General features: G+C 40.9%; 1 protein-coding gene across 3 annotated transcripts; it reads right to left on the reverse strand.

The window, feature by feature from the left end:
• Window positions 1-1,922: 1,922 nt before the first annotated feature.
• On the reverse strand, window positions 1,923-50,320 carry ndst3 (N-deacetylase/N-sulfotransferase (heparan glucosaminyl) 3). Of its 3 annotated transcripts, XM_085276821.1 has the most exons (16): window positions 49,911-50,320; window positions 48,285-48,376; window positions 46,876-48,177; window positions 38,050-38,137; window positions 35,577-35,731; window positions 34,085-34,270; window positions 27,602-27,730; window positions 14,908-15,090; window positions 14,279-14,375; window positions 13,303-13,426; window positions 12,558-12,732; window positions 11,978-12,148; window positions 11,341-11,450; window positions 6,617-6,719; window positions 5,431-5,541; window positions 1,923-3,058 (listed from the first exon to the last, which is right to left on the reverse strand). In XM_085276821.1, exons 3-16 carry the CDS (start codon window positions 47,872-47,874, stop codon window positions 3,029-3,031), a joined length of 2,661 nt encoding a protein of 886 aa, XP_085132947.1. In that variant the 5' UTR covers window positions 47,875-48,177; window positions 48,285-48,376; window positions 49,911-50,320; the 3' UTR covers window positions 1,923-3,028. The 3 variants fall into 3 exon arrangements, with proteins under 3 accessions (XP_085132947.1, XP_085132946.1, XP_085132948.1); XM_085276820.1 differs by lacking the exon at window positions 48,285-48,376; XM_085276822.1 differs by lacking the exon at window positions 48,285-48,376 and having other exon boundaries at window positions 1,923-3,063.
• Between the last annotated feature and the right edge of the window lie 21,769 nt (window positions 50,321-72,089).

Genomic DNA, 72,089 nt, shown 5'->3' on the forward strand with positions numbered 1-72,089 from the left:
TCACATGAGACAGTATACACTATCAAACTGTAGTGGTAGGGTTTTGGTTTTTGTATCTAATCCTGCTTTCTCATGTATCCAGAAGTATACGCCTCCCTCACGAATTAGTATCTCGACAGATTCCTACTTTCAACATACAACAAGAACACTCGTATTTTAAAATAAAAAAAAAATTGGCAAAGTTTTGGCAAATTTTTAAGATCTACAAACAAAGAATACTACACTCCTGTAAGTTCATGCTCACTTCTGTGCCTAAAGGCACATTGCAAGAAATGGTAAAATATACTTAATTTATCCCAAAAGATTGGGATTAAACGTTAACATTATTTTAAATTTGCTGTCACCTGTTGATCAGCAGGGAAAGAGGTGCAGTTTTCAGAGCTCTAAGTCTGACAGCCCCCTCTTGTGGTCATTATTTGACATTGCAAAGTTATAAAACTAGTCTTGTGTTGAATTTGGAAATGCTTTAATTCTTCATGTCAAGATGCTGAAAAACATTCCTCAGTGTTTTGGTCCATATTGACATGGTCATGCATCACAGAGTTGCTGCAGATTTGTTGGCTGCACATTCATGATAAGTATCTAATGTTCCACCACATCCCAAATGTGACTATCAAGACCATTTGAGTACAGTGAACTCATTGGCATGTTCAACAAACCAGTTTAAGATCATCTGAGCTTTGTGGCATTGTTGGTTATCCTGCTGGAAGCAGCAATCAGTAGATGTATACACTGTGGTCATACCCCCACATCACCATGCTGCACCACCAATAGAAGGTAGGATGAATTTATACTTTCTTGTCTGCTCCAAATTCTGACTCTAACGTTGAATGTTGCAGCAGATACCAAGACTCGTTAGATCCTTTTTCCAATTTTCTGTTATCCAAGTGAACCCATATGAACTGTAGCCTCACTTTTCTGTTTTTATCTAGCAAGAGTGGTGTGGTCTTCTGCCATCGTTTCAAGGTTCAACATGTTGATGCTCTTCTGTGTGCCTTACTTGTAAAAATGTTGTTATTTGAGCTGCTACTCAGTAATGACCTCGAGCATCAACTATTACTTCATATTTTCTGAAATATTCTCTGTAAACCTTAGAAATGTTTACTGGGAAAATCCATGCTAATCAGCAGTTTCTGAAATACTTTGACGAGCCTGATCTGGCACCATCAACCATACCATGTTCAAAGTCACTTAAATCCCCCCTCCCCAATTGTGATGCTTGAGTGAAACTTCAGCAGGTTGTCTTGACTTGTTTCCGTGCAAGAATGCATGCCATATTGCCATGTTATTGGCGGCTCTGATGTTTGTTTAAAGGAGCAGCTAAACACTGGTCCCTTATACAGTGGATAATGAGTGTAAACACACACACATTGTAAGAATCAAAGGTTTAAACAGCTCTCAAAATGTCATTCAACAACATTTATGGTTTCGTGGCTTGGATGTTATGGGCTTGGATGATATTCAAGCCCTAACCCCCCCTTTGCTATTTCATTTATATTTATATTCCACCAAGATACTATGTCACAACTAAAAGTCACTGACTCAAAACTTCCTTCCAAGTGGACTAAAGATTAAGGATTCAGGTCTCTCCTTTAATTTTCATTCATCTGTTATAGCCTGTATATGTTGTATATTAATATTTGCAAAAAACAAAATAATAAAATAAAATCAGTAACATCAAAAGTAAAATATTGATCTCATAACAATAAAAAAATAAAAAGTGTTAGCCAGTATGCAAAGTATTGTTGTATTGATTAAATGTTCTCTGATACAATACCAGATGCACTGCATACTTTCATCATGTCATTTTCACTTACCTTAGAAGAGTAGAAACAGCATAGTGTAAGTTCACAAATGTGGCTTCAGGTATGATCCCGCATTTAGGTAATACAATAATATAATACTCGTTAAAAAATATCAGCTGTCAGTCATATCCATTTCTTTAATTTTGGTTTTTGTGTTTGACATTTAGGGATTTTGCATTCAAACTGAAGCTAAAGAACAGAGGCCACTGCTTTTAAAAAGGGGAAGAAAAAGTCAAGTTGAGACTTAACTGAGACACCGACAAAACAAAAACTGCCTGCAGTTAGCATAGCTACTTTAACTGTCATAGCCACTAGGCTGACTTCCACCCACAAACTTGTATCTCCTCAGAGCTAAAATCATCAGCACTCATTCTTTGCTTAATGGACACAATGTTCCCCTGGATGTCTTGTCACAGTAAAATAATGAGCAGGCAATTCTTTTTGCTTCAGTGACTCATGTACAGTCCAAACTTTCCCACTAAAGCCACAAGTGACATCTCTACGGGTTAACAAAGCTACCAGATCTACCAAAAACTAGCTGTACTTAAAAAAAGAAAGAAAAATCACAAAAAATGAGAACCTAGCATGGAAAGTAACAGTTTTTCTCTCACCCTGAGTCTATGCATGTGTCCTCCTTGCTTTCTTTCTTTCATTAAAACAGAAAACTTTAAAAAAAAAAAAAAAAAAGGTAAAAAGAGACCTCAAAGCATGTGTTTTTGTATTGGAGATACATAGAGCAGAACATAGTGCAAACTCACGTCTATGAGAACCACGCACAGCTGACCAGCGCTGTTCTGGCAACATAATTTAAGGTGATAATAAAATAAAAATTATTGATCACTGAATTTACTGCAGGTGTGCACGAGAATTCACCGGAACAGGGTTTGGGCATCAAAGACTTTCCAAATTCTCTTTGTCCCCCACAGTTTGCGTCACTGTTGTCATGTGGTTCTTTCCTTTAGTCCCATTTTTTCAGAGCTGTCTATTCACCTGACAGATCCATCCATCCACCCATCTACCCATCCATCCAAGAGTTCTGTATCAGCTCACAAAGTTTCTTTGCGCTTTCATTACTTCTGGTCCCTTCAGCAGGGTCACAGCTCTTCGGTGAACCAAGGCGCTCCGTCCTCGCTTTCACCTCAGGGTGCACTAAAAGGCCACAGACAGTGCATCTGAAGGTTAGGTGCTCCTGGTCGCTTTCCTGGTCCCTGACCCCAAGACTTTTAACCATGGCTCATGGATGCAAAGGTTATCTAACCTTCAGGAAGCAGCAAAGAGAGAGGGAGGGGATTCAGAGGGAAATGCAGAGACGAGGGAAAGAAATGGGATAAAGTAATTTAATTGCACTTTGTTGATTTATTGATCTAAATGCTAACCGAGTTAATAGAACGGGAGCATGATGTGAATGCTGTCAGTGGACTAGAAAACTTATGTCATGTGGCTGACTGCCTTTGACTCATAAACCGTGAGAAAATCCAGCACATTCAAGTGTGCCAAAAAAAGAGAACAACAACATTATGAAGCTTCGTGTATCTTCTATGCTTTGAATATCTATTGGATTGATTTGGGTTTTTTTCAGCAGGGCAACGTCACAAATTGTGACACACACTCAGCATTTTTATTGCACTGCATTGTTCATTACCAGGGTGGAAAGTAACAAAGTACAAATACTTTGTTACTGTACTTAAGTGCAATTTTTTGGTATCTGTATTTAACTTGAGAAGTTTTTTTTGTCAACTTATTCCTCTTGCTCCCTACATTTTAAACAAATATCTGTACTTTCAACTCATTACTCATTACTTTTGCTTTAACGCTGTTGGGGGTAGTTATTGTTTTATCACTGCGAGTACTCAAGTACTTTTTTACTTGAGTAAAGAACTTGAATCAGTACTTCAACTTTTAGTAGAGTATTTTTAACAGTAGTATCTATACTTCTACATAAGTACAGAATGTCTGTACTTTTCCCAGCCATCCATGAAAAGAGAACTTATTAAATTTAACAGCGGTAGAAGTTAGCAGGAAGTTAGCTCGCTAGTTTTCACCTAAACATGATATATCATGTTCTGACTGAGGGGTTTCTGAAAAAATTAAAACGTACAGCTCTGCTATCACAGAGAACATAAATGAAGACTAAACTGCAGTGACGCTTTGTAGGGTTACTGAAGTTGGGCTAGCTGGTATACAATGATGTACTACACGATCGCTAGCGACATAGCTATGTTAGCATAACATAAAAACAGTGAAGCTGGAGGATGAACACTAACTTTTTTCCACAAGTTAACGTGGAAAAATGAATGAATAGCATGTAGTAAAAACCGAGAGAGGCCGACAGTGATCACTGACTGTTTTTAGGGGCTTGTTGAGATTAAATAGAACAAGATGCAAAGCATTAAACCATGTTAAAAACACAACAGCCTTAGTAGTTTAGGCCTGGAAGCAGGTTTCATGTCATCACTTAGAGACCGGATTATACTGAGCATCTGATAGTTGTTTTAACTACATTCTGCAGGCCATTTTAAATCCAGTTTTGTTTGATCGATATTTAATATTCACAATTATTCAACTTTATTGTATTTATACTGATGCCAGGTTAATTTTTATCTTGTTATTATTTTTTTTGGTCATGTTGTGTTCCGTTTTATTGATCTTATTTAAGCTTGTTGTCATATTTGTGTATACCTTAGGTATAACTGCTGTACTCAAGGTGTTTCCCACCTTTGAGATGAAAAAAGTATGTCTTTTGTTAAACGGGGGTTGTGACAACATTTTCCCCCAAAATATATTACAACTGGTTATATAAGTTTGTGCTGAGTTCTGTCTTGTTGAAATCATTGAAGACTGTTGATTGCTTTCAGCACTATCACCTCTAAACATACTCGAAAGCCATGAGGTAAAACTCATTTTACATGTTGGGGGTAAATTGAAAGAAATGTGTAAAACTGCTCATTGGCAAGACTGCCCTGCAATTATAAACTCAATTACTTTGGTGTTGTATAAATGGGCACGAGGGAAGTTTTTATCAGAAGAAAAGGGTGTAAAACATTTGATAATACATCTGAAAACTCAAAATTTATGCCCTACTTGCCATCCAGTGACCAGATCGGAGTTTTTGCCTTGCTAATTCTGGCCTCCAGAACTTGTGTTTGCCTAAAAATTCCCTGTTTAAAACTGGGCTGGTGTGGATATTTATATTCAATATTTACATATTATTCTGACTCAGGTTTATACTCAAGTTTTCGTATCATCATTAAGTTGTAAATGATGAGCAGAGGACAAACAAAACTGTGACTGGCAGACTAAATGTACAACCATGTTATAACAATTTAGTTTTAGTTTGTTTGATTAACCCCAACATTAACATTTCTGCCAACACAGAGTCCAGTGAACCATTGTCTTGAATAGTTTTCTAAACATGGAAGCTCAATAAAGTTAACCCATTTTAGCCTTGGGCATTTTAAGTGTGCAGTGTTTTCAACTGTAAAATTAAAATTAAATCAATAAAAAAAACTATAAAACTTGAATTGCTGCTGTATATTTCACTGCTCAGTTTAATACACTATTAATTCGTTCAGACTCTTTAACTAACATATATTGTGTAGTCTGGTGAGATGAGCAATCTGCTGACCTTCTGCAACTCCTCTCTCAGCCAAGAGGGAAGAGGCTGTCCGAGCCGGTGCAGCAGCTTTGACAGCTCCACGTTGTGTTCTCTGTAGTACCTGGAGAGATATGCCCGTGCCTGAAGAGAGTAGCACGATGAGAGACGATGAAAGAATGAAAATAGAGAAGACCAAGAGAAGGGGGAGTAAGGGAGACAAAGAGGCAGCAACACAAATAGGAACAGTTGGTCCATCAGGATTTGATACGTTGTAGATTGGAAAGACAACACAGGAAAATAAAGAAATAGGAAGGAAAGCAGAAAAGGTATTGGGTGAAAAGAGGAAAAGAAGCACAAGAGGAGGAAAAGGGGTTGAAAAGGAGGGATATGTAGAGGCATTTTGGGAAGAGACAAACAATAAAAGCGAGACAGGGGGAGAGATATATAGAGAGAGAGATTAATGATGAGCCACACACCAAGATCAGTTTATTTCTCCTCTGTAGGACTTTAGGGCCACTAAGTGCCAAGTGGTATCAACAGAGCTAAAAAATGAAGTTATAAAGGGAAGAAAATTACATGAAGGATGCATGAGATCCATTATTTCTCTCGCCCCCTGTGTGAATTCCTCATCTCTCTACTTCTCTTGTCTCCCCAGTGCTACCTCCACCTCCTCCCTCCCCATCCCTGCTTTGCCCTCTACCTCCGTCCCCCTGGTGGAAACTCGGAAACAGTTTAATTATAGGCGACAGTGAGGCGCAGCCATTAGCCATGTGTGAGTACATGTGGGAAGACAAATTGCATCTATGTGTTTGTCTTCACGTGAGAGCAAATGTGTGATTCATTGTCTGCAGGTCTGGTCTCCTCTGTGGAATCAGTAGCCAGGACAAAGATTTATGGATTGGATTTTCTCCTTCCACCTTCATCCCACTCTCTCTCTCTCTCTCTCACACACACACAGAGGTTGTGTCACTATCGAGTCCTCATGATTAGGTTGTAAGTTTCTGGCTAGATCTGATTGGGTGACAGTTTCCATCCAATGCTGAGTCCTGTGGGGAATTTTGCCACAATGATAGAGGGGATTGTGGGCTGTCACTGTCAATCAGTCTGGCAGCAATTTTTTTCTTTTTTGTACATCTTTTTCAAACATTTCATTCAGGGAGTATGTAAGTACTTTCATGAGCATAATATGTTCTAATTAAAGTAAAAACCATCTTACCTCTGGCTCCATAGAGGGGTACTTCCTTCCTTTGCTTTTCCCCAAACATTTAGTCTTTCCTCCATCCAGGAGCTGGCACCAAAAGCCCTTCTGAGGGTCAAAGCTGTGACAATAGGAAAAAAAAAATTAAATACTTAACAAAAATAAACCTCAGTGCTGCTGTCAAGGCCATCCTATTTAGAAGTGCTCCATTTTTTAGAAGCTACAGCTGAAAAAGAGGACACATCTTATTCGCACAAACTAAACATCTTTTCTGTCATCATCATCTATGTTATGCCCACTCTCTCTTCACCTTTCCTGCTCTCTCGTCGTCTTAACGGAGTCACGCAGTAGGAAGAAGTACAGTTTATTGATTGGTTAATACAGTAATCCTCTTCTGCGGTGGAAAAAGAAATACGGGAATATGCATAGGCTATAGCCTGTTTATTCACTGGAACGGTTTCTGTTTTCTACGTAAAAAAAGAAAAGGCCCTGGAGCACGCAAGTTAGAACCATTAAATGGTATGTTTGTTTAATCCACTTTAACCAATCCATATTTATGGCATTGCATTTAAGATGTCATGTGTCTTATATTCAGCAGCAAACAGCTAATACTTGCTCATTGTGACAGAAACAACTGCAAGGACAACTGCAAGACGTTCCTGACTGCCATGAATAAGAGGTAAATGATCAGGCACAGAGTGGCTAATTGCAATCTGATAGAAGAGGTAGTGTCACAGGTAAATGAATGTGCTGCTTTTGGCCACTTTGTGACCTCAGTATCATTTCTCCACCCTGTGTTACATTTTCCTTGTGAGTTTTGTTGAAATTAGAACACTGAGAAAAAAAAGAGCATTGCACCCCCTCCCTATTTTTTAATACAAGAAGATAGTGGGTGACCTTCACAGCAAAGTGCCTTTGTGAATTACTGTACTCTGCTGGAGGGATTGGACTACTTTTGCAAAACTCATTCCCCAATAGATTTTGATGGTGGTGGTGGAGCGTGCTCTCTGAGGCGTCAGGCAAAGATCTTCAACTGGGTTGACATCATGCCATAACGTACGATCCATCAAACCATTCAGGGACCCCTCGTGCTCTGGACAGGAGTATAATCACTATGAAAGAAACCAATTTCCACCAGAATAGGAAAAAAATGACTCATCAAATACACAGAAAAACTTGAATATTGATCTGCAGTGACTCTTTCCTGTAAGGGGCATGTAGATACAAATTATGCTGATAATAGCATAACAACGCCATCAGAACCCTTGACTGTATGGCTCAAAGATTCTGATATTTTCGATAGTTTGGCACGTGTCAATATCTGGGCATGTACACCACTGATGGCAACCTATCTCAGAAGTAGGTAGATTTCATATTAATCTACCTGATGTCTAATCTTATAGCTCTTCAAATAATAATAAAAACATTAGTAAAACATCCAATTTTGTGAATGTGGCCATTTACCGATAAGGAACTTATATCTTGAGATTCAAATAACATTAAAACCAGCCAATCCAACATGATAACCCCCGCAAAACTGTCCAGCAGAAGATCATGTAACACAATAAAACCCAATGTGTTGTCCTAGCCTCCACACTTCATATAGACCTGCCCCACAATGCACAGGACACATGGGATCAGCTGCCAAAGGATTCCTGTGTCCATAACCTGACCAGTCAGAACTATATATTTTTAAAACAATACTAGATCGTTTTAGTTTCATGGAAGATTTTTGTCGATTACAGTAGCACAAATAAAGAGATAAAAGAGGTGAAAAGGAGATAAATTTAAAACAAGATGCATATTATTGTTAACTGCTTTTGACAGACTGAGGATCAGGGCTAATGTGGATATGATTGAAAGATGCAAATATTTTCTTTATTTGCATGCATCAGCGGGTATAGAAGTATAAAAAAAAAGAGTTAAGTGGTTCTTCTTCAGTTTTCCTCTGACAGGACAGGAGGAAGAAATGAAAGGGGGATTAAATAAATAGGCTCCAGCGTTGAGGATCTGTCAGACTGCTGCCATGTCAAAAGAATGAGAAGGAGAAAAGAAAGATTAGGCTTTTGTGTAAGTCGGTCTTCGGCCAAAACACAACCTCGCAAGCGCACACGCAGCTTCCTTATTATTCTGTCAAAATGCATCTCTTTACAAATTATTTGTATGCATGTGGGTGTGTGATCCAAGACAGATGCACTCTGTCCCAATCTGAGCTACAAATTCTAGATGTCCCTGTCTGTAGACTCGAGGGCTTGCAAGCAGATTGCATTCTGATGAGTGGTGCTTGAGAAATAAACAGTTTAACGCTCCTCCAAAACATAAAGGTCAAATGCAACATCTCTAATGGAGAATGAGTTGAAACAGGAGCATCCACAGGCGGAAGCTAATTCTCTTAAGTTATGTACATTAAGACTCATTTTTGTCCACGCGCCACATACAGCTAAATTTGAGCTCAAGTGGGCTGGAGCAGTTGTACTACTATATAATAATTTAACAAAAATCAATTATTTAATGAATAATCTATTTTGAAAAACAGGCACTATATGATAGTGGACTGTCCAGGATGCACCCTGCCTCTAGGCCTGTGAGAGCTGGGATAGGCCCCAGCCCCTCTGTAATCCTCAACTGGTTAAGTGAAAGAAGCTGTATGGAAGTGTGGATGGATGGATGTTACTGAACAGCCAACATGTCTTGAAAAGTGCCACTCTATTATCATTACAAAGCAACACAACAAGGACCCTCTTTGGCTATGGCAAACCATCTGCAACATCTTTGCCACAATAATAAGTCAGCTCTCACAACTGCTCTCTTGATCATTTCTTAATGTTTTTCTGCACAATCATTCCAGCTGCAAACAAACAAACAAACAAAACAGTAAGAAGTCCAAAAGAAATGATGCTTTTTTTCTCTGCGATTTTCACACTTTTAAAAACCATCTAGTGGGCCAGATTGCATCCAGCCAGCCTGTGTTGTTATCCCAGTTCGATTGACATATTTTAGGCAGCTCAACCAACATATTAGATGTACTCGTCTCTGAAAACATTTGATATGCAGTGTATTATATCGATCTGCGTGATTAAAAATGAACCTGGGGTCATTTTAGTGACTACACGTGAAAAGAAATTTGAGCACATACGTGTAACATGCTGTATTTGAGGTTGCAAACAGCATGCATTGGCTACACAATTGAAACCATCTTTCTGACTTGCTTGGTGCACATGCCTTTTTTATCTGCTGTGAAAGACTGCAATGGATGTGTTCATTATTTATCTTGGTAACTGGCACTGTTGTCGTTGCTATTTTAGTTCTTTTGGATTGACACTGTGCAGCAGACTTACCCTTTTTTTTTATTCAGGCAGCTGAAACACAAAATACTCAAGCAGCAGATACAGTATGTGAGGACAGCTACTGTCCTGTGTTTAAAGAAGGTGGAAGCTTCACCAGCTGAATAGCCAAAAATATGCATTAATTATTCCCTTCTTTCTTGCACAAATACATCTAGAAATGTGGTACACAGTGATTATGTAATTCTTACATACTTGTTCAGAAATATACATACACAATACTTTCATGTCTAATGTCTAATTGCATTACTTCCAAAATGCAAGTAATGCAATTAGACATTAATATACCCAATGATGGGGTGTGATATCACTAAGTGTGGCCCAAAGGTAAACATCTAATAGTATTTGCAAATCAGAATATTTCAGACTTCCTCAACAAATTTAAAGCATTAAAAATATTTTGTTATTTGTTAATTTGCCATTGCACTAAAAAAGTATTCACCTCTCTCTTATGCACATAAACTTCTTCTATCATTCTACTGCCATTTTACTCTTTAAGGTTTACATTCTCATTTATATCTTGTGTCCATCTACACATATCCTCATACACCAGGGATGTCAAATTCATTTTGTAACGTGAGCCAATGTATCCCACTTTGATCTTATGCGGGCTGAACCAAAGTCCCCTTTCTGTCCATGAAAAGAAATATAATTTATAAAAATATCTCAGTGTAAAAACCCACCTCTATTTCTTTTCTACACCATAAAGAAATGCTGATGTAGCAAACCAAATACATTTATCAGTTTATCAGCTTGGGGCTAAATTGTATGAACTGTGTTAAAATTACAGAAATGAATTCTTGTAGCTCACTGACTTGATTGTCCTGTAATTATAAAATGGCAAGTTTTTGTTAATTCAGCGAAAATTCCGTTTTTTTTCCTGTGGGTACAGTGTAAAAAATTGAAATTTCAATACTAGATAGTGAAAAACATTCATGTTGAGTATCATTTAATTGTTTATCTGTTATTTAATTCTGTTGATATATATGCATAGCCATGGTGGAGGTCTTTATCAACAGGAAAACTCGTGAAAATAGTCCAAAATCGATTCCCTGCTTCACATTTTCCAAAACTGTCCAGTGGTCTGGATTGGAGTCTCTCTAATAAGCACACAAACTCCAAGGTTGACCTTTAATGACTCTTAAGCAACAGGCATATGATGTCACTGTTGTGTTTTTTTCAGAGAATGACACCACTTGGCAGGCTGTCCCCACCGTTCACCAGTAGATGTCAGGCTTCACACAAATTTGGAGTAGGGTCTTGTTATGGGTTTAATTTGTTTAAATATTTCCACCTCGGTGCACACTCGGTTACTCCAGCATGCCAGAGATGGAAGACAGTCATGACTGACACTAAGAAAAAACAGAGAGTCAGCGAGATACTGTGGGAGAGACTTACGTAAGGGCCTGGGAGTAGTTGAAATGGGGAGTGACACCAAGGAACTTCTGAACTTCATCCATCACTGCTGCAGGGTCAGTTCTCAGCTGATGGCCATCTATGATCATCAACTACACACAGATGCAATCATGTGCTCAGATCTGAACTCTGACTTTTAACACTTTAAAGCTTGAACCATAGAATAGTTGCCACAAAATTCAATTTTTATTTTTTTAATGTTTATTTATTATTTAATTCTGACAAATAAAAAATGATCATATGTTAATTAGCATATATGAATTTTAAATTGCATCATATTCACTACATCCAGCAGTTTTTTTCTTTCTTTTTTTTGCAAATGTCTTATGCAATTTATTTAGTTTTGAACTTTTATTTGTTTACTACTCATGCATCAAATATGACACACTAGGCATTTAGGGGTTAAGACCAATTTACTTAAATTTTTTTCATAAGCTGAATCAATAATTTCTCATTTTGTCAAAGCAAAATCTAATCACTAAAATGAAGACACGACTACCATTGTTTCAGCCATGTCTTTTTACGACAATCACAATTCACAGAGAGCTGTTAAGAAGCTAATCTCACTTCTTATTTACTTTTTTCAAGTGCATAGCCCTGTGTCTGTGTCTTTGCATACCTGGTTAGCAGGGTAGTACGTGAGCCACCTCTCTAGGTGTGTAGAGTACAGACCAGGGATGAGACAGCGGTTCTGCAGGGAGCGCAGCTCGGCTGGCGCACCCTTTTTCGCACTGATGACATCATAGAAGGTGAAGCGCAGGGCTGTATGGTCCTCGTGAGCCCTCTGATGCTGGAGAAGGATCACAACTCCCAAATGAGCTTCACAGAATACTCTGGACGATTAATACGTTCACACCTTTTGTGTGAGAGCGTGTTTTCATTGTGGTCAGTGATATAACATTTACGCTGGCACATAGTTGACATTCATATCTCATTAATTAAGCAGGCTTAAGGAAAAGATATCGGGATCTTGTGACATTTCCTGTAATGATATTCATAGATAAATATATCGATAATTAGGCTCATTAACTCTGTGCATGCAAGCGACTCCAAGCACAGTCTTGGATAAAGAACTCAATTTTAAATCAATACAGAGATGCAGCAGATGAAGCAGGCAACTGTAGCAAGTTTTTTTTAAAAATAAGTGAGCAGGCAAAAGCATCTAATGTATTCTGTGTGTGTTTGTGCACAGTACTTACCTGATACCAGCTGTAGGCCCTGTCAGAAGGGTTGATGAGCAGGGTGATGATCTTGGCCTTGGGTAGCAGGGCAGCAGCTCGCCGTGGGGTCTCCTCTGAGGGGAAATAGTTGGCGCTTTTCTCAAATAGGAAGTCTGTGCTAACATTGGAGGGCACGGGGAAAAACTCCATGTACCTGAGGCAGTAGACACAGGGAAAATTAAGTAGTCATATAAACATATGCACACACTCAAGACGTACCCCTCATGCACAAGCATTAATCATCACTGCAAACTCACCCAGCCGCATTTAAGCAGTTTTTTTTTCAAAGTCACTTCTAAAGTCACAAAGTTACAGCCTTTACAGCTCAGACAATGATCCTGAAATAAACACGATATATTTTAAACTGTGTTTAATGAAGAATTTTCACAGTCAGGTCTTTATGGATGACAGCACCAGCTGTGTCTCTGTCAGCTAAGCAGCCCATTTATGGGTCAATTTAGGCAGCCATATGTCTGTTGGCTTATGTTTGCAGACTTAAAAAGATCATTTGGAAGACGCTGCTAAACTGCTTAATGGATCACTCGAGTCTGCAAGACATAGGACAATCCATAACAACTTCACAAAAAGGCTTGCAATCTTTCATTTCACCTTAAGCACTGACTAATAAAAGGCAAAGACAACAAACAGAGGTTAGGCTGTGTGTGTGTGTGTGTGTGTGTGTGTGTGTGTGTGTGTGTGTGTGTGTGTTTGTGCTTGTTCTTACCAGTCAATTCCTTTGTGGTAGTTGTTGGTATTGAAGAACTGGACCTCCTCATAAGTCTTTGGACTTGGGAAATTGCTGGAGATGGAGGGATGCATGAGTAGGAAGAGATAAAGTGCTGTCGTTCCTGGAAGAAAGGGCATAATTCATAACTGGCTTGTTAATTCAGCTCAGAAGAGAGTAGTCAGTGTGTGTGTGAGTGTGTGTGTTCATCAGTGTGTGTGAGAGCTGTCATCCACTGATCCATACTGGATGAGTTTTCCCTCCGCAAGATTTATATCTTGCTGAGAACTGATTATGTGAATGTGTGTGTGTGTGTGTGTGTGTAGTGATCATAGGCCTTCCCATCAAATGATTTAAAACCATTTGACACCAATCAGCACTGGGGCTCTGGTCGTGCCCTCTGTCTCGCCCTGAGCAGCTCTTTTCACCCAGTCCCCCTCACACTATCTCATGCACAATCCTGCTATTTTTCCTTCAAGTCTTTTTTCCTGTTTGTTCCAACATCTCTGACTTACCCTCTAACAAAATGAGGATGTAGAGGGTTGTAATTATTGTTGTTTGGTTGCTAATGTTGCTATAATGACCCCCTCCTCCCATTTGGGAGATTATCACCTGGTTAATGAGCGGCTAGAACCTCCTAACCTTTCACACCAAACAGCAGCAATTAGAGGACTTAACTCAGGACTTGTGTAATGTATACACACTACCTTGTTTTTAAGTCTTTGAAGGACCCCCAGTGAAAGAAAAAGGAAAAAAGGGAGAGGTTCTCTATCTGTGCATCTAAAGTAGATCACATGTGGGTGGAAGAAAGGTGGTAAGAGCCTCCTCCTTTGTCTGCCTCTGACAGGACCACAAGAGCGAGGGGGGATTAAATGAATAGGCTCTGATGTGGTAGTTCCAGACACCTGGGCACACAGAAGCAGTCTCTTTGTTGTTTGTGCATGTCTGATTGTGGGCTTTTTTTCTGCATCTTTACCTGTTTTCTGTGGTCCTATTACCATGAACTTGGGTAATCTGTCACAGGTTTTTTCTTTAGACCAGATGTCTTTATGTCGCTTGTCATCACACGGGTTCTACATCACAGAAAAAAAGGGATTAGAGGTTAAAGCAATCATGCACATATTATACACAGAAACACAAACATGCCCCTGAAAATCCATACCACAGAGGATTTGCAGCACAAAAAGGAGGAGATAAGCATTTGTTTTTGTTTTATGCATACTGCTCATAAGTCACTACAAATTTGTGTAAGCTTATATACTGTACACTCTCAAACAGTACTATTAAAAGCATCATATTTGAAGAAAAAACCTTGATATTTGTAATATTTAAACAAAAATCATGATCATACGCAAGCAAAAACAATTACAATCAACCAAAGCAAATACCACCTAAGTAGTGTTTTCTGACCATGACATTACTAATCTAATTTCAGATCATTTGTACATCTGAATATTTCAGGATTTCTTTTTCTTTGTCCTCCAGAATATGTTTTAATCTTAGTAATAAGAACATCTTATTACTCCCAACAGCACCGATAAAACCGTACAAATGCAAGGAGCAATACAAGTCCATACCTGTAGGAAAATACCATAGCAAACACACCTGCCAGAGTGGGTTTCTTTGTTCAGGAAAGAGCTGAAAGTATTTGTGTGCAAGCTGGAGCGGCGGGAGGGTGTGAAGCTTCAGGTTCGTCCATGAGCGAAGGAAGGAGGCCAGGTGGACAAATGTGTAGAGCCCCAGTCGATCATTGCCGTAGTTAGATAGGTGGGTCATGAATATACTTATCTGGAAAGGACACAGGCAGAGAAGGTGGTGGTGGAGAGGGAAAGGATGTAAATAGAGAGTGGGAAATATGTACTTATTATATTTTGTAAAATTGAGATAAAGTCAAAAAACCATTTCCCAAGTTCCCCATGTTTGTTGATGTTGGTGCAGTGGAAAGCAAACAGATTATTTCTCAGAGTGCGATGGCTTTAAATTCCCTAACAGAGCAGCTGTCCAGCAAGTATAAATATTTGCTATCACTTTGCAAAGTGACACAGTCACTTTTGTTATGTAAGATTGTACATTAACTTTTAGCACAACGCTGCTTTCAAGTACAAAGAGGCAAACAGATAAAGTGAAACTGATGTATTCACCACTCCTAGATAAAGCTGAGGAGGCAGCACAATGCTCCTCGTAGCCACCGAGTGATCGGAAAGATGCACCTACACATGGGGGAGTGTTTCAGATTGTGTTCACAACAGTGAATGTCTGTGAGGAAGAAGGTAAGACTCAGAGGGAGCGAAGGAGCGATAGTGTGCTGGTCCGGGCTATCTGTCCACGGCTCAGTGCTTTTATAGGCTGATCAAAGAGACAAGCTAAGATAGCTGCTACAGACAAATGCACGCGAGTCAGTGTGCGCACATAAACTCACACACACATGCTTCTTTTGTGATTGCACAGAGCTTGAGAATGTGTCCGGATGAAACGGTAACATCAGCCATTAAGGTATGAATTATTTGTTGAATGTGAGCTTGTGTGTCAGTATGGATGAATAAATGTGTCTGTGTAGAACACACACACACACACACACACACACACACACACACACACACACACACACACACACAGCCATGTATCTATGATTTCTTTAGACCACATTGATTTCTTGGAGACTAACAATAACTATGATATAACCATAGCTATAAAGTGTTGCCTTAATTAAAACCTCTCTTTACCCCAACCATAACCCGAACCTTACTACAACCTCAAAACAACCTCGCCTTTAAAATACATCACATTACAGAGTTACATTGCATTATCCACTTTCATTCCCTGGGGAGTTACCCGGACCCTACCAGTACCATTTTCCTTGCCTCCCCTTTATGTTAATATTGACCTTATGGTTTTTTTTGTTCCTAAAATGAAAGTAGTTCGTGCACATGCACAAACATACAACGACTCATTCAAGCACAGAGAGTGAATTTCCTGATGACAGAGGACTGTTGTTGCTCATCTCTAACGGCGAAGGTTGCTGTAGATACAGAGCGACACAGTGTCGGGGGTTTGATGGATCAGCGTCCGGCTGACCTGGAAAGCTGCTCAGAATACTGATCGCCTCTGAACATTGATGTGAGTGTGTTAGCATGAGAGACACAGTGGAAAGGAGACAAGGGGAACAGATGAATTGTGGGATACTTGTGTGAGAATGCAATGGTATCCACGTCAGAAAAATTTTTCTTTCCTTTTTTTTGGTGCACGCGAGTGTCTATGTGTGTGTGCCGCCGCAAATGTTTATGTATTTGTGCATTCCAACGCAATTGAGTGCATCCGCCGGTGTCTTCTTATCTTGTGCTCACTGTAAGCAGCCAGCAGTGCACCACCCAGGCTTGCCTGCTTCATATCAATCTACTTGATGTTAGAGCAACAATGTGGAACCACTGTCAAGGCATCACCGAGCACTCAGCCAGGAACAACAACAGAAAGGCACTCCACTAAAAACTGTTTGCTAGCTCATCCTCTCCAATGAATTGTAATGTGAAAACCTCAAAACCCTTTTCCTTGGAAGATGAACCAAACAAACAAAAAAAAAAAAAACATAGCTGAAGCACTACTCTTAGAATAGTGTAAAATTAAATCCAACCATGTCTCACTGGAAACAGCCCCACTTGGGATTGAGAATGAATATTGTGGCTCAGTATTTAGGGTGGAGCGTGTGGGTTGCGAATATAAATGAAGAGGATTTGGAGTGGCATAAATTGAGTGCAGGCAAATCCTACCTGTGTAAATAAGAATGATTTCAAAATCTCATTTTTTGTGTTGTTTTGTGCTTTTTTTTGAAAGCAAGGCAAGATGATCAAAAAGTGATTTATGTTCCTTTCACACCACTCAATAGCCTATGATGGCTGTAACGGGACAGGCTGTGCTGTATGTGTGTGTGTGTGTGTGTGTGTGTGTGTGTGTGTGTGTGTGTGTGTGTGTGTGTGTGTGTGGCGTATGTGCAGGTGTATATGCATGAAAGACAAAGAGAGCAAGAGAGAGAATCCCAGTGTTACTGAACATGGAAATTATTCATTATGGAGCTTAAGCACTGGCTGCCAAATTAAACAAAGGGGGAAAGGAAAGATGATTTGTGTTTGTAATTGGAGAGCTGCAGAAAAAGAGAAAAAGTACAGAGAGGGCTAACAAAAGAAGGAGACAGCAGGAGTACCCTTGGCAGGTGAGTCTGAATTAAAAAACAACAAAAAAAAAGCCACTTGAGAGAATGTTAATCTCCCAACACAGCAAAACCTCCAAACCCTTTCGGTGGAAGGGCTCGCTCTGGCTAAGAATTCAATTACCAGAACCATATAAACCTTTTCTTGTTGAATATTGGATACTTTTCCTGAGTACTGGATAGCTTTGAGCCCCATATGTGCGTTTAATAAAGAATACTATCCTAATAATTTAACAGCAGAATTGGGCTTGAATCGTACTCGGCGCTAGACTGGAAGAGAAGTATAAAACTCCAACTCCTCGGTCTCCCTCTTTTAATCTTTGTCCCCTGTCTTTTTCCCCTCATTCCCCCCACGTACATTCATTTCCTTCCTCTTCTCCCATCCATTTAATGTCTTCCTCTCACTTTCTCATCTGCCTAAAGAAGTCACTTTTTCATCATCTTTTTTTCCCCCTCCTCTCTCCAATCTCATGCTGACCTAGATGATCTGATGAGGCGTGTCAGTCCAACATAGAGTGATGTTCTTCAAACCCCATGCACACATGAACACGCGGGCACAGAAACACTCACGTACAAACATAAATACCATGTCCTAGAAGATTATGGGTCATGTATTTTAGGTTTGTAACATGCGCCAATCTTCTTGAACATTATTGCATTTTGGAAGAAATTACTTGTTTTACTGATCTATCTATCTTTGTATCTACGTTGTATCTATTTATGAGAATATATATATATTTATTAGGGGTGCAACGATACACAAAATTCAGGGTTCGGTTTGGTTCGATACTTTGGTGTCAAGGTTCGATATTTTTTCAATACAAAAAAATGTTCACGCTTTTTTAATTTGTCATTTATTAAAATTATAAATATATATTTTAACTCAAAAGTACAGTTTTTAAATTTAATGTTGCTGAAACAACAAAGGGATAAAATAATAAATCTATCTGATTGAGGAATCACTCATCTTTGGAAAAGAGAGTTTATTACAGAGAAATGGCTCTTTCCAAAATAAAAGCTATACTATACGCTTCTTCTGGGCTATATTCTCAGCAGCATATTAAACATATCAGGTCCCCATAAGGAGAATCATGTGCTAATGGCTGTCTAAACGACTCGGGTAAAGTTTGTAGCATGCGTGCTTGTTGTTTTTGTCTGCTTCCACTTGTCTTTGCACTAGGATGATGTCGGCATAAATGTGCAGTCATATTCGTTGTGTTCCCACTAGTGCTGTCAGCGTTAATCTGAAATGACGTTAACGCCACAACACGGCAAATCTCCGTTAACGAGCTACCGTGGATCGCCCCGTGCATGGGGCTGGACGGCGTCAACATGTTAACAAGCAAACTGCGCTAACGCAGTAGTTCCCACCAATTGAGCATTGCGTGGCACATTCGACATACTGTTTTACTTTTGTCCATGACACGCTTACTTTCAGGGTCAAACTTCACATGAAGACCAAAATAGTTCCAAAGGCCAGATCTGAATGAGGGTGAGGGAGGTTCAATTTTCCATGTTGCAACAAGCTTAGCTTCTGTCTTGCTAGCTTGCGCTGCGCTCAGTGGATCTGCGCTGGACAGTGCAGCCTAGGCGGAGTAGTCGAGTGCAGATCCACTGAGCGCACAGACAGCATCGTCAGAAGAAAAGTTGATAAAATAAATTAAAAAATTTTATATAAGCCAAAAGGGGAAAGGTTTTAAAGATGGGGCTGTGTTGTCTACTATATATATATATATATATATATATATATATATATATATATATATATATATATATATATATATATATACATATAATATATATATATAGACAAGACAGTACAATACAATATGTAGACTGTCATGGATTTTGTAAGTGCGTTACGTGCAGTATTACAACACTGGCCATCCTCAAACCTAATCAGACATTTAAATCACCCTCACACAGCTGGACATTTAAAAGAAGCTAACGAGTGATAGCTGAAGCTATCCAGAGCTCAGAGCCAGCCACAAGCCAGAAGCCATAGTATGAGCGAAGGATCAAAGCTAAAGGAAATTTATAAGGAGAGAAGAAGAGAAAAGGGCTGATGGCCTGCTATCTGGTGAACTCATAAAAAACTGCTGGGAAATGATGTAAGAACCAGTTATCTGTTATGTGATATAAATCTATTTGTTTGGAAGTGTAAAGATGTCAGGTAAAGGTAGGTGTACAGCACCTCTTTTCAGTTATTTCAGTACAAGAAGAGCCGATAAGTTATTGCAGTTTGAGGGAAATTGTAAAGTTTAATATTTGATTTTATTGTAAAAATAATATTTTGCATTGAATGAAAGTTGTTTTGTTTTGTTAGTTTGTTTGTAAAAGCTGTCATGTTATAGTTCTTAGAAGAAAATCTGAATTGGCAGGTCACAAAAAACAGAAATCACAATGGCCAGAAAAACTGCAATCGGTGCATCTCGATGACAGAGCTGTGGAAGGATGAGATTTTGATGAGTCACACAATGGAATAATTTAATGTTTTGGGGAGTAAAACTGACACTGGGCTGGCTCAGCCCCATCTTTAAAACCTTTCCCCTTTCGGCTTAATCCCCTCATTAATATGCACACCAATAAACAAAGTCAGATTTCCAAAATGGATATGAAAAAACGCAAGGGAGAGACTGTGGGCCCCAAAAAATAGACCCTTCAGGCAAATATGGCTGAAACTGCAGAAAACAGTCATGTGCATGCTACAGGCCCTTTTCAGGCTGTCACCACCATCACTGCCGACAATAGTGGTGGCAGGCAGCACAAAGAGCAGGATGAGGAGAAAGAGAGAGATAAAGGTGACAGAGAAGGAAGTGTAAAACTTTAAGCAAGCTATAATAATGGCTGGCTGCCTGACTAAACAGTCTGTCATTCAAGGCCCCTTGATGAGACTGGTGGTGACCACAGCAGCTGAAGTTTATAAATTCATGCAGAGAAAGCGACACAGACTCAAATTCTGCAGATTTAACTCTGCCTTGTTTTGTCTAAGTTGCTGGTTTTGTGAAAGTTACTTTTTCTGCAGCTCTGAAATGTTGTCTTATTGGAAGAATGTCACAGTTTTGTTCACCGCCATTCCTCAACATTAACATTAAGCCAGCTGGCAGCATTTCTTGTTTTGTTCATTCATTTATTTTGCGTACTGGGCGAGTAGCGTTTGTTTGAGATGTGGAATAAAATGTGTTTCTGAGCCATCGCTTGTTAGGACGATTATAGAAAATATACTGAATCGACATCTCTGCTTTCTTTCACTTATTAAACAACAATTTCTCTATTCTTTGGAGTATATTGATATATCAAAAAACTACATATACTTTCAACAATAGGATATAATCCCTTATTATTTAAATAATAATAATAAATATCCCTTATTATTTAAATAATAAGGGATTATGGGAGTTTACACTTTACTCATGTTAATTTTGTGATCTGTCATGTGTCACACGAATTCTTTGTCTCTCAAACACACTTTCTTTAGGAATTTTTCAAGACGTTCACGTTGCACACTTTGTCTGGAAAACATCTCTGATCTGATCATGACACCTTAATTATTTATCATAATGTACAATTTTAACAATGTCACTTTTAAAAATACATTTATCCCATTTCCTCTTTCTTAATTTTACTTGATTACTTAAAGCTTCACCAACCTCATGAATTCTGCACAAAGACAGGAGTGCCAGTCTTAAAATGTTTCACTGTGTTTGTTGTGCTACTGTTCATGTGTTTAGCTGCTAGTGAGGTTAAGATGTGTGCCATGTGAAGTTGTGTGTCAACTATCCTGCATAGTACTAAACAACTCCCCCCCCCCCCCCCCCCCCCCCCCAACACACACACACACACACACACTAAATAAAATTTTGGTATCAAAAGGCAACGTCAGAACACAGCAATGGTGTTCGCAGAGAAAATACAGCAATAGACACATTTGTAAAAGATCAGTGGTCACTAATTAAAAATGTTACGTTTTTATCTAACAGTTAACTTCATATTAAGTTTAGTAAACAGAAAATAATAAGATCAGTACCTCTTTTGTGAACACACTTTCCAACAGAAGCTTCTCAAACAGCAGAAACCTTCCAGCGTAGAAGTGCCTTGAAAAACTGTGTAAAACTTCACCTAAGTTCTCCATAGGTCTACTGATGATTTATGCAGCCTTAATTGCTTCTGTTTACTCATGCTCTCCCAGACCCACTCCATTATTTTGAATATATATATGTGTATATGTGTGTGTGTCTGTGTGTTATTCTCCCCTCAACCATTTCCAAACCAGCACAACCAATCTCTGGTGCTTTTATTCTCCTAAATGTGTAGCTGTAGTAGCCTGTTTCCCATTACAGACCACTTAGTTCCACATACATTCCTCCCTGATTGAACTGTTATTGCTACTAAACAGAAGCCTAAATCCCTACCCCCAGTTCTTCCTCCTTCTTCGCCATCATCCTCTCTCTTCTTATTGCTCTCGCAGTGGCTCTCTCTATTCCCGTCTCACAGGCCATCTCACTGTCTCTGCCTCATCAGTGGATAATTGAAAGCTGAACATCAATACAGCAAATGATTTCAATTCAATTTATTCTGCCCGCTCGAGTCAACATCTACTGGCCCCGTCCATACTGGCATCTTTCACAGGTTTATTCTCACTTTGTAATTTCTCTCCCTGTTTGGACTGTGGCTCATTTTGTGTGAGCATGTGTGTGTTTGAGGGGCTTGATGTGTTGACGAGCTGCCAAAGCCTTCAGTTGCAATCAGCAGGAAAAAGGGAAGGTGGAAAGGAGTGGAAATGAGACAAAAAGGAAAACGAGTGGAAAGATTCACATGTGTGAGCACAGTCAACATGCAAATGTTGAAAATTAGAAAAAGAGAAAAAAAAACAAAAAGATAAGATGAAGAGAGAAGGGAGGCCTCGAGACAGCCTGACAGGAGTAGAAGGAAGAAGCATGTGAGGGTGAGAAGTGGGTAAAACAGAGGGCTAGGAGGGAGGGAGATTGTGCTGATATTTGGTGTTTGGCTAATAAGCTTAGTGGCAGAGCTAAGCGCTAAATGTCAGCCCTGATATATGTCTATAGCTCTGCTTATGCCAGCTCGACACACATTTATACAAGAAAGAAAGACACACACACACACACACACGTACTGCAGTAAGATGCCTTGGATGCACAAACATTGCAACGGTGTGTGTGTGTGTGTGTGTGTGTGTGTGTGTGTGTGTGTGTGTGTGTGTGTGTGTGTGTGTGTGTGTGTGTGTGTGAGAGAGAGAGAGACCCTATATGTGCATCACTTCCTCCCTGTATGTGTCTGGATTCTCAAGTGACACAAGATGCCGTGACCTGAAAATTAAATCTCAATCTGTCTGCCACCTTCTCACCCTGCTCCCCTTTTTCTCTCCCTCCCATCTTTCTCGACATCTCTCTGGCCATTTATTGGGGAATGAATTGTGGCCTATTGGCTGTTTGCAGAGTCCAATCAATTGCTGAGTGTACTGTTTACTGTATATGAGAGTTGAGCTCAGTAAACGTTAATGCAGACTGGATTGACGCAAAAGTATCCAGACCCTACAAACACACACGCACGCACATGCGTGCTTTTGATTGTTGCCAGGAGTGAACGGCTACAAAAGGTCAGTTAAAGTCACTGCACAGAAAGTGTCAATGTTACCAATGTGCAGCTCATCGAACAATAGGAAACCCTCGGGGACTAAAGCAGAAAGCTAGAGAACGCTATTGATTACATGGGCAAAGTGCACACACTAATTACGTTTTTACGTCTGCAAAATGGAAACATAGCAGCGAGAAAGCGAAAATGATTTATCAGTCTGTATGTGTATGGACTGTGTGTGTGCAGATGTATTCATGGCAGATAGCTCCCACTTAGAGCGAAAATTGCTTTTTTTTTTCTTGATATAACAAGAGGAGAGTTTTATCTCCCTTTTTAAACTAATTAAGAAAGTGAAAGAGAGGACAAAAGATAGTAAAAGATAGTGGAAATAGAGGGGGGGTTGGGAGGGTGTATTTAGCTTGTGTGTGTGTGTGTGTGTGTGTGTGTGTGTGTGTGTGTGTGTGTGTGTGTGTGTGTGTGTGTGTGTACAAGAGAGGGACAAAGAGGACAGAGTGTTTTCGGATTATGCTGAGTTCACATTATTTATTTTACTTCAATGTGTCCCTGAATATGCTGGAGGTTGGTTTATTTGTGTTATATATTCATTAAGAATTAATGCTACACAATTGTATTAATGTATACTGCTATTAAAGCATGACATTAATACATTTTTAATGAGGATTGTCAGAATTTACATGACAAAAATTAGGGCCTAAATCTGGAGCATGTCAGTTTGACGACATGCTCGGCCTTACTGCGTCAAACAGCGCTGCACTCCTGTGTTTACTAGGGAATTGTGTAAGTAGTCCAGTATTTTCATAGTAATTTTCTACTCTTAGTGAGCACCCAAAGTGTTTTTTTACTACATTCACAGACATGAAGACTTGAGGAAGCGAACCTCCAATCTTCCAACCCACTCACTCCTGTGCCACAATAATAGAAAGCAGTTGCATGTTGGAGTCGTCAAAATGTTCCATCATCATGGAGGCAATTAAAAAAATATGATTAAATCCGTGATGTTTTTCATTTTCAGGTGGCACATTCTCAGTAAAGCTACTTTCAGCTGCTCCCTTGTCACAAGGCGTGACCACATGGTTTGATTTGGTAGAGGATGCCCATCAGCAAGCAAATGCGGAAGGGATTTGCTCCTCTGGCAAGAATCAAGCCAGCAACCTTTCACTTGTCAGGCAAATATGTAAACCGTTACACAGCAGAGCAAGGCTGTCATAGCTAACTGAATCAAAACTAAAAACTTACACTAGATGTGAAAAATACTTTTGATCACCTAAAATAGAAATAGAAATAGGAGAAATTGAAACATTTTTGTGAACTTGTAAAACTATCTAAAAAAAAAAAAAAGGATCTGTCATTTGTTAAGTATTTGTTAGTTTGGTAAAATTTTATCACAACTTGCCTGATGAGGCTTTGATGGACGAGATTATTGAGACTCGCGATGTCGATGAAGCCTGTGAGTCAACTGCTTTTTAATGTTCTGTGTTTACATTGACCCCAGTCACCCAGCACATGGACTCTTCACCCTCCTTCCCTCTGGGAGGCGCTACAGGAGCCTCCGGACTAAGACCACCAGGTACCGGAACAGCTTCTTCCCCACAGCTGTCAGACTCCTGAACTCTGCCTCCTGACATCTGACATCTGACCCACGTTAACACACGGACTGGACATACACACACCCACAATGGACAACTGTACCCTCAGACACACAATAATAACATGGACTGAACCACCACTCACAACCACTAGCACTTTATATAGCCTCTGTAGAAATTACCCACATATCTCACTTATCTTAACTGCACTACTGTATAATTCTGTATAAATAATCATTCTGTAAAATACGATCATTTTTAATTCTACAACTGTTTATAACGTGCATAGTTCACATTTCTGTATAGCTGTATATCTCATATTTCTGTATAGTTTTTTTTATCTCATATTTCTGTATAGTTTTTTTATCTCATATTTCTTTATAGTTTTTCATATTTATATCCTGTTCATAGCCTGTACATCAAATCAAATCAAATCAAAATTTATTTATATAGCACATATTAAAACAATAGTGACCATAGTGCTTCACAGTCAGTAAAAGCATGAGACAGTTAAAACAAACAATAAAAGAGGACAACAAACAATAGGTAACAACACAACAAGCTAGACCAGCCAACTAGACAGAATCAAAAGCCAAAGTAAAAAAAATAAGTTTTAAGACGTGATTTAAAAGACTCGGCAGTACGACTATGAACAGGGAGGTTATTCCAGAGTCTAGGTGCCACGGATGCAAAGGTCCGGTCACCTCTCGGCTTCATTCGAGTCCTAGGTTGTGCTAGGAGCCTGTGGACGATCTATGAAACTGTACATAGCTTGTACTCACTACAGCCTGTACATACTTATAGTTATAGCATATTCATAACGTACTTCATACCGTGTACATTATAACATACCATAATAGAGCCATTTCTGTAATATACTTACATATCTATATTATTGTTATATATATATATATTTGTAATATATCTATATCATGGCTAAAGCACTTCTGGATGGGTGCAAACTGCATTTCGTTGCCCTGTACCTGTGACATGTGCAGTGACAATAAAGTTGAATTCTATTCTATTCTATTGTAATACCTGCACTGATTGTTCTAAATCTTGCCTCTGACATATGCCCTCCATTCAATAATAATTAAAAAGAGTAAAACTAACACTGAAACTAATAAAAACAAGCACCAGGTACTTTCTTGGCATCATCATAGATTCCTAAGCAGTTCAATTTCACAGATATCAGGGAAAAGTCGAATTTATAAGCTGGAGCCAGCCCATATATCACTCAGCTGATGTTGGCTTATCACAGACATACTCGTGCCACTGTTTGCATTATCCAGCATTTACCGCTATCCTTTTCTTTTGACAGAAAGCAATGCAATAAAAGATGCTCGGGGGGATGTCAACACATAGTTTGTCCAGTACAGCAGTTCCAACTCTATAGTCTGCAGTATTTACAGCAGTATGTCTGCACCACGTAGAAGAGTAGCATCACAACTGGGCATGACAGAAACAATAGAGCCAAATTGAGGTGTGGATGCAGGTGAGGAGTGATGTCTTCACAGAACAGAAAAGATTTCTCAGCATCAAACCCAAAAGTCCTGAATCAATTGGGCTCCAATTTAAGCCATGGCATGAATTAGACAGGCTCTTGCTAAATAGCATGTAATTAACATGACTGATGTGACATGTTCAAAGTGGCCATACTTTTAGAGCCACAGGTGACCCTTTCTGCTGCTACACTTTTCCTGCTAACTCAGTATATTAATACAATCTGTCTCACTCATCGTAACAATACATAACAAGCAGCGCCCCTAATCACGATGCTGGTTAGACAGAAAAAATTGTGCTCCCTCTAGTATTTGTTCCGTGCCAACCACCTAGTTTTGTCTATTATTAGAAAGCTATTGTTGCTGCAAGGGGAAATGTAAAACACTTCATGTTTGCTGGAGACTTACCTGATTCAAAGCAATTATAAAAATTATGTAGAACTCAATACATACTGATTCCTATTAAGTGTCATTTGAGAGCAGAGCAGCAATTATTGCAATGGAAACGTCGTGCATTATTTCCTTTTAAAACACTTCAGACTTTGTGCTTAAAAGAAGAAAACGGGAAGTACTGAGGAAAAACAGAGAAAATGAGACAAAAAGAAGGAAAGAAAAGAAAAGAAGAAAGAAAACCTGAGCAAGAAAAAAGAAAGACAGACGGAGACAAAGCGGTGCAGAGACAGAAAAAAAAGAGGCAGATTGGGTTGTTGTACGGAGCCGCACTTGACTCTCTGATGTTCGGTGAGTTCTGACAGCTCCTCTAGTTCAGCGCTCCCCTACCTGACACTTCAGTAGAGCCTACTGCTGGTCTATGAGCGTCACTGTGTGCGTCTGTGCACGTGCACGCTCGTGTGGCTTGAGACAGAGGCGGAGAGAGAAAGAGATTGTTTGGGGACAATTCCTGTGAATTTCTCTTGTGTGAGTGCGTGCACTCGTGAGGATGTGCACATGGATGAGTATCTTAACTGCCACCAAAACCTAATTTTGTTCCTTAATTCAAAGCAAAATCGAGTTGAGCTGACATACACAGCAGGGGTAAGTGAGAGGGGGAGGATGCGTGCGCGGAGTGTGCGTGCATGCACGCCCGTGTGTGTGTGTGTGTGTGTGAGACAGCAACCCCCCTGTGGTGAGACCTAATTTAAAGTGGGGAGATGAACACAGCTCCACAGTGAGAAGCAGCCCCTGACAGGAACAGAGACAGACAGACACACACAGCAAAAATAAAACAGAATGAACCAGACAGAGAGGAAGCTACCTTTAGAGCGAGAGCAGGAAGCCCTGTTGGTTCTATAAGGTGAAAAAAAAAACCTAACTAAAGTGCTGTCTTTCCCTCCCTATATCCATTTGCATGAGAAGTTGTGTGTTTGATTGTGGGCGTGTTTTCTCTGACTCACTGGGTTGAGCAGCACGGTGAGAAACAGCTCTCCCCCACGGATGCTTTTGTCCAGTTCTTTTGGTCCTCCGGGGTATTCCTTATAGTAGATGGTGTGAGTAAACAAGCCACACGTTTGGCGAGGCAGCACCTACACACAAAAACACAGACACAGACATATGATATATTTTCATTTTAAGTCAAAAGTGCGAATAAATAAGACAAATATCATTATCCAGCACTAATTCATGGCAATAATAATGACATTGGGACATCTCTAGCCTTGTTAGACTCCTGGGCTCACTCGTTCAGTATTCCCAGCTCCTTTTTCAGTGGTTTTTATGTTGAGAACTGGATGTATGTGTAAGTCAGTTTACTGGCAAAATAAAGAAACTCTGACACTACTTGGGTCATTCTGTTAATTATATAACTAACACTGCACCATGAAAACATGGCACAACAATGCTGGTCAAAAAAAAATAAATGCATTTTTGTGCTAAATACATATTTTCGGAGGGTACTCGCCCAAATCAATGTATAGAAAACTTCCAGGTTTGCATGCAAATCTTGGGTGGAGATGTTGTGTGAACCTTTTCTCAATGAAGTTTTGGATACCTTTAGTGCAGCATTTAGGCTATAGTGATGTTAAAAAAAACTACAAAATGTTGAATTCACTCTGACCACTATAATAATGACTAATGGGTGAATTTGGGCTTACAGTTTTCACAGAGCATCAGAAAAAAGTGACAGCAAAATAGTTCTGATTTTTTGTAGAGGCTAATGTAGCCTTGAGCCTCTGGCTTCAAGCACAGATGAGGAGCAAGCTACAGACATCTGGTGACCTGGTTTTCATTTTCAGACTTGTAATCTTCATATGACATCTCTTTAAGCAGTTTATCCAATATCAAACCGTAAAGCACTTTATATATATATTTTTGTAATATGGTGTGATGTCAATATTCCTGTGATCACACCTTGTTAAAGTGAGGGAATTCCCATTTAAGAGGCGTATGAAACCAACGTGATGCAATGATTTGAAATCGAAAAGCTACAACAGCTGGTCCTATGTGAGCTTCTTTTTTAAACTACAGATCACTCATCCATTTCAAATGCAACATACAAACAAACCAGGTACAAAGATGGCGTAAAAAATAACAGCAATGACTCGGATGACGGATGTAAAGATTAAATGATGATAAGATTAAATGTGCAGCTGTGTGTCTGTGTGGCGTTATCCAAACAGAAAATGCAGACATCTGAGCAGGTCATTCTGATGTGTCACACAGCATATGGCATTGTTAACTGCGTACATCTGCAGATGGCTCAAGTCACAGTCTTGCGCAGTTCAACAGACCTTATTCACAACTAGCGCTTTGACTTGGCGTAGGATTAAAAGGAAAGGCGTAATTACTAATGGTTTTATTCAATTCAGGTGTTCCACTTCCAGGCCCTTTGGTATTGTCCGTGCTGGCTAACTGGAACGTAGCCATAATAGAGCCATTATTATTATTATTATTATTATTAGGTTCTTAGCTCTACCTTTACTTTCCTCGTAATGACAAGTCAACATGCCGACTGTGAAAAAGGTTTATCAGAGCCCAATTAATGGTGTCAAAAGAAACACCACCCCCTGCATCAAGTGCGCTTGAGCTGTGTGTCCTAAAGTGCTATCCAGCCGAGATGTCTTCACCAAAGCAACAGAGACCTTGTTTTCATGCAGGTGTGCAGCACAAGGCATTGGTGATTAGTTAAATCTTCCTCAGGCACTGTTCAGTTTTTTTCACCTCACCTGCACCTGTTTGGTATTTTGGTAACTTGCTGTTTACTGAAGCAGGAGGAGATGATAACAGATTACTTTTAACCCCACCTCAAGCAGGTGCACTGTGCACCTTTGGCCATAAAAATACATAATAAAAACACCCCACACCCTGTACAAACTGTGTAGCTAGGAACCTACATACAAAAACTGGTCCAAAACGTCAGAAAACTGAACTGAGTAAAGACTGTTTTTTTTCACCCCCAAAAGAAGTACTAGAAGTTAGACTGTTCATGCAAACAAACATTATTTCTGTTAATTTAAATGATTTTCCTGCGGAGATATGGAACAATGGGGGAAAATGAGAGGTTGCCAGATCGAGGGTTTTAATGGTTGATAAACTAAATGTCTTTTAATTAGTCCATTAAATGATTAAATGAAGAGAAGAGAAGAGAAGACAAGACAAGACAAGACAAGACAAGACAAGACAAGAGAAAGGGTCTTTCAAAATAAGTGCATTAACTTCTTGTGAAGCACTTCTCTGTGTGAAATAGAGAGTAAAAGGCTGGAAGCACAGATATTGGTTTATCTATAAAACACTGCAGAGTCAAAAAGAGAAAGAGGGAGAGAGAGAAAGAGAGATGGAACCGGAGAGAGTGAGAGAGAAGGCCACCAGAGCCACAGACACTCAGCACTATTTCACCAAACCAATTATCCACAGAGCTATAGCTCAAAATGATATAGTACATTTTAAAAAGAAATGCACACACACACACACACACAAGTATGCATGTTTGCACATCTGCACGCGCATGCATACACACAAACACGCAGACACACACGCAGCACAGCCCCATATCTCAGTGTGATTTGTTCTGATACTGTGGGTCCAGTGGGTGGCTCTCAATCTGCTGACAGAGACACACGCGCACGCCGATTTTACAGCCTTAAGACAACTTCCTGTCCTCCTCGGAACAAACAAAGATGGAGCGAGAGGCAGAGGAGAAAGAGATTAATTGACAGAAATTGCGGGAAAAATTGGAAGTGAAAAATGTGAAAGGTAAAGACAACGGGAAGGATGTGAGTGATGTCCCAGAATAGCAAGACAATAGGTCGGGAAGCGAGATGAAGCATCAGAATCTTAAAGTTCATCAGCTAATTTATGGTGAGCTCATTCGAAACTTCATTTTTAACTCGCGTGGAGGTGCACATTTATACACACATGAACCACCACACAAGCTGCCTCTCAGAAAAACTGTTCTGCCTCCGTGAGCTATGCTCTGATTTTGTTTTGTTTTTTCTGGCCTCCCTTTGCTATTTAGTCAGTGTAGCGTGAAATGTCTTGGAGCGAGAGATGGGCCTTTTCAACACACTGGTTACACTTTAAACACAGTTTGATGTCACCACAGTAATGTCGCCTAAGTAGATGTCGTGTAGCTTTCAGTCACATCACTTGATCTTAATAAAGATCTTGATGAAGCTCGTGTGACACGGGTGCATGGGTGGCGTGTCGGAGCAGCGGTTTGAGCCCAGGCTGGAGCCTTTCTGTGAGGAGCTTTGATGTTCCTCCAGTACAGTAGGTTACCTCCGGGTACTCCAGCATCCTCCCACACTCCCAAAGACATGCATGTTAGGCAAACTGGCTGATTGGATGGACGTGAGGTATGGCCATGGAAGTGCTTTAAATGCACAGAATAGTCTTCTGTGGATAAAAGACTTGTAGTCTGCAGTGCTTTGAGTGGGGTGTAGGGCTAGAAAAGCGCTATGTAAATGCAAGTACTTTACATTATGAAAAAAAGCTTCAGAACAGCTAATAAATTCACCTCGAGGCGAGATTAATTTTTTAAACTGTGTTTTTCCAAAAACCAAAAGCTGGGCAAGTTCATCAAAATGAACATTTTAAGACATCCAATAATACTACTTCCTTTAAACACAGTGTTAATGAGGTTAAATTGAGCTTTTTTTAATATATTATACGATTAATGTGCATTGTTTTGAAGGCTTCTATAGGAGTGATTTAGTCACAGCATGTTTGGGTTACCTCGTAGATCACCAGTGGCAGATTATTCTGATTCACAGACCTGCGTTTAGTGTAGGATGCCGGAGGCAATGTCACCACATGTTTTTTTTAAAATACCATTTCCTCCAACATGTAAATGCAGAGTCTGTACTTAGCAGTGACGGGCGAGTCCATCGGTCCGCGGTCTGATTTTGTGGAAGCAACACGATCAGGAAATCAGTCCCTTCATTTCCTGCCTGAGCTCAGCTGAATATATCTAATTTGCATATGTCCTTGCCCACTGTCAATGTGGATGAATATTTCCAACTGAGAAAACACAAAACAAGTTTGTTTCACTATTCAAAAGTGTGTCATTACAGCCTTCACTTAGGTTTGAAAGACAAAAGGAACAAGTGTTTCAAAGGCAACGCTTGGACAGCGATATCACTCCTGTCAGCTGTAAGCACGGAAATCTCTTTGTTTTGTTTCTGAGCATCTGAAATTGTTTCAGTTTTTCTGTCAGCAGCTTTTCAAGTTCTTCTGACATAAAACACAAACAATTTTATTTGTGGCTTTTCTTCTTTTCCATCTTTCTTTGCGATGTGTTGTTTCGTAAAATTGTTTAACAGGTATGTATCCGCTTTTTCCCCCCTCATGTTTTGCTTTTCTCTTTATTGAATTCATTGATTCATAAGTTTTCATAAATCCTTACTATTGATCACGCACAATAACTTATTATAGCCTGTCAAAAAGTGAGCGTGCCATTGTAATGAGAGGAAGTAGGATTACGTCGATGTCTTTTATGATGCTGTCATGAGAAAATAAAAGTAGACTTCAGGGACTGATTAGAAAATTGACATAGCTGTCTGTTCAAATTGTTTGTTCGAGACCCTTATATGACAGAACAACACGGACCGGTAATTTTGGTGTCAGATGTGATTGGTTCTTTTGTCAATAGGGGAACTGTTGTGCACACTGACAAAGAGCCTGACTGACAAGTGAATGAAGAAAAGAGGGGGGGGGAGGGATGAAGGCAATTTGCTTAGGTGAAATGGGTGACAAAAGTTTTATTCTATTGTCGTCTCAAATGGCGACTGATGAATTATTTATTGGAGCATAAAAGTGCTAAAAATGCTCTCATTACCAAACCTTTTTAGTCTGCGGTACATCCTGCACATATAGAAAATAAACCTAAAGAAAAGCCCAGCCCGTCGACTGCACTGGGAAGCCATTAAATGTTAAATTAACGTGAAGCTGAGCATGCGGTGAGACAAGGTCAAAGAATTCATATCACATACACCTCTGCGTACACAGAGAGGTTACACACCATGCACAGCATCATTGATTTTTTGTTTAGGGGGCCGCAAGAAACAATCATCACGCAATTTACTATTCAGCAAAGACTTATTTAAACACAGACGGGAGTCGTGCGGGCTTTTGCAAAGCAGGATAAAAGAACAGAGCCACAAAGCAAAACATTCAAACAGATTTAAGCTTTTTTTAAGTTCAGCTGCTCCACAAATTTAGAATCTGTTGTTTTAATTCCAGTCAGAGATCTAATATTTATTTCTTTATTTTTTTTCATCTGCAGGGAAGGACACTTGTTAATGTGCCTTGAGTGCTAGAGTCAGTCCCACAGAATAACATCTTCAGAGAAGAGTCATCATTTTATCTGGCCAACCTGACTCACCAGCTTTTGTCAGAATATGCTAGAGGTGGGCAGATCAATCGAAATATTGATAGTACCGACACCAATACTGGTATTGGATCTATGCTAGCACGATATGATCGATACTTTGTTGTAACTCTAACTGAATTGTGTTAAATTAATTACTTTTTGAAAGATGAAAACTATACCTCTAATGTGCTCTATGAAAAATATCTGAACCTTTTTGTGTTGACTGTCACATCTGTTTTATTTATAGACTATTACACGAACCAAATTCCTTTAGAGACGGGCACATTTACATTTACAGTTTAAAAAATACACGAAAAACTGAAAGATGTGTTTGATTTGTTTTGTTGTACTTTTGTTGAAATTAAAAATCACAGTAATTTAGTGGTCATTAAAATATGTTCAGAATTTCCAAATTGATGATGATTCATCGCAAAAGTTATGACACACTGATCTCCTCTAGATAACTTGCCTTTATAAGTTAAAAGTATCGTTATTGGCCATCCTGGCCCTGTGTTTACTTAGTATCGGATCGATACCAAAATCGGCAGCGTCACACAGCACTAGAAAATGCACATCTATGCATGGTCTGCCAGGCCAAAGTGTTTTATTAAAAACATGTCTGCACACAGCACCAGCTCTGACTTCTATCAAAGAGGAACCCGCCACAACACAGAGCTGCGCAACAACAAGCTTAATGACTACTACTTCTAGCCTGAGAGAAGATGAAAATAGCAAAAAAAAAAAAAAAAAAGGAGAAAGAAACAGCAGGGAAAATATAAAATAATGAAATAATCAGAAATATGTTTTCAGGAAAAAAAAACATGTTTTGAAATGAGATATTTGACAGCCTGTTTTTTGGAGCGGGGGGGGGGGGTTGGCATTTAGCTGCACACAAAACGAGGCATGTTCAGCTATAAATATCTAACAGGTAGATGGGAAGAGCCTAATTGGTTTTCATGCATTTGCAGCAATATGTCAATTAATCAATGTGTATTTATCCACATGAGCAAGGAGGGATGCATTTGCATGTATGTGCTGAATGTGAAGCTGATCGCCTGCGTCATCTCCTCACCATTATGCTGTTGTGGATGAAGCCCTTACGGTAGCGGGCAGGTTTGAGGTGGGGGTACTCTTCAGTGCTGGTGACCCGAATGTTCCACACACGTTTCCAAGCCTCATACAGCTGCAGGTGGACCGGGTAGACACCCGAGTGGTGAGGGGCCACAGCGTAGCCCATATCCACCGGGATGTTGTGGTTCTGGAGAGAGGAGACGTGCAAAGACACGAAAAATGAGGTTTATACACATAAACAAAGAAATAATGGCATGCTTGCAGCTCCCAAACAAAGGACTTTGTAGCACATAAACAGCCTGACCTTGCAGATGAAGCACGTGCCTTGTACCGTGTTTGTTATGATGCTGGCCTTCGGGTTGGAAATTAAAAAAAATCTATAGTTTGTACGAGCATGTGTGCGTGTGTGTGAGGGTGGATGGTTGCCGGGTGCATCCCGAAGACTGATGGTGTTGTCCTTTGCTCTGACACACACCTACACACACTGTCAAAGCTAAGCATTGGCGGCCAAAGGGGATGAAGGAGTGAAGTGTGCATGTGTGTGTGTGTACAGCAGAGGCTAGTGATCAGACTTTATGTTCACGCTCACCTTCAACAGCATGAACCAACCCCTCCTCGTTGTCTCGCGTGTGTGACAACGAATTCCAGCACGGTCATACAAATCATTTTTTGCTCGCTCACACAAACACAAACACATACACACAGGTACTAACAAAGCAGACAAAATAAAGCAGTGCAGAGCAACAAAAAGCACTCAACCTTGAGGGCTTCAGATTAACCAGGAGACATTAAATAGGACTCAGGTGTCTTTTAAAATAAGTGCATCATTCCCAGCAGGGATATTACATTTTATTTGTCTGTCGGAAGCAAAATTGTTCCTTCGCTGCTGCGCCCCAACCAAGTCTCAGTCTGTTAAAACATGCCCATATGCAACTAATTTGTTTAGCAGGAAGTGTAATCTCCCCAAACATTTGTAAATATATCATCAAACATAAAATAGCACAGTTTACATGGCATATGTTATCGTGTTTGATGTCAAATCGCAATAGGCACCAAAACGTCCAATACACTTTTTAATGACTCCAATTTATTAAATCCAGACACACCTATATTATTGCATGATTTTAAGCATGAAAACAATTCAAACTGGTGACTTATAAAAATGTAATTCCCCGCAAAGTTGGCACAAAAAGGGAAATTATCTATAGGGACTGAAAGTGGCTGTAAAAATGTTTACATGTGCTCTAAAGTTGAGCAATTTATCACGGGAATAATCTTTCGGCACTGACTCGCTTTTGAATCCAGCCTCATGTGGCCACGCAAGGAACTGCAGTTTTGCAATGGCTTCATTTTCAGCCCCACACGTCAACATAGATGCCCTTGAAAAAAGTGCAGTCTTGGGAAATTCGTATGATCAAGGACCCACAAGACGAAAACCACACTGACAGAGACGGTGAAAGAAATATGTGTGCGTGCTTGCCCATCCATCTCACCAGAGCAAACTCTTTGTTGAGGACCATCTGCTCCAGCAGTGAGGACTCATTGTGGAAGAGGTGAGGCTGCATGTGGCTCCACATGTGGGGGAACCACCAGAACTCATCTACATACTTCAGTAGCAGATCGTCTCCCTCGTCCTCCTCTGCTGTGCCTACGCTCACAAAAACGCACAAACAGAACAGGGCAAAAGGAGAAATAAAGCATTAAGCACCTTACAACAACAGGCAGATTCAGATTACGTCCAAATGAGTGCTATCCATAGCTTCCTGCTGGTGCAGGGTTAGATAAGAATCACTATGCAACCCAATTGTCTTAAGGTTGTGTTACTAAATATGGTAGTCCGATACCATGGAGATGATGCCATAGCAATAACAGATGCGATGGAGATGTGTTCTAGTCTGCATCAGATTTCTTCTAATTATAATCATGTTCGGCCTCACCTCGATTTTTCTTTTCCAGTGAATCCCACACCTTCATTCTCTTACTGCAGATTTAGACAATTTAAGTAGAAAATCAATAAGCACTGTCCTTGGAGCCAGAAGGCAGCGGAGGATCCAATGCAGTATGTCATAACCTCATAAATGTGTTAAATGTGTTACTGTGCAACTTTAAATCTAAAGCTATTAAATAACATATATTGGTTTTAGTGATGATGTGATAACATATGCACACTATAATTATAATTAGAACCATGTGGGTCACGTTATTTCTGTATGTAAAGGATGGATGTAGCTACCCTGTTCTGTTGGTTAGTCCCATCCTAAAGCCTGTCACCATCCTGATGCTTTGCAAACAGGTGTGACCTGTCATACGTGGATCGAACTAAGAAACTGAGGTGCATTCGTCATATGCCAGCTACTTGAAAATTATACGGTAGCTATTCCCAAATGCATATTCTGATTGTTGGTCTCTAACTATGGCCATAATTTCGAAAATTACAGTTTTTCTAAATCGCTTTGGTGCAACTCTCACACCAGAAACGTCATTCTCACTGTTCTTAACGCAGTTCCCAAATCAGTAACGCATTTCCCCACCGACATCAGGCTTTCTCATTATTTTTATGCACACTGCTGTAATTTTACACGAGCTTCACTGATATTCGTATTTCAACGCTAAAAGTATTTGTTAGTGTGTCGAAGCAGTTCTCATTTGAATGCCACAGCTTGTTAAAACCGTGTGTACTTTTGTGTGTCAGTACCCTTCATCTCTCACTTTCCTGAATACTGTCCAGTATTGCATTAGTGTTCTCAATCAAATCACTTCAAACTTATTTCAAATATTTTTGAAAGAGCAAGGCCAGCAACACACTGTCAGTGCTCGTAAAAATAAACACATGTTCTCAATAGCCACAGCTACATGCCATGTCACTGCTAATTAGACACAAGGATATACTATACAAATACACCCACTGGTCACTTTATTAGTTACACCTTGCTAGTACTGGGTTGGACCCTCTATTGCCTTAAGAATAGTTTGTGTCATAGATTCAGGAAAGCGCTGGAAATATTCCTCAGAGATTTTTCTTCGTGCTGACACGACAGCAACTGCGTGATGCTGTCAGCTGCTTATTCAAATTTCCCCTTCCACTACATCCCAAAGGTGTTCTGGAGCACTGAGATCCACATTCAGTTGTCTTTCTTCCATATTGTGATGCTCAGTTTGAACTTCAGCAGGCTGTCTTGACCATGTCTACATGGCTAAATGCTTTGAGTTACTGACATATGATTGGTTGATTAGATATTTGCATTAGCGAGTAGTTCAACAGGCGTACCTAATAAAGTGTTTGCTAAATGTAAGTAGTGTGATTTTAGTGGACTACACAGTACTTGGTGGTATGTTCTGAGACTGTTTTCTGTGTTCTGATGCATATAGTTACACATGCATCATTTTGCATTCATTTGAAGTTTCAAATAAATCCTTCACATTTCTTCTTTGTGACTGAACACTCGTTACTCCACATTATGCCTACATTTTTGCAGTATTCTTTATAAAGTCACTAAGGCTTATCATAAAAATACCAAACTATTTGGTGTCCAAGTCCTAAAATGGTGATGAAAGGGTTTGTATTCATTGGTTCATTGCAGCTGCTAACTGTACCAAAACGGTGTAGTTTATACTTCTCTGCAATAAGTTTCCCTTTCTTAGAGTCACCTTAGTGGAATATTAATTAAACTATAAAGATGTATTTGTGTCATGTTGATTCATGTATGGAAAAACTGCCTTTCAACAGGAGAAAACCTCCAGCGGAAACAGGCTCAGGGAGGAGCGGCCATCTGCCGCGACCGGTTGGGTGGGGAGAGGAATAGTTGGTGTGGAGCACCCACAATTTCATTGTACATGTACAACGACAATAAAGGCTATGCTATTCTATTTTATTTGATTCTCTTAAGTATGTACACATCATTTTTTGTATTCATCATATTTAAATTATTTTGCAAAGGTTAGATAGAAAAACATGAGAAAACCCACCTGTGTGGTAGAACTTCCCAGAGAAGCCCAGATTAAAGGTAAAGTTGGAGATCTGAGAACGAAGCTGCTTCTGAGTATCAAGGAGAGCCTGTAAACACAGACAGACAGTCAGACAGACAGATAGACAGATGCAAAATAAAAGCAATATGTTTATTTCTCCCCAGCGAGTCTACACATACAAATTGGTTTTAGATCTTGTGTTTCTGTGATGTATATTTAAGTGAGCACTTGTTCCTTCAACAGCTGCCAGGATGGCCGTATGCTCATGTCAGTATGGCTGCTCAATGGAAGCAGTCACCAATGTGCTCTTGCACTGTGTCTCATTATTAGAGTCTCCTCTTTTGTTTTCTACATGCACAAGTCTTCCGTTCCCGTACTTAAAGTTTCTGCAATCTCTAGTTTCAGTGCTCGAATCAGGATTTTCCTCACTTATTTAATGACTTCATTAGTTTACTGGCCTTTAAACAAAGACTCTGTAATGAGTGTTAACTAAAGAGAGTCGCACACTCTGCACACACACACACACACACACACACACACACCGACAGTAATGCAAGTTAATGAAGGTCAGTGCATTAGTAGCCTCTGGAGGGTGGACTAATACCCCCACCCCAATACACACACACACACACACACACACACACACACACACACACACACACACACACACACACACAATCTCCTCCCTTCTGATCACTGTTTCCATCCATCCCTAACATTGCCAAGTGAAACCCTGAATATCCCTGCTGCCTCTCTCTGTCTCCCTTTCTCCTTCTATTTTTCCATCTTCCCACTTGTGAGAACCTGCAGCTGCCTCTCTGCCCCCCTTCCCCATTTGTCTTCCACCCCTCCCACCCTTCTCTCAAACTCCATCTCTCCCTCGCTTGCTCCGTGAAAATGTCACATTCTCAGGAGACAGGGCTGCTCTAATTTGAAAGGAAGGATAAAGCACCATGGAGGAAAGAGCGCTCACTCTCCCTTTCTATAGCCCTCTACCCCTGCTCCCTCCCCCGCGCTCTCACACTCTTCTTGCTATCGTTGCACTTCCTCGCCATTTGCACCCGCAAATATTTTGTTTATACTTAAAACTCTTGTAATTCTCTTTATATCTCAGTCTGCTGGGTCTTTCCGTTGGGCTATAAGCTCCACGTCTCCACTACCAATCTTTGTCATGCCGCTTTTAATCGATCCCCAGGAACCCTCCGTGATTTACGAGACCTGAGCACAGCTGAACTGAGAGCAAGGAATTGGTTCCAGGCAGTCTTCCCCACTCCCGCGCTCCGTTTTCCCCTCTCTTATTTGAGTGTGTCTCTCAAACCAACAAATACACAGACACATGCGTGGAGTGTCTTCATTAACTCTAATCTAATGGTGCTGAAGATGGCTGCATGCTGACAGATGTGCACAACTCCCTAATCTGATCCCCTGTCTACTCTGCTATGACACCCTCTATATCTTACGCACACATGCACACGCGAGCCAACGTGTGGATAGAAAGACTTAAGAATTAAATTAAGTTTGTAGCTGAGTGCTTTGCATGGTAACTCAATCTACACTGCCTGATGCACTTGGTCAAAATGTATTATTAACGCGTGTGTAGATAACTGTGAGACTCGGCGTAGGTGTGTGTCCAAGTGTGCGGTATATTAGTTTGAACGTCTCATTTGTATTCTGTTACCAAACATCCACAGAGGAAACAGAAGAGTCACAAAGAAAATGTTTGCTGCTTTTAGCATGTTTGGCTATGAAAGTCAGCATCATGGCATCTCTGTTTCATCGTATGGATTTTTGGGACTTTATCCCTCTGCTCTGGAGGCCTGAAGGGGTCATGTCTGGTAAGATAGAGACTGAAGCGTGATGACCCGACTGTCTTCCAGTCCTCGTCTTGTGTTTTACTTCTGTAGAGACCTCAAAGACAGTTTTGTGTGCAGATACTTCAGGATCTCACGGTTTTCTCTTATCTAGAGGGAAGTAAAAAGGAACCGATCTGTGGAAGGATAAACTTTAGAGCTGGATAATCACTAACACCAGTGCTCATCGCTCTTCTCCTTTGCTTTTGAAACCCTTTACATGCAGGTCTTCTGAAAGATTAGACCCGCATAAGGGTAAACCTGTGTCTCACTAAATATTTTCCTCCCATTTCTGACTCGACACATACTTTTACTGTGTCGCAGCATAATTGTGAACAGAATGTGTTTTTAAACTCTTTTTTTGATGTTCCATTTTTTGGGGATTCTAATTTGAGTCCTCCTGAAAAGGATTATTCTGACATGAAGCGCTGTGAAAGGGACAATGTGATGTTGACAAATTGTTGCATCAAAGAAGCTGCTATTCAGGAGCCAACTCTCACATTGTAAACATCAGAGAAGCAACTGACAGGGTGATGTTTTTTTCTTTTTTTCTTTTCAAAACTCTCGGCAATTACAAAAAAACCTTTACCAGCAACAAATAACTGAGACAGGGTTCTCAACCGTGCGTCAGTTCTCGAGTGGCTTTCCAAATCCATTCAAAAGCTAGATTTTGGTGGGAAATTAATAAAGAAAGCTGAAAAGAAACAAAGAAGACAGAGTGTTTTGTTAATGCCTCGGTGATAGCAAAGCAAAACAAAACACAGCAGACACTAATCAGAAAAAAACCAACCAAAAAAAAAGAACTCAGTGCGCTCGGTGAACGATTGCTGTTTACTGCTTTCAAATTAGACCCAGCTTCTCAGAGTTTATGAACCACTAAAGTATGTGCAGGTATGAGCAGGGAGAAGCGTGGGTACATGGTGAGCAATAAATAAAATAATAATAATAAAGGGAGTTCACTTCCTTCCTTTAATTCTGCCTCTCAGAGGGACAGAGACGTCTCCTTGTGCTGGTTTTCTTAGCGGAGCTGAAAAAAACAGAGCCCGAGTGTCTGCTGGATCCTGAGAATAGTTTTGAAATTGGCCAAAAGTGATTCTCTCTGGTAGGCAAAGTGAGAGTTGGGAGGCAGGACTATGCAGGGCGCGAGAGATCCTTCCAATCCGAGCGATGAAGGTAAACGCACACACTGGGATTAGCGGTCAAGCAATAGCCCTAATTTCTGTGCCCAATCCCACTGCTTCCTAACACTGCTAGTGTCAGAAGCGATGCCAGTTGTTTCTGTGTATGTGCGAGCGGTAGTGTGCGTCGGCGCGTGTACTTTCATGTGTGTGTGGAGGAAGAGTTGCCAGCTAGATGTTGGAGTTCAAACAGATGGTAAACAGGCATCTGGACAGCTGGCACTCACTGCCTTTCAAAAACCCTTTACAGCAACCACCTCTTCACCATATCCCCATTCTGTCATTCTTGCATTTGCACTGCTTCTTTTTCTCCCGTTCCTTTTCCTTTCCACAGCTCTAAGGCTCACTGGGATATCTAAAATAATAAGAGCAATTATAAAATAACTTATTTTAAGTCGAATTTTTTTTAACACACAAGTAAATTCGAAGGCGAGAGAAACAACAAACAAGAGAGGAACACTTATCGAGTTTTAATTCCTCTGCGAAAACGAAGCGGGTCAAAGTTCTTGATTCATCTACATGAGTGCTTTGTGCCTACACTGTATGTGCGTGTAATGTTAACACTAGACCAGCAGATTTAACTGGGTCAGGCATCTCTATTTGATGAGCAGAAAGAAAACCGCACTAGTTAATGCCAGCCTTCCCTTCGCTCACTCTTCCCGTCCCTATTCCACTTCCACGCTCACTTGTCAGATTCAAGTCAGTGTAGCCTATTATATTGAAGCATTTTTACTAAATCATCTATTCACTTGCATTTACGTTTCCAAGGTACTTGTGATTGCTTTGGCATCGCCATACTCACGCTAAATTCTACTTGGCAGCCCCTCAAGGAGTTTGAGTTTCAGTGATTGCAGTGACTGCAAAACCTGCCTCATTTTGTGGGAGAAAATAATGGCCCGCGGCCACATTCTTAGAGTTTAATTGGAGTAAAACTAGAGCACTGACAACAACTGTTAATTAAACCAAATGAGTTATAAAGATATATATGCATATGTTTTTTTAATAGGTAAATGCTTTCTTTGCAGTACTCTTTACAACACTGGTGACTGTCTTAAAAAATAATTAAATAAAGACAATTTAATCTTGCAAATTCATTTCCCTAATAGCATATCTGCAAAAGTTCTCTGCAGGGTTGGCTGTGATCATTTCTCTCGCCCTGATCGGGGGGATGAGTGAGAGCAGATGTCAGGATGCATCATGCTGGAAGCGTTATCCCGCTCTCCTCTGGCATCCTCTATATAATTTCTTTTTCTTCTTTCCCACCTGCAATGTTGTCATTTACCTAAAGGGTACGTGCTTTAAATGATTGTAGCACAGACAAAAACAAAGAGCTTTGTGTGCCTGTTGTAACAAAAGACCCTAATCAATCCTCTTTCTCGAATCTCCTTGGCTCTGCACTGATTTTTTTGTTGTTGTTTAATTTTTCATCCACTGTTTATGTCTTTTTTAATTCATTAGTTACGTAACAGCATTTGGCAAACTGGCAAACGGATATGGAAAGAGCTTAGTTTGATTGACTTAAGTTGCAAATGTGCATCATACTTAATTGGGTCTAAAGATTAACTAGAAATTGGATTGCACAATAAATTAGAGACAACTAAGCCAAAAACCTTCACTGAAATCTGTATATTGCTCATTTTGTGTAATGCCATTTTTGTTTTCAATTTAAGGTTAGATCAAAGCGATTATAAGGATATTTTAAAATAAAAGACTTTAGCTCATTTATTTATTTGAAACTGGCGTGCTGCACATTGTTTTCGGCCCTGTGTCAGGGAACGCTGCAAAAACCGGGCCTTCTATTCAATCTTACAGACAAGATGGTACTTTACGGTTTATTAGGCCACATGAAAGTGGCAACTATTTGACTCGCTAAATTGAAAAAAAAATCATGAAAATGGCAAAAAAGAATTGCCTGGTTCTGTTTCCGTAAACACAATTTAATCTTATTTACTCAACTATTTGTTTCTTACAAGTGCAAGATGTGGACTGGGGGTACATAAAACATGGCAAACTGTGGGCAGTTTCCTAAGACATGATGACATTTCTAGCGCTGGACAATTGAATATATACGCATAAGAATATGAGGGGAGAGTTTATGCAACACAGAAAAGTTCTGTGTTGGCATGAGGCAACCGTGCAAATCACAACAATCCAAAACAATCTTTTTCAGATGACTGCAGCCCCGTGTTCTGAAAGAGTGTGCATGTCATGGCATCTGAATCCACAAGCAAGATGCATGTTTACACTAGTGTTTCTTCTAAACTTGATGATGCCACTACAGAAAACACCTTGGAGAGGAAGAGAACGAGAAGGGAGTCGAGAGAGAGGCTTAGAAAGGAATACAGATAGGCCAGAGATAGTGATCAATGACTCAGGCGAGGAGGAAGGTGTGTGGAGGAGGAGGAGGTGGAAGGGTGGAAAGGTGGAGGTGATAAAGAGAGATCTGAAGATGAGGATCTGACACCTCCCTCAGGACCACTCTGAGGCGGAGGAGAGGAGAAAACCTACACGCATGAATTAAAAAACACAACCACTGGCACAAGTATCATTGATGGGAGCTTTTGACTGGCATCATTCCTCATTTTGAGAAATGTCATCCGTGGGGTGCCTCCCTGTGAATCATTTTAATAGAGGAAATACAGCTGTGTGTGTAAGTCTGTGTGCAGACAGAAAGGGAGGGGGGTGTAGGTATTGTTTGTCACCAGATGAACTCGTGGGGTGAGACTAATGACGAGTGCAGAGAGAAGGAGGGTGGCATTTTAATTGGTCTCTCTCTCTCTGTCTCACTCCAGTCTCCTCTCGGAGAGAACATGAGACTGAATGCTGGCTCTGCAGAGGTAAAAAGGGATTTCGAGCACTGCTCCTGCAAACATCTTGTTCCACTAATTGATCGATAACATTCCGTGTTACATACTTTGCTGCGATGTTGAACATAAGCTGCCTTCAAAGCACCGGGGAGGATTGTATTTGTCCTTCAAAAGTAGTTATTGTGGTATCTTTCATTTATTTTTTCATATCATCTGTCAGATGTCACATGGTTGAATGAAACCATTATGAAATATGAAAAAAAAAAAATGCTTGGACAGACCTTCGAGCCGCTTGATTACGGGAGATAAAAACGCCCTTTAATATCATCACAGTCATCAGTCGGTCACTTCTGACCCAAATTGAATCAACAACAATTTACATATTTTACTCCATAAAGCTATCTCCATCAGACCTTGGCAGACAGCTCGCTTTTGTGATTAAAATGATTTTGCCGAATTCTGCTAGTTTTCATCTTTTTCAGCTGTCACCTTCACACAAAGCCAGATGTATATTACGCACAGGGTCATCTAATATGAGTCATCCCTTTCAACAGCTTTTCAGTGACATCCTGCTCGAAGGGCTTGTTTTTAAGAGCCCATCTGAAATCTAAGCAACAGCTTTTACTACTCTGTCTCTGCACCGTGACAGACGTAGCAGAAAACAGGGGAAATGAATGGGTGGATCACATCATTATGAATGTTAAAGCCCTAACATCACCTAATATTGCCTCCAAAAAAACGGCTTCAACACATAAGAGCAGGTTTGCCTCTGTCAGTCGGGATTGTTCTGGCTCATTCTGCAGATGCTCTGTCGATTTTTGCTGGCTGGCTCAACACCTTTGTGTTTTTTCTTTTTTGTCATTTTTTAACTGGACCACTTTTTGCAGTGTGCACTTTACCCCCGCTGGGGTAGGCCGCTGCTGCTGAATGTCAACACCCAAGGTTTCCCAGCAAAAACACGGCATTGTGACGACGTGATTAAAGTTATTCGCTTATTTGTCAGTGGTTTTAATGTTGTGGCTGCTGGTGCATGTGGTAAGTTGCCTTACTCATACTGTAATCTGACAACTTCACCCGAGGCTGTCCATCTCTGAGGGGACAGCTGCTACAAATCATCATATTCCTGCTCCCTTACTTCCTCCCTTCTGATTTCTCATTTCCCTTCAGCATTTTGTTTCTCTGAAAATGCAAAGTTAGCTTCTAGCTCTTCCCTTGGGCGCAGCGCTCTAACTTTCTCTACCTCCCCCCTCCCGCCCTCAAACTATTTTCCTTTTTGATCTTTTCCTTGAGCTTTCCTGTCTGCAATTGCCAACTATCCTGAAGTATAGAGAGACGAGTCGAAATATGGAGGTAATGTGTTTCAAATGGCATCCCTCCCTTTTTTTTCCTGATCCTATCTCTCTCTATCTATCCATCTCCTCCTCTCCATCGCTTACTCTGTGCGCATCTCCCTGCCCTTCTGTTATGGCACTGGTTCATCCTCATGTATATTTATGCTACAAAGCTGAAGAGTCAGGCAGACTTAAAATGAAAACTCCAACTAGGGAGCATTTGTGTGTTCATTTTGTGAACGCGCAAATGCGCTCAGCAATGTGTGCGAGAGTGTGCCCGCGTCGCTGCGTGGAGGTACATGTGTGTGACCGTGTGTGAATATGCACTCTTTTATCCTTTTTGGATAGAAGCATCTTTTTTATATTCAAGGGTGGAATTCCTCTCCACTTCACCACACACTGCATTCCTGCTTTTTCAGCCCTCTCCATTCCTCTCATCTCCGGCCCAAATTTCCGCCACGGACAGGTGCCTCATTTTTTTGTCAGTGCCTGACAGGACAGGTGAAAGTGACATTCTAATCTAAAGCAGTAATTCAGGAAGCAACCAACCACACACACACACATTTCTATATCACGTATATATATCCTGTGACTGCAGGGGGATGAGCAAACTCTTCTCTTCTTAGCTCATGCACGTAACCACATAACAGCAAAAATCTCACCTTCCTTAGAGTCCTCCCCCGACACGCACACACAAACACCTCCGACAGTCGCACGGACCGACACACTGCTATACATGAAAACCCCCCAAAACACAATTTATTTTGCTTGAACCTCTCGGAGCGAGAACGCACTGGGAGAATGTGACCAATGATTTCAAACAAAATTCCTCCTGCTGGGGAGATTTATCCACCCTCCAGCAAACATGAAATACTTTTTCTCTCATAAATATTACATTCACTCAACATTTTAAGTCTTTGGAAATATTTTACTTTGCCACGCATACATCACTTAGGTTCACGGCTCTTTATCTGCATATATATATATATGTGTGTGTGTGTGTGTGTGTGTGTGTGTGTGTGCGTGTGTGTATGTGTGTGTTTGTTCATGCAAGCGTGTGTTTTGAAACAATAGCTGTCCTGAGAGGCAGGCTGCATGGCTGACTCTCCTTTAGTTTTCCTAAGAGGAGGAACGTGGGAAATAGGAATAAATGCCATTCATCTTTTGACTGGCTCATTCACTACCTCTCTTTCTCTCTCTCCCCCTCTCTCTCTTACCCCTCCTGTTTCCCCCTTTCACACCACATCTTTGTTCCTTTAAATGGCCCCTTTTGGCTAAATCTCCATTTGAGAATACCCTCTCGTTGTACCCCAACAAATATGCACTTGATACAACAAACACACAGGGGCCTTACACACATACAAAAGCTCCTCCAAATATCTCCTCAGAGCACTCATGCCCGAGCTAAAAAAAAAAAAATCCTCTAAAATACTCTCCTGGAACAATCTTCTGCTGAGGTGACTTACAGTGCAATCGGAAAAACCTCCTTATCTCCACCGCTGCACTGCCATCAATTACTGTTTTTAGAAGTTGATACCAGAATGAAAAATCTAATCCAACTCAACTGACCCGACATGAATTCATCCTCCTTATCCCTATCTTTCTCTCTCTAATTCACATTATCTCACACACACACACGCATGCCCCAGCACCATCATACCTTCACATCCTTGGCATTCATGCGTGTCCCTTCTTTCCCCACAAAAATGTCATCTATATCCACCAGTATGTGCCGGTCCAGACCCAAAGTAAGCTTCCTGTCTGTGAGGTAGGAAATGGCATCCACCAGGATGAGTCTGTGGAGCCAGTAGGCCAGTCCCTGGCCAAAAAGCACTCTCCTCACCCCATCGTATAGTCCCATGTCCTGTACCACTGTGGCCTGGAGGCCTTGACTGAACCCAGGCCCTGAATTATCACCGCTGCCTGCGCCTCCACCCTCCTTAGCCCGTGCGTGCAGCACCGCCTGGTATGTGGAGTGATTAGAGGAGAATGAAGTCCAGTCTTCACCGGGTAAAGGTCCTCGATCTGTCCCGGGTTTGGTAAGGTGCAGAAGAGGTGAACTAGAGACCACACAACAGTCCCAAAGCGCCTGGTTGGTCCTAAGCACCAGTGGTAGTCCTCGCAGTTTGAGAGTAGATGGGGAGTTTTCCGTGGAGCGATAGAAACCGATGATGCCCACTCTATACTCAGTACAGTACTGATGCAACAGCTGTCTGTTCCACGTGTCTGCATTTGCATACTTTAACAGATTCTCATAAATGATGAGCGAAAATCGTCCACGGCCCTTTTCTGTAAGTGGCGGAAGGTCGCCCTTTCCTGAAGCAATCTCCATCCGGAACTGGAAATGTGCCGACTCCAGTATAGCTACAATGTCTTGGCCAAGCTGGGAGTACTGGGACTCCACCAGTACCAAAACTACTTGGTCAGTGTAGACATGTGTGTGAGGAGGGTTGGGAGGATAGGGGTACGGGAGCTGACGATACGGGGACATGGAGAGCGGCTGGGAGCAGGCGGGCTCAGGGGATTGTCCGAGCTGCATGGAAGGGGAGGAGTTCGTAAAGAGAAAATAGGCAGAGAGGAGCAGGGAGACGAGACAGCAGGAGGCCAATAAGAGCAAGAGCCTTCGTAAATGGCGGCGGAATCGGACGGCCACAGTCATTGCAACCTGTTGAGGGGTCGTGCGCAGGAAGAAGTGACGTCTTTTGTAGTTTGTTGAAGTCTAGCGAGCAAGTCCAGGAGACAGAGCGTTTCTGGAAACCCGAGCGATTGACTAGGCGTGAGACAGGAGCAAACCCACAAAGCCACTCAGGTGTGTGTCATGTCACCATGGCAGTCGGATAAGGGAGCTGTGCCGGATGTCAGGGAACAAAGGTCTTGATTGAAGCAAAGTAGCCAAGGTGCTCGACTCCCAGTCCTCGTAGTGGAATCACGTGCGCAGATGGAGGTGGGCGATGATTAATATCTGCAGGGAAAGGGGACAAGGAGAAAAGAAGAAAGAGTGAATTTGCCGGGCAAGGTTGAATAGTATGCATTAGTTCTCTGCGTGCCTGCTTGCGGGTGTGTGTGTACCTTGGTTGTGCCACCCTGGGGAATGTGAGGGCACAGCTGGTAACTACTGTGCTGATTGAAAACAACTCGCATCCTTAGGGCTTAGCCAACCTCTGGCACACACACACACACACAAATAACATCACAGTTAAAAAAGCACAGACACAACACAAAAGTCAATCCCCGCGAATAAACAACAGCTGGTTGTGTGTTAATATGGCTGTGCAGGGAGGTGGATATGGGCTCAACTAATCACTCCTATAAAGTTCCACTGAGAATACATCTAATTGCGCCAAACTCTGTGCACCTCTGTCCCATTTCTGAGCCTAATCATCTGAAATACCACAAAATTAGAGTCGGAATCCTTTAGCCAGGAGCACTAATCTGGGGGGAGTCCATGACAGTACAGAGGAAATGAAGAGCGGGAGAAAAGCGTAAGAATAAGAGAGACAGAGAAAAAGAGCGGAGAGGGGAAAAAAATGCAATGAATTATAGAAAGAGACAAAAAAGACCAGGATTAGCATCTTAATGTATTTGCCGGGAGCCAGGGAGAGAAAAAGATCCCACAGCATCTCTTACTCTTTCTCCCCCCCATCCTCCAATCCAAGTTCTGTCATTTTGCACCCTTCTTCTTCTCTCCTTCTGTCTCTTTGAATATCAATAGTCTTTCCTCATGTTCTCCACCCTTCTGTCTTCCTTGCTTTTAGTGAACACGAGAAACAAGAAGGTCGCAGAGGAAGGGGGCTTTAAATATAACACCAGAAAATGAAACAGGGATGATGTGAAAATGTATTCTTTTTATCTCTACGCCAACATGAAGAAGATAGTTGTATGATTTACTTGAAAAAAATTATGTCATCCTAACTGGGACTTGAATTAGGAGTAGTAGCTCTGATAAATGTGTTCAAAAGTTACACCCGCGTGAAAAATGCGGAGGATACTCTTAGAAACAGAGCGTAAGAGGCGGATAAAGAAGCGCCTATGACTTAGGGACAGGTGAGTTTCTCAACAGCACGGTTGAGCTGATTGAACCTGTTACTCTATGCATGCATGTGCCCCACTGTTGGAACCACAGGAGGGCGCTGGAATTGGATTAACATGGACAGTTGGACGGCTCATGTGGAAGTTTTCGCCCCTTTTTTAATAACTTAATGCGCTGTTGTCGTTAGTAAGAAAAACAATAGGAAACAGCTCTTGCTTTGCACATTTTGTCAATTTTAATATGAAACAAAAAGTTTGTGCAGCTTCGAATTTTTCAAAACTGCAGTTTTTAGCTAAAAAAAAGAAGGGAATTTTGGTGTTTGTCACAAAATAACTGTTGATGGTTTATAACTGATGATATTTTTATCTGCGACCTTTCTTTAAAATCCGAAAGACAAAAAAGAAGCTTTAGATTAACAGTGTAGTTCTTCTACCTATATTAGGAAGGCTGAAGAGGGTGGGAGAAAAAACACAAATTTAGTCTTCCGTCTGTTGGACCCACGGAGACAACAATACCTCTTAAAAAAAAGCAGGTGGCACGCACCACAGATTCAGGCAGCTTGAATGAAAAAAGGCTAACTCAAACTTAACAGCAGGCAATAAAAGAGTTTTCCAATCCGCTTTCTCACGCTGGACTTTATCTAAAGAACCGATTCGCCCACTTACCTTTAACCGACCACGAGGCACCGCCGTGCGGGGAGAGGGGAGTGGTGAGTGTGCAACGCTGCTTCGGATGAGTCCAGAGCTCCGGTGTCGGTGGCGCACCACTCCCGTGTGTTTCGGATGCTGAGGCTTTGTGCCATCTCTCTCTCTCTCCTTCTCTCCCTCTCTCTCCCTCTCTCCCCTCCACTAGAGCAGTAGGGGCGGCCAGCCGGAATGATCCGCTCTCCTCCCCTCTTTCATCATTCTTCGCTCTCTCTTACTCTCCCTCCCCCTGCTGTCTCCTCTCTCGGTGCGAGCTATGCTCACTTGTCCCTTTATCTCATCTTATTAAGGTGGAGATTAGCTGGTAGATATCCGTAGACGCAAGAGGTGCCCGTAAACGACTGGCTGCCGCGCGTAAACGCCGCGGTTTAAGAGCGCCTACACGAGTGGAGGTGAGCTAGGGGAGGGAGAGAGAGAAAGAGAGAGAGGGAGGTGGGAGATAGAAAAGGAAGGAGGGGTGGGTTGGGGCTCGGTTTGATTGACACAAACAGCCTTTTTCTCGGGCATCAGCGATCACGGACCCGGTAAAAGCTCAACGGCCCTTTAGTTGGTGTTAGTTGGATGAGGGATGTCACACACCGATACGCACCGGTGCAAGTTAATGGCGCGCTTTTACCGACTCTCTCTCGCTCTCATCGGACAAGTTATAGTACTCAAGGATGAAAGAATAAGAAGAAAGGAGTAACGCTTTAGACTGCAGCCAGGTTCGCGTCACAAAGAATATGACCAGTGCCGGGAAATGTCTTATAATCACTATTCAAAGCACCCTGACTCATGCATATTTGCCCACATGTGATTCAGCCTCAACGTGACTGATTTTGTACATGTCCATCAAACAGTCACAGCTTTTCAACCATGAGGGGTATTGGTGGGGTGGGGAGTGTTCGTGTTTCTTTCTTTCTTTTTTAATCTTTTTTTTAAGTTGTTCCCTTTTTACATTCTAGTAGTTCATCAATCTCTTTAACCTAATTGTAGCGACACACTCTAGCTCACACAAGTCTCCATGGAGCTGGTGGGCCCCTCATTCACATCACAATGGAGCTTGTTGTAGTAGTGTGTGTTCGACAGAGAGCATACGGCATAAAGATAATGTATCAGCTTTAGAGAGAGAGGAGAGCCTCACCGGAAACTTTATGCAAAGAACTTTAAGGTGCACATAGTAGCGCGGTGGAAAACACATCCAAACTGTTAACATGTGAGTTCTCATACACTTTGAGAATTTTTTTCCCCACTCTTGGGTCATACTCTGAGTCGATAGTTCCACAATTCGTGGCTCCCACTTTAGCCATAATAACTGAGTGGTGATGGTGAGTAACAGAGCCTGAATGAAATAACAGCCAAAATATCATGCCCTACAGAATGGAATCCAGAGATAATGAAGGTTTGGATTGGAGTGTGATTGTGTTTGTATGTAAATTAGTGTCAGTGGGTGAAGTGTAATTAGAGAGGCTGTTCACCCATTTCCTCCACATTACAAGTGAAGAAGCGGCCCTTGCTATGGTGCTAGTTGGAGACAATAAGCCAGAAATGAAAACCAGACAGCTGTGTGCAGGGTGCAAGCGGGACTGCGCTAACCCTAAAGGTAATTACAGACTTGCCCATTGCCACAAACCCCAAGAATAATAAGTGCTGAGAATGCTAAGCTCACACATGTGTGACTATACGCTGTCTCCAACTCGCAGCGGAACACAAAAGGATGCAGCCGCTCGCACAAATGCATGTGAGAGTGCACACGCAACAAAGGACTATGTGAAAAGTGTCAGAGCTGCCATGTTCAACTAGCACCCTGACTGTTCAACAGAGAAGAGCATGGAGATAAATGAGAGAGAGCGAGAGAGATGGAGAGCGGGAGGCAGAATGCTTGTTGTCTTCATCAGAGGCTTTTGTTAAGTGAGAGATAAGAGAGGAGGAGCGACCGATTCCCCCTCTTTTCTCTCTCCCTGCTGAGAGCTAAATGGTGGCTCTGCGAGTCTCTGGTCCTGTGCGAGGCCCTGAAGAGAGCAAATGGAGCTCAAGTGCAAAAGCAGGAGGGGGACGAGGGGACGTTATCACCACGATGCATCACATAGTCGCAAGAGTCGGAGCAGCAGGCATCTACACAGAGCATCGTTCACACTATACAGTCCTAATTAAAAACACAACAAAACACTGGACAGATTGTTGCACCGTCGCACTGAACACACAGTGGAACCTGTGCCCGGGCACTACTAACGATACTCTCTTCTGCTGGCTGTTTCCACAAAGCGCAGGATCTATGGCTCTAAGCAGCAGCTCTCTGAGATGTATCAGCTCTTTGCCTCCCACAGTGTAAACAACAACATGCTCGCTTTGCTAAGGTGTGTTGGCTGCTTGATGCTGGTGCTATTTCAATGATTCCTGCTCTTTCTTTTTCTTCTTCTTCTTCTTCTTCTTTGTGTGTGTGTGTGTGTGTGTGTGTGTGTGTGTGTGTGTGTGTGTGTGTGTGTGTGTGTGTGTGTGTGTGTGTGTAAGTGAGTAAGATCAAACTACCTACCCGCTCCTGACCCCTCCCCTTGCCTGGAAATGTTGATAGATAGATGTTCTCTTAAGAGCTTGGAGGCTAAGTGAAAGCTGCCTCCCCCCTTACCCATCATCCCCAAGCACATTAGAGGAAATATCTTTTGGCCAATCAATACAGCACTCGCAGATTGATAAGCCAAAGATACGCGTACACAACAGTAAACAAGCACATGCATGCACACACGCACACGGAGAAAGAAATATTTTCTTCTCCCATCTTTGGGTCTAGTGTATAGAATAACCAGTCCTGGATCAATCTATCACTGGAAGGCTGCCAGTAGCAGGATTACCATAGCAACATACAGCAGCAACTATAGTCTGTTATGAATAATATCACATGTTTTTTTTTTCTTTTTAATTTTACAAACACGGATAAATTGCTAATTTTATCCTGCCTCATACCACATATATAACATACTCATATAGCACAACTGTACACGTTCTCTCTCATTACAAGAAAAAGCCAGAGTGAAAGCAGGGCTCAGTGATGCTTTGTAGAGCAATTTACAGAAAAATTATAAATGAAATTAACAGGCCTGAAGCTATGTTATTCGATAAGCCCACAGCTACTGTGTATTCACTGAAGGAGGGGTGTCAAACATAAAGCTAGGGTCACAATGAGCCTGGTAAAGGCTCCAATCTGACCCACTGGACGGCTTTGGAAAATTTGAAGTAGGACATAAATTTTGAACTTTTAACTGTATTTTCATAAATTCTACAGCTTGTCCTACTGATAAAGCCTCCCCCCCACAGCCATTCATTCTACAGTAATGAAGTATTAATTAAATTACTTAAAAGTTTCTATTTTCTTAACTGTCTACTATAGAAATGTCTGTTTTTTTACAATGTACCCATAGTAAAATAAATAAATAAACAGATATATAAATAAATAAAACTGCATATTTTTGTGAATTAGCAATAAAAAAGTTTTAGAATTACAGTAAACAACTTTTTATGTAATTTTACACATGACTTTCTAACAATTTGTGCCCAAAGAGTCAGACTACTTCAGCAGCATTTCTTTATTATGTAGAAAATCTGAGACGTACTGTTGAAATTGCACTTCTGATTACTTATATTGAGATATCTCAGGGATTAAATGTGCAGTTGAGCTAATTCGCAATGACAGAAATTGGAGTCTCACTGGTCCGGCCCACTTAAGATCAAAGCGGGCTGCATGTGGCCCTCGATGCAAAATTCGTTTGACATCCCAGCACTACAAAGGTGTAAGACCAAAAACGGCAACAATGAGTTTTGAATGTCAGACAGCTGGAAAAATGTTCAAATCCCCGCTGCAGAGAGAGAATTCTAAAAACTCCAGCAAACACAAGAGAATTTTACTCCTGACAAATTAAAATTGTAAATCAGAGAATAAACAAGAGGCTTGAATAATTCGGTTACCGACGTGAGTACTGTGCCATCTCCCTCTGCTGTCACTCCTGAGGTGTTTACTTGGTGGAGCAACAGCTTTTCAGGTGAGGTTTAGTAGCATTTAATCTGATTAATGATTAGATAAATTCACAGCTATTTCACAGGTATCTGTGTCAGTGTGCCATTGTCTTTGCCTCTAGTCTTAATATGCTCCCCTCACCCCAACCAAAAAAACACCACAAAAAACTTTTTAAAAAAATCAAGAAATAAAAACAGCACCTACACAACATTAGATAAAATGTTACTTGAAGCTAATCCTAGTGCTCTGCACGCCCAGTAAACCTATATTAAGTGTTGGGTCAGATAGCGAGCTTGTTGTGAAGTAAAGACTTGTGTGTTTCACAGTTATTTATTTATTTTTCCCAAGTACTGAAGTTTGCCAATTCAGTTGGAGCAGCAACAGAGAACTGAGAGAGTACCAGATAATACATAATAGAAAGCAAAGGTTAAAATGCAAGAAGTCATTGCAGTAATGGAGACTTGTTTACCTCCCATGCTTCCCGGGATTTGTGTATAATGTGCGGGGGGAAATACGGAGGCTATTAAAGTTCTCAGCTCCAACAAATTTTATACAGCAGAAATGAAGCAAAACAGATTTTACATCCAGCTCCTTCTTGGTGTTCTTGGGGATTTTGTGGGGGGGGGAACGGTTTTCTTTTACATTTTTTAAACTCTTACATCAACCATTATAAGACTGTTTTTCTGCTTGTAATCATTTTTATCACTAGAAAGTATTTTACTACAGAGATGCAACCTCGTTAGATTACAGTGGTCAGGTGGAAAAGATCTCCATGTCTCAGCAGTGCAAACAGTGAGCAGGATCATCGCAGCAGTGTGTTTTGGTAAGACTTTGTTTACTCCGTGTGACTCATTGACAGACAGGATGTGGTTCGCCAATAAGAACACGGGCTTTTTTTTGACAAATTCAGGAACAATATTGCCTCCACGCAAACAGAAACACACATAAATGCGCACACGTACCCACAAGATCATGCTTGACGCCCACACATCTCTGTAAACAACCCAACACTCCCACACTTTTACAAGCCACAAACACTGGCAGGCTTGTTGCTTGTTAGATTGACGGAGCGCACCTTCATTTCATATCATATCAACACTTCATCTCAGCGCTGATTAGACGTGATGTTTCTGACAGACAAAAAGCCACCGAGTAGCGGTAATGCTAGACATGTGCGCAAGCGTTTAAGAAAAACAAACACCAGTCTGGCGGTGTTGTAGCCGCATATCATGTGGTTGTATGAGAATTTAAACAACAGAAAATTAGGAAGGAGCACAGAGAGATAGAGAAAGTACAGGGGGAGGATGTCAGAAAGCACAACAGCGATCAGATCACACAGTGCTCAAGGGAAGGAAGGGTAAAGTGATCCGTCTCTGTCTCTCTGACCTTGTTCACGCTCGCCAAAAACCTAACTTACAACCCCAAACTAATATGATACCTCCTCCTCTGCTTCCTCCCCCATCTTCCTCTGGTAATAAATCGTGCTGTAATTACCAGACAGGATCAATAACAGTCACATCACTCCTGTCCTCTGCTCGCCTTTCACATCTTCAGCTGACACTAACGTGTTCATCCCTTGCTGTGCACCGCTATGACAGACGAGTTGGCCGCTGTTTTCGTCCGCACACGCATAAACACGCGTGCAAGAACACAGTTTAAAGGCAGCACACACAGAGGGATGAATCCATGCAGACGTGGACACTCACAGCCACAAGTATGAGCGCTGGACGCCACGGGGGGCAGGCCATAGGTCTCAGTTGCTATTGGAGACGTCTCTTCAGCTGAGCAACCAACAAAGAGTTACCATTCTCTCCCAGAATAGCTCTCTCAGCCCCCTGTCTAATGAAATGAAGGACAAGGATGAGAATCACATGGTCAGTCACGCAATGTGAACTTGCCGAGTTTGTCAGGGAGCGTGAGTGTGTGAGCACGTGCATAGGTGTGGCTTTCATGCATAATCATGCAAGCGTAATGATGCTTAATAGGAAATTAAAAATATCCCGGAGAGCAAGAGCAATTTTCGCACCTCAAAATTGCTGACTTTAATATTCGCTCACGCCCACACTTTCATGTGCACTTTGGGTGTGTGCATGTTTGACGTGTGTGAGTGTGCGAGGCAGAGGATGTGTGTCCCTAAGCATATTATATCAGCACAAAGGAGAAGAAAGATGGTTTGCCCTGCAGACTCCAGTTGAGGACATGTAACATGAGAATGTGAGAAGGTGGTCTGGAGAAGTTCAGCGTTTTGGTTGACTACTTTAGCAAATGTTAATCCAAACGCTCTTCCATGTGTTACGTGCAACAAAGCAATTCATTTTTCTCCTCACGGATACACTTTAAAGAGCAAAGTCATCTTGACTGCACTGGTCTTAACAATCATGTTTGCCTTCTCTGATGCTGCAGTTCTTCACAAGGTTTAAATCCTTACATTTCTCGTGAGGAAAAACATTAAAATGAGTGAAAATATTAGTAACTATAATCTGCACATATGCATCCAAGTATCAACAATGCAATAACCAAACTAGAAGCACTCAGAGAGGACAAACCTCTGCTAACTCCCTGGGCAGTATTTACTGTGGAATAAAACTGTATACATCCATTTAGTTTTCTTTGTTCTTTTTTAAAGTACTTTAAGTTTGTAGTGCTGAAAAATCAGAAAAAGGTGACACGTGTCTACTTTGATTACACAAACATTATGCAGGTGAAGGTAATGCACAGTAGGCACTGTTTCGTAAATGACCGGACATGAATAATTTGAATTTATTATATAATATTATACTGATATATATTTCTAATTAACTTGGAAGCTCATTCTCTTTCTCCTGACATTACTTTATTTAAAGATATAACACATTTTGGGGTCAACTTGAAAGAAAGGCAGATGTGAAATGTAAAAGTGAGGTCAGAGGTCAAATGTGACATCATATTTCGATATAATACTGGCATATTTACAATCTCCATATGCCAGTATTTCCTAAATATTACCAATACAAAAAAAGGCAGTGGAATTTTAAAAATAGTTTTGAAGATCAAAAAAATCATGAAAATTTGATTTAAAAAATTGTAATGAATTTACGTGACATTAAAGAAGAAGTCTGAGATTTAAATCCACATATATCGTTGCCTATATGCATATATGTTGTCAATACAAATAATGGCAGTAAGAAGTACTATTGTATTTTCTATATATATTTTTTCATTGTTCTCTGTAAATGAACTTTAAGAAGTTTGTAGTGCAGTAAACATAACTGCAAAGAAGTGCAGCATTTTGTTATTTGCCCTGTTGAAATCCATTTGACATATTTTTTGAGTAGTATGATTTTTTTTATTGTTATTTTTCATGTGGATTTAAAACAAGTACAGCATTCATTTTAGTGTTTAGTATCAATCAACCAATCAATCAAGTTTAGTACATTTGTTTTAATGGTTCGTAGTAATGACAAGTTTTTGATAACAAATTTATTTATTTATTATCCTAAAAATACAAATATTCAGTTGTTATTAATTTAAAAGGTTATAACCTGTTGCTGTAATATATAAAACAAAGTCATAATCTCTTACTCAATCTCTCCCTATAAATCTATATTTCCTGTATGCCTATATGTTGTCAGTACAAACAATGGCAGTAAGAAACACTGTATTAAATAGCGAGGGTTTTTTTTCACTTTGACCTTCTGATCAATCTGTTGACCTTGAGGGAGAGGTCAGAGATCAGATGTGACATAAAATTTTAAATCTTTATAGGGTGCATTTTGTTAATGTTAATGAAACAGCACACTAGCAAGAATCATAGTTTCTAAATTAAAGTCTTTTTGTCAATTTTCAACCAATCAATCGTTGAGTACACCTTGAAGACCTTCGTGGATGTAAGCCAAATTTCAGTGGATTGTTAACATGGCCCCACTCAGCACGCCTACAAAGTTTTTTTAGAATTCATTCAAAACATTTCGAGTTTTCATGTTTCCACACAGAACGACACGAACACTACCAAAAACATAACCTGCTTGGCAGAGATAAAAGCTTGTAACAGGTTTGCCTGGTGAACGAAATCTATAAAACACATCAAAGTTATGTTCATTTATTGATAAAAATTTAACTGAAAATACCCAAAACATAAGGTGTGTGTCTGAGAGCTGCAACTGGAAGATTTACATTCCAGAGACAATTACAAGCAAATCACGTGGTTTTTGGCGATATTTGATGTTTGTTCTGGCTCATCCTCTCTGCACTTTGATGAATGTTTTTTCCACCCTTTCTGTTTGTTTCAAAGGCGCACACGCCTGTCTGAAATTAATGTAGTCATTTTTTAAAATCCCGTAGATCTCTTCTAAAAACCAAAAGCCATAAAGCTTTTAAAATCATACACTGTGAAGATATTTATTTGTGCTGCAGCATCAAAAACTGTTTTAAAGTTCAGACATTAATGGAAATTCTCTGGTCTGTTACTGAGTTGATCAGATAGTCGACAGGTTGCTCCTCTCTTGGCTGACAGCGCCAATAAAAGTCCACTTAAAATCGAACCCGCATACTGAAAGAGACACATTTCGCACCACATTTGTAGTTTCACGCATCAAAGTCGAGCATAAGCCCAGTAGGTTCACACTTCACTAGCTGAGATATTTTCCAAGTCTTGCAAGAGCTGATTCAAATAAAACACAGGCTTCCTCACAACTCCCTCCTATAACAACTTGGTATGCATTGCTGGAGATCGCGCACTACGCGCAAAGGTGGCAACGTTCAGTGTAAGTAACAGGTTTCCGTTTTAAACAGGTTTTTTTTTTCTGTTTTCGAGACAGTAGGACTTCTCCACATCCTCCACCCTCCTCCACAGACAAGATTTCACATCATTTTGCTTCCGATTAAAGGCGCACTCCACCACACGCCGAAATCACTTCACAGCAAACACATGCGGCCGACTCTCTCTGCCACTATAACAGCCTGATAAAGAATATATGCAGGCCTTATTTATATATTAATTGATTGATTGATTTAACATTACTCATGCGCTGCTTTCATGTTTCACTCTGAGTGGAATTTCGCAGAAATTCTGAAAAAGTGCGTGGAAGGAATCGAGCTCAACAGCCTCTTTCTTTGATCTAATCAACAACCTCCGGTAGCTGTGAATGAAACGAAAATGAATGATTAATTATGAAACCAATCAGCTAGGAAGCCAGAGAGAAATTCTCACCAAACGGCGAGCTTTTCTTTTCCGCTGTAACGTCCGGTATTTGAAAAGAAAAACTTTGTTTGAGTTGCATGTGCTTGTTCATGAAGGCGTGGGACATAAGGATTCTTTAAGTGAAATAAAACGAGAAAAATAGCTGTGAGAAAGATGAATCTTCTGCTTTGCTGAAAATGAAGGTGTACATCTGGACACACACACACAGACACACACGTGCGCACGCACCCACACACACCCTCGCCTCATGCACGCACCTAGGATGAGACCCTGCAGAGAGTGTATGATTAACTGTTCTGTCAGAACTGAGAACTCGCTGGGGCGGGAAGGGCAGAGGAGGGGGAGGGACAGAACTGAGGAGAGGATGAATTGGAAAGGGATGGAGGAGTATTAGGATGGAGGCTGAGGTCTCCGGGGTCTCTGAAAGGAGGTCTTGTGGGGTTTCTGGTGGCAAGTTAGAGCCAACTGTTGCTCATGCAGCACTTGTGTGTGCTTTTCCGTGAGGAAAGAGATCATGTTTCTCTGAGTGTCCCTTTCCTGTGACACTCCTGCAGAAACTCTGATGCAGATTATCTTGGTTGCAGTCTACTATATATGCAGAGCAACAATGCAGTGCAGTAAGGAATGGAGCTAGAGATTAGATGAATGATTGTGTGAGTGAGTGTTTCTGTGTGTGTGTGTGTGTGTGTGTGTGTGTGTGTGTGTGTGTGTGTGTGTGTGTGTGGTCCTTATCGCAATTCTGCAGTGCAACAGAGTCAGAGTGGTCAACTGAATCTCCGTTTTTCAACAAATAAGAATGGCAGACATGTAGCTAAGGACACACACACACACACACACACTCACCGACATGAACACACACACACACTCACCGACATGAACACACACTGCTACTTGTCTATTTTCTCTCATTCGTCACAGGGCTTGTTTTTCTAATGTCATGGCTAGGTCTGAATTCAGGGTCCCCAAGCTGGGAGGTTTTGCTCATAATTACTGGCATTTCAATTTTTTTTACTGAGTGTGAGGGAAAAGCTGACAGAGAAAGTGAGAAGCTGAGAAAGAGCGAGAGAAATGTGTGGTTGAAAATATAATTAGCAAAATACAATCCCCACTGCCAGGGATACACCCTAAATGCACACAAATCCAGCTGTGTTATACATGTGAACACTGCTGATATGATGATAACCACCTCTTCATCTTCCATCAGTTCTCTTATGGAATTCAGAACTTAAACAATGCACTGGAAAAGTCACTAAAATCTCCCAGATTTTCAGTTTTCAGTCTGGGTAGCATTTGCCCCTGCATTCACCCTCTCTGGCGAAGCGTCCTCCCAAACACTTTGCTCCACTTCTGATCCTGATCAGAGTCCTACACGGTTCTTCTAGTTGGTAAATGTTGCTTGCGAAAGGGCATTGTTTGGCCACTTCAGCTGATATGGACTTGGAGCAGTAAATCACCGGTTACTACTTAGCTTACTAACACTCCATTCAGGGGCTGGGCACAATAGATTCACAACACATTCATTCACCCGCTCTCCAACTCCCACCCTCCTGCTATTCAACTTTACTCTCCTCCTGCGTTCCCCTTCTTTCTCTCTCCTCCCTCCTGCTACGCTAATCTGTTTTCTCTCCTTCCCCTTCTTTCTTCTGTGTTTCTTCCCCCATCAATTCCGCCACTCTAGTTCCTGATGTGGTTTTGTCTGTTGTAGAGGCCAACAGTTTCCCATGCACCTGCTCGGTTGTACACATGTCAGCAAGCACATGCAGGCGTGCACACAGAGAAATGCGCACATGGGCACGCACGTGCACAGAGCATGTCTTTAACCTCAAAATGTTTTTCTTTTTGCACAGCTTTTGATTGAAATTTCAGCCAGTAGATTCCATCTGTTACCAGAGCATGCTCTTGCTGTGTTTGCAAAAAGGCTGATGTACACACACACACACACACACACACACACACACACACACACACACACACACACACACACACACACACACACACAGAGTTGCAAACTGCACCGCAGAGAGAAGCATCACTTCTGATTGGTCTTGACATTTTAACAGTCTTTTCTTATTGGCTGTGGCACTTCCAGAGTATGCAGTTTCACTCTCTATCTGTTGGACGTTAAAGAAGTGATAACCACACACACAAGCATGCATACAAAGAACACCAGCATTGACTGTCAGGCACAATAACCTCAAAGTATACTCTATGTCTGAGCAGCAGGTAAGAGCAAGGAAAAGGGAGAGAGAGAAGAAGGGAGAGAGAGAGATAGAGAAAGAGGAAGAGAGAGAGAGAGACGCCAAGCAGTGATTTATGACCTGAAAAGACAGATTAACTCCACTGGCTGCCTAACTGGCCCTGAAACAAGCTGAATTACAGCCTAGACCAGGAGGAAAGGAGAGGCAGAGAAATGTAGGAAGAATGAAACTGAAAGGTCAGTAGTATGGTGCGATTGAGAAAGAATAGACGACATGATGAAAGAGCAGATTGGTATGAAGAATCTCAAAAGTGAAAAGGTCAGAGGTAGGGAGGAAAAGATAGATTGAAGACAGCAGGGGTAAATAGAGATTGAGCGGTTCGGGTATTGTCCAAAAAAAGAGACTTTGGTAGATCTGGTTTCGGGTTCGGCCCTATGGTTTGTGTGATCTTGATGAACCCTCTGAGATTCCATTTCCTTTGCATGTTGCAGCAAAACAGCATCAGGGTCAACTCTATTTCACCTGCTTCTTGGCATGAGGTGAAGAGCCAACATACTGCGCGAGCACTTCACACAAATCATCAGATGCTTGAAGCCCCCCACCCTCATAGCACCCCTGTGGGTTGAACAGAAGTGCTTTTCTGTTCAGGGGACAGAGGAATGTGATGGTCTTGTTTGACTCGACCCTAATATGTTTGTGTGAGATGCAAAACCTTTGAAATCCATGTAGCTGTAGTGCTTTAGGATCCCTAAAATGGAGACTTTTGGTAACTCTGTGGACTCATTTTAACTTTGAAAGCTTTGGAAGTGATGCAGACACCCACATTTGCTGCGTGACTGCATGATTTCATCAGTTCCTATCGCGACCCTTTTCCGAAGCAAACCAGAGATATAAGCCTCGACTAGCAGTGGTTAATTCAATGTGAATAACAAATGACAGGATATGCTGACCTTGTCGTGCAACTACTTTTCCAGTGGGCAGGAGGCTTCTCCAGTATACGTGAATGTTCATATGATTTGCTTTGTAGGGTGTGTGTAATTCTCAAAATGCCCAAAGAGGCTTGTCGGGAGTTTTCATTTTAAAGACCAGACATAACCTGATTTATATAAAAACTGAAAACTATTTTAGCACAGGAAATAAAGTGGTATCGTATGTAGAAAACGGCCGGGAAACTTTTGACTGGCTGGTTCCCAGCCAGCTAATATCTTAGTATTAAGTATGTGTCAGTACTAACCTCAGGAGTAGATCTGAAAGACAAAAAGAGGAGTTTGTTAAAGCTTAGTGGGGAGGCAAAATCAATGATTAAGAGGGGAGGAAGAAAATATGAAATTACATGACGGCAAATTCATTAGACACATCACACGGATCTGATTTTCTCTACTGGAGACACTTACGGCGGCACTCGCATAGAGCATGCAGCAGGCAGAAGACAACCGATGGCCACTTTGTCACTGTGAATTCTCCAGACGTTTAAGCTGCTGTATTCTCACATGAACTCTGTGCTAAAGTCTGCGTTATATCAGATTCAGACTTTTGCATTCAGATCGGCCAGTTAATGATGAGAAATGTTCAGGGTGCACTGCATGCGTGAAAATGGTTTCTCTTAAATACTCACACTGCAAATTGTTTACAGTGATTACAAAATACCTATATATGCTGTGAGGGAGAGTTTTTGAATGGAGGAAAAAAAGTCACTTTGATGATGTCCCGCATATCCTGTTATTATTAAGTGATTGTTTTTGATTATTTTTTCAGATTTTGCAATTACTGGATGTGTGATGCTAATATTTATAACTAGCAAGTTATGGTACTAGAAAAATGTGGGGCTCTGCTCTGCCAGGCCCTTTACTGCAGCCATGTTTACTTGCTGCTTCTTTGTGGGTCTCTCTGCCTTCAGTTTTGTATTTAATACCTGAAAAGCATGATCTGTTGGGACGAGAGGTGACTGACTTGTCTATTGAAGAATATCACATCTTTGCTTTAAGGACCTCTTGGGTTGCTTTTCCAGTTTGCTTTGGGTCGTTATCCATTTGCACTGTGAAGCTGTGTCCGATCGGTTTTGCAGCAGAGAGCAGAAAGTGCAGATCTGTAAACTTCAGAGTTTGTACTGCTACTTCTATCAGCAGTCAAATCATTAATAAAAACCAATGGCCCAGATCCAATGGAAGTCATACAGGCCCATGTCATAACACTGTCTCCACCATGTTTGACAGAAAATGTGTTAATGCTTTGAATCTAGATTGTTTTTCTCCGTCTCCAAACTTTTCTCTTAATCTTTATTTCATCTGTCAAGATTTTGTTTTAGAACTGTCCAAACATTTTTAGGTAGTTAGGTAGACAAAGTCTAATCTTCCCTGTTCTTCATTGTAAACTCTTTGTATGGTCATGTTCTGGAGTTAGCTGATGTTCGACCCAAATGCAGAGAGTTCAGAAAAAGGAGAATAAGGAAATCCAGAAGCACCGGGTGTGCTAGGCAGAAATACTCTGATTACAGAGTCAGAGAAAATACAATAGAGTACTACAAAAAAAAAAAGAAAAAAAGAGGAAGACTAGTGCCATTTGGGCAAACAGAAAACAGGTCAGTAACAAGAACAGCTGAGAATCAGAGAGGACAGGCATGAAGTAAAACTACACATGATATGACAGAAGAGCACAGTCTTCAAAGCAAAAACAGGAAGTAACTAAAGGAAGCAGACAGAGAAATCAAAACAGAAACTTAACAAGAAAGAAATAACCTATAAGAAATATACTGAACATGAACATAAGAGTTGCCACACATGAAGAATGAGATGAGGAAACAGTGGGAGACAAAGATAAATGAAGATGAGATGGATGGAGAAACAAAAAAAGAGAGAAGGAGCTAATTAAAAACAAACTCCACAAAGTCGTCAGCAACTGAAACTAACCAAAGAACCAAAGACTCACCGTATACAATAGAGATTAAACAATAAAGAAACCAAACAGAGTATTAGCAAATAATCAAGACTTCTAAACTTATAATATCAAACTCAAATGACAGAACAAGGATCATATAGAAGACAAAATGGAAAATATAAACAATCCACAAGTACTGTGTAAGTATCACGACTGGATATTAAGAGGAAGGAATGAAATAACAAGTGAACAGGGCTCACCTGGTCATAAAACTGCCTGTCAGTCAATTGTCCAATTAAATTTTGAGCCCCTACAATGGGGTGTAAAATGCATAAACATGGCTGTAGTTCCTAAACAACGTTAATGCAATGATATTTGTGAATTAAAGGTGAACGTCTGTAATTTTTTTTTGTTAATGTGGCATAATCTCTACTACAAATTATATTTTGAATAAAGGCAGAAAACTGAGAAATGATCAGGTTTTTAGCAGCAGTACTAAAACTACTTTAATGGAGTTTAGGACTCAATGTTATAAATGGACACTGTGTAAAAGAATAAAATAAAAATAAATAAATAAAAAAACGTAGAACCGGCGTGTCAGCTCTGAGGTGTTGAAAAGCACAGATTTTGATTTACCGTTGGGTTCTGACCAATCATGTCTGTGTTTTGAGAATAATGAAGATTTAAAAGTAATTAAGGAAATTATTGCTACTGTGCTTTAATTTGTGCGAGTATTCTGATTTTCTGACTCACACACGGATCCTGTGGATAACGCTTTTTAAGTCTTGTTTATGAAAACAACACAAACACATTAGGCTATATTCATTATTGGCTCATACGTGCAAACAGGGCCTAGGACCTCCAGCAACTTTGTCTAACTGTTTTTGATTCACAAATAAGAGATCTGAGACCTCATGAGCAGGACACTCGAGTTAAAAAGCTAAAGATCTGAGAGCTGGCAACCTGTTTGCTAAAAACTACACAACTTGCAAAATGCCCTTAAAAGGAAATCTAGTTACAACTAAATAACACGCTCTGCTACGGTAATATGTGAGTGTTGGTAATTTGGATATTCTACAAATACTGATGCAGGATACATTCATAAAACACTTTCACAAAAATGGTGGCATTCACAAAGCATCTTATCTTAGTCCTCCTAAATGGCACTATAAGCGTTACTAAGAGTTTCTACTTAAGAGCTAATCACAAAGCTGCTGAGAGCAATCAAGGAATAAAGAGAGCTCCTAAGCTGTGAGAAAAGGCGACGCTGACCCTGCCATTACGGATATTACGCCTTATGAAATAACTTCACTATATCTGCCATTTTCATATAAGCTGTTTTCATATAGCTATGTTTTGACGCCCTTTCTGAGTTCTCCTAAACTAGTGTAAACAAATGACAGCCAAAAGGTCATAAATACAGCTGCCTTTCAGAAAGCGTTCAATAAAAGCTGCTGACAAATGACGTAGCTGTTCACCAATTGCCCCCGATCCTGTTAATGTCTCTCGAGTTTATTAACTTACTATTTTTATGGTTACCCTGCGCCGTATTTCTGCACACACACACGCAAAGACACACCCAGTGACATGTCTTGTTCCATTAAGACTGAATGTGTTTATGTGTGCCTGTGCGTGAGTTATGCGACTGGTCGCTAATTGCAGACAAATTGCTTTGCCGCACACAATCATTCCTGTTTTTTTGATGTTTAATTTCACCAGTTGATTACCGGCGGAGTTTAGCGCTGCCATTCCTCTTCCTCCGCCACGGGGACGACTCATCCGTCTTCTCACACTCTCTCCGTTGCGCATACATAATGAGCTCGCTCGGACGAACAGAAGGATGGATTTCATAAATCATGCTCTTGTTTGTAACAGCTTTTCCCTCTCTTTCCCTGTCTCCCCCTTCCCTTTCAATTAAAGTGGCAGAGCCCATTCTAAATGCTGAGTGCCTAGAGACATACAGTCCAAGTGAATTATTTCCCATGTAGTTTTGTGAATCGAGGCGATTTTTTTGTTGCCCATCTCCCAATATCCTCCTCACTACACTTGCCAAATGACACTCGAAAACATTGGCTGGGCTTCCCTATCCTTTTATGCCTGTTGACTTTCCAATAATAAGTACCACAAAGAGAGTGAAGTATAGACACAGCATAAGGGCAGCAGTGGGCCAGGGATGGAGCTGTAACATTGTTTATATCTGTGCACATACCATAGTAGATATTTCTTTGTTGTTAAATGGAACCCAGTGGGCTCTTACAGTGTATTGGTTATGACTTGTACATCTGCTAGGTGACTTACCTTAAGCGCACACACAAAAACATTTCTCTCACCGCCGACAAAGGCAGCGATCTCGCACAAATATATTCACACACATATTTCACACACTCACACACACAGATTCTGTTCACATAAATAAAAAATGCAAGCGAAGCTTAGCATTGGGTGTAATACAGTTTTTATCACTCACTGCTCCCTCTGATCGGAAAATAAATCTGGCAACTAAATTGATTTATTTGTTTTTTATCACTTTGCTCTGTTGCTCGCCCCCTCCTCGTGGAAGATTGGATTCTCATATAAGGCCAATAGATACACATTTTTATAACCCAATTTAAAGACATGTTCAGGCTGGGGAAAGAATGGCATGGCAGCGGGTGTGGCATGTCGATGTGTTAGCCTGTTTTATTTGTACTCAGTTTTATTTTGCCATGTTCTGTCTTTGCACTTCACCGTCTGTGACCTCTTTAAAGGAGTCTACCTAGGTTAAGGGGAAGAAAAAAACACAGTTCTACCTCCCATAGTCCTTCTATTAGCAGGTTCACGCTTATCATCTAAATAAATAGCACCTTTCACTGTTCCTATTTAACACACCCTGAGGCCACATGCTAGGTGCAGTAATACGGTGTGTTTGTGCACATGTCTGCGGAAGTCTGTTGTGCAGTGCAGAGAATGGGTGGCTACGTGAGTGAGCGTGCACCTTTTCTCTTATGTTTCAAATGATGTGGTGAGCTCGCCCTCGGCGTGGAGGAAATTGGTGTTCGATCCTTAGTAAGGCCGGCTTACCTTTAGGCTAGCTATTAGCCATGTGCTAAGCGAAAAACAATGCAAATACAGGCCCAGGGTCAGCCAGGGGATCATTAAAAGGCACCCAGCCTCTTCAATTATACAACAAGTGATGCATGGCACCATTGAGGGGATGCTTACACCAATTGTTCTTCAATAAAACTCCACTGATACATGAGGTCAGGGGAAGTGCACTACAATGGGGATGTTTTGAGAGGGTACGTTGACACTGCAAGCTGTGTTAGTGCAAACTCAAAAACAGAGTATGGTATGTTGGTCTTTTCTGAGATGTCCTGATAGGAGTTGCACAGGTGGAAGATTCAAGGGGCCTCTTCTTGACTGATCCATCTTCAAGGTTTAAATATGTGGTGCTGGTAGAAGGAAACATGTCCGTAGGTGTTAGGAGGAATAAAGCTAACATGAGCTCTAGCTTCAGGGCTCTAACTACGGATCAACTTTTCCTAATTTCTTTCTTTCTCTCCAAATTTCTTTCAAAATAACCCAAACACCTCTGTCCTGTGTGCATGAAAATGCCTGAGATAAATTGTTATCTGCAGTGTCAATGCTGGCCACTGGTGATGCTAATTCATCCAGACTATGTGCATTGTGAACACTAATAGACTGTGGCTGTGAGTGTATTTCTACAAGAACTGCTAAGTACTGTGGCTTTCTATGCATCAGAGTACATTTTACACATTAGCATACCACCATTGGCCTATTTCATCAGGCCTTCTGTGGCCTATGTTTGTGTGTGACTCTTCATTCATTCCTGTGTGTGTGCCGACAAGTGTGTGTGTGTGTGTGTGTGTGTGTGTGTGTGTGTGTGCGCGCACATGGGCACAGTAGATCTGGTTGTTCCCGTGATTCGCTTTTTGCTGACAGGAATGAACACGCTGTAAGCCTGGGGAGTGCGGTGAGCCGAATCCGGAGAGGAGGAGTGGAAAAGAAGGAGAGGAAGAACGACAGGAGAGGAGAAGCACATCGGACACCACCTATTTATCACCCTGACTCCTTCCGTCCACTGCCAAGGAGAGGGAGAGGAGAGCGAGAGAGAGAGATGAAGCAGATGAAGACAGCAAAGCCAGAGCAACAAAAACACAAGAGAAGCTAAAAAAAAAAAAAAAAAAAAAAAATGGAAGAAAAAAAAAATAGGATCTTTATCTTAAAGCCTGCCTTTATTCTTGTATTATTCTCTATGGTTCATGCTTCCCTCATAACCCTTTAGCCCACTCCCATTCCCCACAAAGCCCTCACCCCTGGCTGATTTGGTACAGCAGCACTGAATGAATAGCACTGGAGGGGTAGGGGAACAGTGTGGGAGGGTGGCGGGGGTGGTGGCAAGGAGCTCCCCACAGAGAAAGCTACTGTTACCAAGGAGAAAGTGAAGGAATGTGCATTTCAATGAAAAGAAAAAAAATCATCCAGTGAAACAAACTATTAAGAGCTTTACCTAAAAAAAACTTTCGATGATAAACTGATTGATATCTGGCAAAAAGTTGTGATCTGCAGCTGCAAAATTCCACATTTAACTTCCATAACTAAACTCTTCACACTGTTTTGTGCGCCAGTGCATGTGCCGCGGGGCACACACAATAAAGGTTTTTATGCTCGCAAACCAATTTAGGCCCTGAAATGAGATCTAAAGTGCCGTCTTACCACGCTCTCATAATTAATTGAAAAGAACTAAAATAATGATATCTGGGGAGTGATATTGATAGCCGTGGTTTATTTCTGCCAGCTGGCTCATAGCGAGCCCTGAAACACTTTTTATTATTAAGCCAGAAAGAACAAAAGATTTAAAATCTCTGTGGCTGCTCAGCATGCCGTGACTTTCTTTCTATTTTTTTCTCCTCTTTTTTTCTTGTTAGAATATATTCGCTGCCATTGTCAGCATATGGATAATAAGAGAGAGACAGGGGAGAAAAAAACAGGTCTTGTTATTATAGAGTGACTTATTATCTTCTTAAGGTTTTTGGTTTGAAATGTTTGATCTATTTTTGTTGTTTAATTGTTTAGAAAGAGAGGGAAGCATGAGAGTTTTGGACACTTGCACTCGGGCAAAGGTTGCTACCTCCAGAGGGTTGATAAATTGCATGGCTAAGAAGAAGGGACACCTGTCAGCTACCCCCTACCTAGACCACACGCAAAAGACGAGACACGTAAACATGTGGGCTCACGCTCTTCCTCTTGCTCTCTCTCTCACACATAAACACACACACATCCAGTGCTCAAAGCTCACATCACACAGCAATACACTGGATTGACTGGAGTTAGCCGTCACCTTGAACTGTCAGTTTTTTTCATCCAAGACATGTACTTAGCTGTCAGAGCGCAAATGAAGTGTTTGATATAAGCAGTCTGTGTTTGACTGTGGGCACTGCCTTCGTATTTATGTTTGTGTTATTTTTCTTTAGTTCTTTGTTCTTGGTGTGTGCAAATTTGAGGGCTACGTTTCTCTGAGCTAGTCAGAAGTTGTGACAAGCAAGACTAGAGAAACACATACAGGGAGTGCAGAATTATTAGGCAAGTTGTATTTTTGAGGAATAATTTTATTATTGAACAACAACCATGTTCTCAATGAACCCAAAAAACTCATTAATATCAAAGCTGAATGTTTTTGGAAGTAGTTTTTAGTTTGTTTTTAGTTTTAGCTATTTTAGGGGGATATCTGTGTGTGCAGGTGACTATTACTGTGCATAATTATTAGGCAACTTAACAAAAAGCAAATATATACCCATTTCAATTATTTATTTTTACCAGTGACACCAATATAACATCTCCACATTCACAAATATACATTTCTGACATTCAAAAACAAAACAAAAACAAATCAGCGACCAATATAGCCACCTTTCTTTGCAAGGACACTCAAAAGCCTGCCATCCATGGATTCTGTCAGTGTTTTGATCTGTTCACCATCAACATTGCGTGCAGCAGCAACCACAGCCTCCCAGACACTGTTCAGAGAGGTGTACTGTTTTCCCTCCTTGTAAATCTCACATTTGATGATGGACCACAGGTTCTCAGTGGGGTTCAGATCAGGTGAACAAGGTGGCCATGTCATTAGTTTTTCTTCTTTTATACCCTTTCTTGCCAGCCACGCTGTGGAGTACTTGGACGCGTGTGATGGAGCATTGTCCTGCATGAAAATCATGTTTTTCTTGAAGGATGCAGACTTCTTCCTGTACCACTGCTTGAAGAAGGTGTCTTCCAGAAACTGGCAGTAGGACTGGGAGTTGAGCTTGACTCCATCCTCAACCCGAAAAGGCCCCACAAGCTCATCTTTGATGATACCAGCCCAAACCAGTACTCCACCTCCACCTTGCTGGCGTCTGAGTCGGACTGGAGCTCTCTGCCCTTTACCAATCCAGCCACGGGCCCATCCATCTGGCCCATCAAGACTCACTCTCATTTCATCAGTCCATAAAACCTTAGAAAAATCAGTCTTGAGATATTTCTTGGCCCAGTCTTGACGTTTCAGCTTGTGTGTCTTGTTCAGTGGTGGTCGTCTTTCAGCCTTTCTTACCTTGGCCATGTCTCTGAGTATTGCACACCTTGTGCTTTTGGGCACTCCAGTGATGTTGCAGCTCTGAAATATGGCCAAACTGGTGGCAAGTGGCATCTTGGCAGCTGCACGCTTGACTTTTCTCAGTTCATGGGCAGTTATTTTGCGCCTTGGTTTTTCCACACGCTTCTTGCGACCCTGTTGACTATTTTGAATGAAACGCTTGATTGTTCGATGATCACGCTTCAGAAGCTTTGCAATTTTGAGACTGCTGCATCCCTCTGCAAGATATCTCACTATTTTTGACTTTTCTGAGCCTGTCAAGTGCTTCTTTTGACCCATTTTGCCAAAGGAAAGGACGTTGCCTAATAATTATGCACGCCTGATATAGGGTGTTGATGTCATTAGACCACACCCCTTCTCATTACAGAGATGCACATCACCTAATATGCTTAATTGGTAGTAGGCTTTCGAGCCTATACAGCTTGGAGTAAGACAACATGCATGAAGAGGATGATGTGGACAAAATACTCATTTGCCTAATAATTCTGCTCTCCCTGTATGCTCAGCTGTGGCCTTTTATTCGTGACACTTGAGGTGTCACCTAAAGTATATACAATATACAATCTATTACAAAGCACAATAGTAAGCAGTAAAGCATAATCAAATTAATGGTTCACACATGTTTACACGACCCCATCAGCCTTGTACTATGGTTTAACCCAAAATGTGTCCAGTTTGACTTTTTTGCCACATATTATGAAACAGCTATGTATCGCTGTGAGTTCATATGATGAATGCCTTAAAGTAATTCATAGCAGGGACAAACAGTCTTATAAGACTTATATGTGAAAACATAAACATTTGAAATATGAGGGTTTTTTTTTTTTCTTTTCCATATGGGTAAATTTCCTGGAGTCCATTAGAAGTCAGAGTAGAGAAGCAGTGAAGCAAGAAAGCAAGAAACTATCAAAAACAGCATAGTAGACTTTAATAGTGTGGATTCAGCATTTTCCCTTGCAACCAGTGATCAACATAAAACATAAAATGCACAAATATGCAAATATGCAAATCACACATATGCATATGTCATCATCGCTCATAAGCAGAGGCGCTGATCTTAAGGGAACTAGACAATGATATGAATGCACCACATGCGCTTAAGTATTGCTCAGAGGAGTAAATATATTTCTCCTGAAGCTTGAAGGAAGAGAAACAACTGCAGACTCTCTCTGAAAGCACTTGGGAGATGTGAGTATATTTTCTGGTTCAAAGCTTTGACATGACTAAGAAATAAAGTTCATTTTTGTGTGAAGACTCAAAAAAGGCACAGTCT

This window comes from Mchenga conophoros, linkage group LG6 (genome assembly GCF_057382185.1).
Source record: "Mchenga conophoros isolate Kocher_MC1m ecotype Shallow Benthic linkage group LG6, M_conophoros_male_GT1.1, whole genome shotgun sequence".
Taxonomy (NCBI): Eukaryota; Metazoa; Chordata; class Actinopteri; order Cichliformes; family Cichlidae; genus Mchenga; species Mchenga conophoros.

Excerpts from the sequence above, each read along its gene's own strand:
- ndst3 (XM_085276820.1), bottom strand. The coding sequence starts at position 47,874 with ATGACTGTGGCCGTCCGATTCCGCCGCCATTTACGAAGGCTCTTGCTC. Across the intron at positions 5,542-6,616 it reads ACCCCTCTATGGAGCCAGAG|GCACGGGCATATCTCTCCAG; the intron begins GTAAGATGGTTT and ends TACTCTCTTCAG. Across the intron at positions 3,059-5,430 it reads TGAGAGAGGAGTTGCAGAAG|ATAACCTTTGCATCCATGAG; the intron begins GTCAGCAGATTG and ends CCTGAAGGTTAG.